At 42.8% G+C, this 52,906-nt stretch overlaps 2 protein-coding genes across 2 annotated transcripts; one reads left to right on the top strand and one right to left on the bottom strand.

The window, feature by feature from the left end:
• The first annotated feature begins 1,127 nt into the window (after positions 1-1,127).
• On the top strand, positions 1,128-7,805 carry cstpp1 (centriolar satellite-associated tubulin polyglutamylase complex regulator 1). Its single transcript, XM_083762560.1, has 9 exons — positions 1,128-1,285; positions 1,829-1,931; positions 2,384-2,514; positions 2,852-2,936; positions 3,606-3,691; positions 5,014-5,218; positions 6,878-6,987; positions 7,137-7,200; positions 7,608-7,805. Exons 1-9 carry the CDS (start codon positions 1,231-1,233, stop codon positions 7,780-7,782), a joined length of 1,014 nt encoding a protein of 337 aa, XP_083618686.1. The 5' UTR covers positions 1,128-1,230; the 3' UTR covers positions 7,783-7,805.
• A 3,889-nt stretch (positions 7,806-11,694) lies between these two features.
• Positions 11,695-38,090, bottom strand: mapk8ip1a (mitogen-activated protein kinase 8 interacting protein 1a). Its single transcript, XM_083764090.1, has 12 exons — positions 37,993-38,090; positions 26,442-26,517; positions 23,112-23,744; positions 21,569-22,237; positions 20,186-20,440; positions 19,673-19,748; positions 18,448-18,614; positions 18,156-18,259; positions 15,815-15,925; positions 14,464-14,534; positions 13,384-13,482; positions 11,695-11,976 (listed from the first exon to the last, which is right to left on the bottom strand). The coding sequence occupies exons 1-12, from the start codon at positions 38,065-38,067 to the stop codon at positions 11,904-11,906; spliced, it is 2,409 nt and encodes an 802-aa protein (XP_083620216.1). The 5' UTR covers positions 38,068-38,090; the 3' UTR covers positions 11,695-11,903.
• Positions 38,091-52,906: the final 14,816 nt, after the last annotated feature.

Here is a 52,906-nt window from a genome sequence, read left to right on the forward strand (position 1 = left end):
TGGAACGCCCTACCAACAGTCATTAAGACATGTGAATCCCTTGACTCCTTCAAAACCGCTCTCAAAGGGCACCTACGGATGGCTGCAATTCGAAACTGGCCTCTGTAAAATCTGAATCCCCCCCCCCCACCCCATTTCCCCTCACTGTATATGTATCTTTTCCCTTTTTGCTTCCTATATGATGAATTTCTGTTCTGTTCTTTAGCTACATAGAAGTGTCTATTTGTATGTCTCTAAATGTTTTGATGAATTGAACAATGTGGACCCTGTTGTAAACAAGTGTAATGCTTAATTGGGTCGTCCACTCACAGTTGACAGTCTTTGTATTGAGTTTGTGCTTAAAATGTACTGTAAATTCTACAAACTGTTAATAAATATTTCAATCAATCAATCAAAGCCTCGCCTCTATCCACAGCACATATACACCCAGGGCAGACGTGCCCACGGCACGAGAGGACTGAAGCAAGCAGGGGTCTGCAGAGCGCACCTGCAGAGTTAGGGCAGTACTATAGTAAGTCCAAAGGACGCCAAGCAGCGACAAACATTGAATACACCTAAGTGCAGGTACTATACCTTGATCATGAGACGCTCTGGCATGCAACCCCCCGCACAAACAGACAAACAATGTCAGCTACACGCCAGCCGCTACGGGCTCCTATTAATCAGCCTGACGAGGATGTGGGCGTTGCGTTGCTTGGGGCAACCCGTAAAGCTCAACCCACTACACATAGAAGTCAGAATTTATATTTGTATAATTGTATTGTATGTCTGATCACTCTGATGAAGTATATTACATTTAGTATGAAGTATATTTGTATTTGCTAGATCTATCTCACACACAATTAAATACTGTATTAATCTAATAATATTTAGTTTTCATAAGGATTTATAAACCTTTATAAAACATGAAGGTATTTAAATACAAAATGTGGTTCCTGATTTGTAAAATAGCTGGAATGGATACGATTGATATAATGATAATATATGTTTGCTAAATTAAGCAAGACAAGAAGGCAGGAAAGAGGAACGATTCAGCTGAAGCTGCGTTTCTATGGGGATCTTTCTTGAAACACACACTGTTTCCATGGAGCCCACCATCTCAAGAGAGACATGACAGTCGACGATAAGATTCATCATGCATTGATATAGATGTTAGATAACAACATAACTTAAAATCGGCGTTACGTATTTAACGTAGCTAATTTATATCTGTATTCTTTGCCTCCTGTAATGACCGCCAAAATGAATCGTTTTAATCCGACCTTTTCTGTTGACGAATACCTTGGTACGTATAAAGTTAGCTTGGCTTTCATTAAAAAAGAAAAAGAGAACATTTGGATGGATGCTTCGATATGGTCATGTAATTGCAGTGCAAAAATTGCACCAAATGTTAAGTGTTCATCCCATCCACCCACCCACGTGACCCACCCATCCATCCATCCATCCACCTAACAAAGGCACCTCGAGTGTACAGTAGCCTATGTGCTACTGTTATTTTATTTGAGTAAATTGTTATATTTACTATAGTTTTATTATACTATTAAATACAAAATAAACAGTGTGTGTGTGCATACCGCTTTGCTGAAGTATTGTACTTGGGTTTACCTGTTGGGATGTACAGTAAATAAGCCTTGAATTGTGAAGGTCTTTTGACCTTTTAGCTATAACGGTGTAGTTAATCATCTTCCACAGGCTTTGCCCTCTTTAGAATCAAACTGTTCCTGAGATATAACAATAATTGACTTATTTGTTGTCTTCCAGTCCTGTCTTAATTCTCCTCCCTTGCATAATATCTCCCTCTTGTATTTCTCTGCCTATGCGGGTGTAGCGGAGACCAATGTGATGTTCTACCTGAACGATGCGCTAACTCAGCTGTTGGAACACAAGGAGGAATACACACAGTTCGGTGTGGTCCGGTACTTTGCAGAATAGTACGTGACGCTTATAACTTAACCACTTCAAACGACCGGAGTCCGGCAGGGCTCCATATCATACTAGTGTATTTTCTGCGACGCCTGCGGTTTTGAGGTCAACTGCACCAATGCAACTCCTTGCAACTGCCATTGGGGATAATGTTTGCAACTTCAAGTAGTTGCATGTTACAAGGAGTTGCGTAGAAAATCATTGGTGCAGTTAGGGCTTTAGAAAGTATGGAAAAGCAGGCAAAAATCAACAGGCCCACAAATAAATGTCTGTTCAGTCTCTGGCTCATAGTCACTCAGCTTTGCTATAGCCATGTGGCTCTAGACTGGGATTAAATTGCTTATTGTGTGTGTGTGTGTGTGTGTGTGTGTGTGTGTGTGTGTGTGTGTGTGTGTGTGTGTGTGTGTGTGTACGTCGTGTGCGTGTGTGTCTGTGAAATTGTGTATCTTTCTGTTCACAGTTTCAGCAGTGTGAAGAATAGCAACCATGTCCTCTTCAGAGAGTATAGCTACATCAAAGCCACTCCTCATAACAGAGCATCCTTCATCAGAGTCTTCTGGAGGTGTTACAGACAGATCGGCAAGAGTGGAGGTAGGCAAGAAAGAATAATGTGTAGATCGGGATTGAGTAATTCCTCCGTTTCCTTCTTCTGTTTGAGGTTAGACACAGTTGATGCAGCCAGCGCCAACACTATGGTTCATCCGCTTTTCATAACCTGACTTGGGGGAAATTCCCTGGTAGGACGTAGCGCGTGGAAGGAACACGTTATTCTAGCCAGTTCCTTTCCCCTCCATCAGGCACCCCGGCTGACCAGGGGGAGGCAATATAGAGACCAGGATTATGTTTTTGTGTGGGTACTTATTATATAAATATAACAATATAATTCTGTGTTGCGTGTTTTCTAGTAGTATGTCATGTTGCCTTTCAGACTTACTTTCCATGCTTGAGTACAGCTCTCTGCTCCAGTTGCTATGTCCAGACTTCCCTGTGGAGGTGGTGCAGAGTACAGCCAGGTCAGTAACTGCATTGTAATAGATGTGCCGACCGCCAGACAACATTATATTGTTGATAGTGATATAGACTATTGTATCTTTGCCCACTTGATTTGAAAGTCTTATATAGGCGGGTTTCTTAGATTCTATGGATTGGAATCTGTGGTGGGAAATTCACTAAGGAATAAGATTATAGAACTGACAAGTAAAGTAGAGTTCAAAAAGGACAAAGTCAAAGTGATCAACAAAGGTTTCCCTATCTCCTGAGAGCGAGCATACATTTGTGTCTCCTCTTATAAGTTGAATGGGACAGGAGTTCAAATGATGGCTAAAAGGGTAGCAGGTCATTGATAGTTGAGAGATGTGCTTAGTTCCTTATCTAGTTTCCTGTCTTGCAAATTCACCATCTCTAGGGAGCTATAGGCCATATAGACACCCACACTTTCGCTGACCGTCCATGCCTCTTTGGGGCCTCTTCCAGATGTCCTGTTCTGCTCCCTGGCCTAACTGACAACTAGATAATATCTCATCAAGCATTCTCACAACAAGGTTTTATGACTGGGGGGGGGAGTTTGAAGGGAAAACACCTGATAAATGGGGATAATAGTAAAGCATATATTTTTACTTCACAGAATCCCACATGGATCACTGCACTACCACATACCTGTTCATTGTTTGGTTCCTCTGTAGAATTGTTCTGATGGAGGACGCCATTGACGGTGTGATGTCTTTCTCCGACTTTCTCTTTGCCTTCCAACTGCAAGTCTACTACCAAGGTCAACCTTCTACAGTATATCCATGTTTCTTACAGTATTCTGCTGTAGCTGGAGGGCAGAGAGGCAGGCACAAACACTCTGGGATATAGCTTAAACTAAACTCCATAGTGGCATGAAGTAATCAACTGAAAATAATAATTAACTGTATTTATGAAGAAGTTATCAAAACAAAGTTACAAAGTGCTTTACATAAATCTGTAGTGTAGAGATTAATTCAGCAACAGAATTAAAAACAGAACAAAGTGCACTGAGTAATGTACAAACATTAAGGTAATCAAACGATTACATTTCAAAACCTAAAACGATGGAAAGGTCTTTCAATAAAAGTATGTTTTAACCACTTATGAACCTTAATGTCTCTATTCTGGCCTGAACATTCAGCAAAAATTACAGATCAACAAACGTACAATACATGATGTAGCGAGCTTATAGATCAGCTATTTTCGGAAATACTAGCTAAAAGAAGAGGAGTTCAAGCCTGAACTCCTCATGGAGGTCGTTCCAGAGTGAGGACCTAAGGCTGCACACAGGCTCGTAAGGGCTTAATAACTAAACAATGTAACGTAATGTAAAGTAAAAATTTATGTGCGTTAAAGAAAGTAATAAGTGAAATGTTAACTCAATTCTAAAAAAAGTGTAGAGAAGTTCAAATGGGGTAGCTTCATATGTTCTCTTCTCCTGGGTTTTAGTTAAAAGTCTAACAGTGTTCTGTACAATTAGGCTATTGAGTGTTGTTTTGCTTTTTTGCTTAAATGTTTGCAATATAGTCAAGGTGCGGAGATATTATCAAAAACAAGTGAAATTGGAGGTAATGAAAGAAGAAAATGAGCAGACAAAATTGGAACTGTAACACTTGAGTGTCGGAATAGTAAATAGTTCCAGATATAGGTCCCACCTGAAAATGTATTTTTTGTTGTTTACTAACTAACTGGAGAGACCCTTTAGCAATGATTACTATCAGAATATAGCCGTACGTTTTTTTTAACAAACAAAATGTAATTTCTAGCACCTTTAACACTACTGGTAACTCAGTTAAAAAGAACTTAAATCGGCCCAGGCCGTAGCGTAACGGTCTGGGCACCGGAATGGTGATCCAGTCGCGGTGTGCCGCGGGTTCGACTCCCGGACCCGACACGGCCTTTACCGCATGTCATCCCCCCATCTCTCTCCCGTTTCCTGTCAGCCTACTTTCTATCCCTTAAAAAATCAATAAAGGCGTAAGCCGCAAAAAAAGATCTTAAAAAAAAAAAAAAAAAAGAACTTAAATCAAGTGTAATGATCACAGTGCTCCTTCACAACATGCCTCTTTCTCGTCTCTGTAGAGTTTGTAGATGGTGTCCTGGACATCTACCAGGACCTGCTATCAGGGAAGAGTCCTAACATAGTGATCGTCCCTACATCCACCTCCATAGAACAGCTCCCCTCTGTGGTCGGCGAGGAGAATCACACGCAGGAGCAGCAGGAGGGTGTCGACTCCTGTACTTTGGTGGAGTGTATAGAGGGACTCTGTGACCGGTTCAAACACAGGTAAACGGGGGTGCAGTACTTAGTTTAGACAGTACTTTGTTTAGTCATTGGTTAGACCAGTCATTAGTCCTACAACTACAACCTATCTCAAACCCTCACCCTAACCTCCCACGGGGCAGCACACCTAAACCTAACCTTAACCCATGTCTAACCAACACACCTGGGGTCTCATTTATCCCATTCTGACCGGGTGTCGGCATCATGTTATGCTTTAGCTATTGAAAAATAGCAGATCTACAAGCTCATATCGCGCCACTGAGTGGCGCGATACGAGCTTGTAGGTCTGCTATTTTTGAAAAATCGAAGAGCGACTGACATTTCTAGAATCTGATCTCAGGTCAGAATGGGTCAATCAGACCAGTGTGTGTCCAGTGGAAACCTCGTGTGAATCTGATCTCAGGTCAGAATGGGTTAAAGAACAGACCTGTAGCGTCCTAAAGTCCTAAACTTTGGGCTACTGGTTGCCCGACACCGAGGATCTAGTCATCAGTCGTGTGATAAAAAAGACTGATGTCCAAACGTTGACTTAAAGTTCAAAAAGGATATTTATTCACTGTAACTTCACTATTAAATACTAAAGCAAAAGAGTGTCAAAAACATACAAAATCACCAGCCTATGTCTCACAGTCAAAAAACGGTTTGCCTTCACATCAGGACGACAACAGAGCATTCAATCAGGTCTCATTAAATAACCTGGCCAACCTTGGCCTTGACCCAAGCCCTTTGGAGTGACATAATCAGAGCAGAAAAGAAATGGCTCTTACAAGACCGTTTAGCGTTGGGAACCCGAACCGACATTCCATTCCGACATTTAAGAACCAACAGAACTGGTTCATGTTTGCATTAGCGGTTCCTATACTAATGATTCCCAGATCTTTCGCTGCTCTTTAATTAAAACGCTTTCGTTACGATCAACTAATACACCTCGTCTGAAAAATACGTCCTTTAAATGTCTGCACTCTTTCCTTCATTTGGGTCTGTATGTCTGTGCTTAACCCATTCTGGGCGGGCACCAATTTTGGTGTTAGCATCATGTCGTGCTTTAGCTATTTAAAAATAGCAGATCTACAAGCTCGTATCGCGCCACCGAGTGGCGCGATACGAGCTTGTAGGTCTGCTATTTTTGAAAAATCGAAGAACGACTGACGTAGAAACATAGCTTTATCAGAAAACTGTCAGGATGTAGAAGACGTTTATAGAATCTGATCTCAGGTCAAAATGGGTTAAGTGACTGAGGTTGTGACGTCACCTGCTGGGGGTGAGGAGAGGTGACAGACTTCGGTATAGACTGAAGACTGTCAAGTCCATGAAACGCCAACACTATGATAACGAGCATGTGGCTGACGCGTTGTGAACTCGTAGATACGCGAATTTCAGAATAAATCAGGCATTAGCGCAGTGGTGCACACTGCCATCACGTTTGTTTTTTTTATAGATCCCAACCTTTGCATTGGAAGTAGCATCAGGCCACATTGTGTGTGCAGTGCACGCAAACGGTTATAAATGAGACCCCTGATCCTTCGTCTCTGTCTAGCTTTTCTATATACTTTCGTTGTTTTCTGTAGACGTGAAGCGTATGCTACAGTTACAGAAATGTAGATACAGAAATGCATTTGTGTGTTCATTTACTTCATTATCTGTCTGCGTGTGTGTGTGCAGTCATCCTTCCAGGTCATGTCTGAAAGAAATACTGGACCAAAGCCAGAAGGTTTCTTATTATAGTCTGTTAACAAGCTTGGCCAAACACGATACCGTCAACCATGACATAGGTAGGTATATAATATATACATAATAACAATGCTACGACTAAGAATTGTTTAAATTCTGCAGTCCTTCTCCTCCAATTTCTTTCTCTCATGCCTTTCCTCCATGTGTCCTTTCATCTCCCACTCTCCTCCTCTCACATTTCTCTCTCCAGGAGCGCTACCCAGCAGGTCAGAGTTGCTGGTTGATCCAGAGATGGACCAGGAGCTAGATAAACTGTGAGTTCTCATGCACACTAGTCTCACCTCTCACGTATAGCTTGTAAATTCAACATCGGGGTTAACAATGTGTGGAAACAATTGGGAGATTAAAAAAAATAACAATAACTCCATTGCAGAACCAATGCAAAGACTATAGGGCAGCTCTTCAAATTGAGACGGTGTCAGGGTTGGTTTCCAAAGCAGCTAGGTGTAGGTTTGTTAGCGCTGTTCTAACCCCTACATTCAATTTAGATTGCGATCGTCTGGCCACGCGAGACTACATACACATGCATGCGCACCCACATGCTACACAGAACACGGAAATATAGCCTGTATGACCCTTAAGAGTATAGTATGACCAGACACGTACTATATTATATTATTGAAGAATACTACTTTAAATAAAGGACAGATTGCTCCTCCAGTATCTCCCAGATCTCAGTGAGTCCCGGCAGTAACGGCAGCGGCAGCGCCATAGGAGGGACGGGGCTTAAGGAGGTGCCGCGCAAGGCCTCCCCCAGGAGGAACATCCACCACAGGAGGAAGATGGAGGTGGAGAGCGACGGCTCCACGGAGGAGACCGACTCCTCGGAGAACTGACCTCATCCACGCCCAACCACCTGCAGCCCCGTTTAGAACTGACCTCATCCACGCCCAACCACCTGCAGCCCCGTTTAGAACTGACCTCATCAACGCCCAACCACCTGCAGCCCCGTTTAGAACTGACCTCATCGACGCCCAACCACCTGCAGCCCCGTTTAGAACTGACCTCATCAACGCCCAACCACCTGCAGCCCCGTTTAGAACTGACCTCATCAACGCCCAACCACCTGCAGCCCCGTTTAGAACTGACCTCATCGACGCCCCAACCACCTGCAGCCCCGTTTAGAACTGACCTCATCAACGCCCAACCACCTGCAGCCCCGTTTAGAACTGACCTCATCGACGCCCCAACCACCTGCAGCCCCGTTTAGAACTGACCTCATCGACGCCCAACCACCTGCAGCCCCGTTTAGAACTGACCTCATCGACGCCCCAACCACCTGCAGCCCCGTTTAGAACTGACCTCATCAACGCCCAACCACCTGCAGCCTCGTTTAGAACTGACCTCATCAACGCCCAACCACCTGCAGCCCCGTTTAGAACTGACCTCATCAACGCCCAACCACCTGCAGCCCTGTTTAGAACTGACCTCATCGACGCCCAACCACCTGCAGCCCCCGTTTAGAACTGACCTCATCGACGCCCAACCACCTGCAGCCCCGTTTAGAACTGACCTCATCAACGCCCAACCACCTGCAGCCCCGTTTAGAACCGACCTCATCGACGCCCAACCACCTGCAGCCCCGTTTAGAACTGACCTCATCGACGCCCAACCACCTGCAGCCCCGTTTAGAACTGACCTCATCAACGCCCAACCACCTGCAGCCCGTTAGATGGCCTAGAGAGTTATGTCTGGTTTATGCTTCACGAAGCAATAGTTCTCAAATGTTTTCATGTCAAGGACCCGACCCCAAATTATTATGTATTTGGTTCGACCCCCTGGAACCCCCCCAAGTATCTCTAGAAGTCCCCAAACACCACTTTGGGAACCACTTGAAGTTATATATTATAAGCTATAAAATAAATCAATTATGAATGTGTTATCCAGAGGTGAAATTACTCTCAGTGAAGTGTAGTGGCATATATTATGAAGCCTTTAAAAAACCTTAACCCTAAAATGAGTTGTATGAACGGGGTAATGAATTCAGGTCAGCTTAACTTATACACTGTAGTGTGACACGACACATTTCTCGAAGGAAAATGAGTTTTTGTCGGCAAGCGTCACCACCGTACGATTACACTGTTAACCCCCAGCACTAACAATTGTGAAGTATAATATATATTTATTGGTGTAAATAACGATAAATTAAGTCAGTACTGTAGTACTGTGTATTTATGGTGACCATTCCTGACATGACTAATAAAGATGGAAGTGGGACATTAAACAAGGCCCATTTTTGTTGGGAGAGGAATACATGAAGTGAGTAGACCAGTCAATCCCAGAGAACCACACGTTTAGATTTGTTCATTCTGAGACTGTCCAAGAGCAGATGTAAACATGATTTATTGACATGAAACACCACCACCACACCACCATATTCCTGTGTCTCTTTTCTACATTTTTACAACAGTGATATCATGCATTGATACACACAGGGTTCGGTCATACCACTATAGCATACAATAATAATAACTCCTTTACAAACATCATACATATCTATACAGCATATATCTCTACTGATCAGTTATATACAGACAGTGGATCTGAACAATGGAGGAATCACAGAATTAGAACAAGCCATTGAAGAGTCTTTTTGTTTGTTAATGGTATCAGAGTAATCTCTCGTGGTACAGTCAAGATGGCTGGAACGGTTCCGACTGGCATTCTCCAGTTATAAATGTGGTCCTGACCATGGACCTTAACCGATCTTCAAGGCAATGTGTTGTTAGCTTGAAGATCTGCTCTTTTTTGGCAAGTGACACCATCGTGTGGAGGGTGAAGTGTAATATATTATGGAGTATAAATACATGGAACTTTACAGCCATCTTCGAATAATGTGAATCTGCCAGATCCTGATGCAAGAATGTCAATCGGAATAACTCTGTTCTACCTATTGTAATTCTGTGATCGGCGCAATCTGAAATCATCAATGAATACTGACTACAGCCATTATCACGCACAAAAAGTAGGCACTGGTATTTACTGTAAAAGACTATGGAATTCAGTCCAGGCTTTATACTGACAGTGCCTGCTCACATCTGATTTAATCAGGATAGTCTACCAATGTTTTATTATCGTTTCATCATTGGCTGGATTCATGAGGGACCAGCAGATACAGTAGTACAGTATGATATTTAGCTCTTTGAAGTGGCTGTCAAAAAAGATTTCACATTCTCCCAGTGTATACAGAAATGTGCGCGCACTGCAGTATCGCCTACTGTAAGGGATTCAATCTGGTTCAAAATATATATCTGGCCAGTACCAGATCATATGTGACTATTTGACTGATCTTCTCATTTCTTTATGCTACAGTATGAAGACCTTCTTACACGTGCAATTAAAACGATTGAGTTGACCTGAGAAGTGATCCAAGATCAGCATTCTTTAGCCGATGGTGGGTTCAATTCACTGTCATTGGAATAAGTTCAGGATTTTCTTCAGAAGTCTTCAGAACACTTTTCAGTGTTTTTACCATTTTGTGTTAAATCACTATTTATTGAAATGCAATAAATAAACTATATATCAAATGATTCCCGAGCGCGGCACGGCTGCAGCTCACCGCTCCTTGGCTGCGGCTCACTGCTCCAAGAGATGGGTCAAATGCGGAGATTCCGGAGAACAAATTTCACTGCGGTAACGTGTGTGACAAATCGTACGACTTTGACTTTAACAAGAAAGTGAATTGATAGAAACAGTTAATTGTGTCACTGAACTGTTCTGACTGGTCCTCGCTTGAGCAGGTAGCGTGAGAATAAGTCCCAGGTGTGTATGATATGTCCCATAATTCACAACTGGCTCTATTCTGTTGCACACCACGTCACATATTAAATTGTACTGGCGTTTTGGCCGTTTTAAAGATAATGGCTCTTAACAAGAGAGCCTGGGGAATGCATTTTCACTTCCAGACTTATTTAGTATTGTATTGACTGACTTGGAAGAAAAGAGACATAAAGTAGCAAGAAGATAAATCAGGCACTCAACCTTACACTGTATACTTTGCCATACGACCATGTCTATCACCAAATGTTATTTTCAGCAAGAGACACAGTTGTAGGACAAAATATGAATTAGGCGTCATAGTCATATCTCTAGCTTCTGAACGTCATTTAGATTGTCGTGTCTATAGGGGTAAGAAGACTTTATAGGCCTATTATTCTACCGTGAGGCAGTTGGGGGGGGGGGAAGAGTAGAGAATTAGACCATTATCTTTGGAAGCATCGTTCGATCTTGATTTGTTCAAAAATAACAAACAGATAATTTTCTTTATATTATATATATAATATATATTATACTATGTCTTTTTAAAATACTGCTTCCAAACTGAGTCGTGGGCCTGGTTTGGTTCTATGTGTTATTGTATTGAACCTTGGTCCCACAATGAGAGCACCATTTGGGATTCACGCTAGCTGTTCCACTGTGCAAACATTGTTTATGAAACTGTAACCCTGGACTGAAGTGTTAACATTTTGATTACAGCACTGTCCAGTATATCCTTATTTTGTCTTGGAGATTGAAATACTCATCAAAGTCACGAGGCTTCAACATAGCGTTATTATTAGTGCACATTTGGGCCCCAAAGTAGCATAAAAGGGAATACTGGCTTGAAAACAATTCTTGATATTTGTATGTGGCAGGGTACAAATAGTTGTGTTTTGGTTAATATACTATACTGTATATAGTTTAATTCAACTGCACAGAACACAGAAGTGAGATGACTATACATTATAAGCCAGTGTTACTGCCCACAGGAGATATTTATATGAGACATGGCCAAAGGGGAAAAACCTTACCTTACCGTACCGTACCATTCAGTGCAGTTATTTAAAAAAAAAAAGAATTCCACCATGCAAGTTGGTTGAATAGAGGATACAGTAGATAGAGGTCTAGTTTGTTGTTGTAAGACCAAGGCTTACATGCTCATTGTGAATATTCAGAATGTTGTAGAGAACAGAGGTGTCTATTCAATAAAGATGTCTTCAGTGGGACAGGAGTAGCCAACGTGCTCTTTGTAGTACTGCTTGAATGCCCTCCTAGAGTACAGGAGAGAAGAACAGGAGGACAGGGGAAGGAAGAAGAATGAGTAGCAGTACAAATAGTAAAGTAGTAAAAGTAGGAAGAGAAGAGAAGAGAAGAGAGGAAGAGAAGAGAAGAGAAGACGTGGTATAAACGCTCTGCCTAATCTCCCCTTGGAATGTCCAAAAGGTTACATGAATTGAGACAACCTAGAATAGTGTCATGATGTGACAAATGTACAATTTGACACATCACTGTGCCCGAGAGTCTATATCCACTCTGTACTGTTTAGTTGCGTTGTTGAATGGTCAGTCTTTTGGTTTTCGTTCTCCATTGTTCTGAGTGGCGTTCTGAGAACACACCATGGGGTAGATCCATCTACCCCAAACCATGCAAATGAAATAAACCATTAAAATAACACTTTATGATATATTCTACACCAGGGGTTGGTACAGGACGGTACAGTAACCTTTTTGAGATGAAGTGCAATGTTTTTATTTTCTTGATTGTCAGCATATCAACATTACGTTTAATTATAGCACCATATATCTTCTTTTATTTCTAACTGATTTTGATTGTCCATAATTATAACAATCGTTTTTTTCTTATGAACTATTTTCTTTCTCATCAGCAGGACATCATCATAATCATTAGGCTTAAGAGCAGTAACCCGCCTATCTCCCAGACTCACTAGTAGTCTCACATTCATTCAGAGTTTCTCTAATCAATAGAAGAAATATTTTTTTGGGTGAACTATCCCTTTAATCCTAACTTTAATTTATGCTCTGTAATTTGACAGTGTCTTACTGACAAGAACCAGATCAGCCAACGCAGGGAAACTGGAAGTACCCTCACTAAAAACGCCGGGACAACAACGCTCCACACGTCCCAAACTCTTCTCCCTTCTGGCTCCAAAACTGTGGAATGCACTTCCCATTGCAGTCAGAACTGCAGCATCACTCCCAATCTTCCGCCGTAGCCTGAAAACCCACCTTTTCAGACTCCATCATGGCCCATAGCACTTACCCTAACTAACCCCTTAGATAGCATTTCTGTTGGCTTAGATAGCATTTGACACAGACTTATAGCATGTTATGTAGACAGCACTATAATTGTATTGTATATAGTCATAGCACGCCATAGTACATATGTATAGCATAGTAGTATATATGTATAGTTTCATTATATAGATATTCCACTGTTACTTTCTTAGCTTATGTGCTTTTATGTGATGTATTCCCATGCTTTTGTTCTTGCTTAAATGTAAGTCGATCTGGATTAAGAGCGTCTGCTAAATGCCTAAATTGTAAAATTGTAAATTGTAAGAACCGATCTACAAGCTAACAACGCACCCCATGGTGCGATGATGAGTAAAGGAAGGCGAGAGAGGGACAGAGGGGGAGAGAAGAAGAGAGCCGTCTCACCCCACAGACTCGGCTAGAGGCAACGATGTCATCTCTGACATCACCACGTGGCAGGCAAAACGTTCCTGGTCTGGGTGTTTGGAGATGAAACCAAAATACCTGCAGGCACATCAATAGCAGCCAGGTCACAGAGGAGGTGGCGCGAGAAAAACAAGAATCATACTTAAATAGGGACATGATACACAAATCCTTTCAATGGAAATGACAATGAAGGCGGAAAAATCTACTCAAAAATAACCCAAAATCTAAAATAACACATGAAACTTTATTTATGATCATAAAATAGTTAGTTTCAAAATGTTTAAAACACTGTTATTTGTCCATGTGAGTGTAGGTGGGACAGTACACACTGCAATGGGTCACTAGTGCTAGTTAACAACCAGAAAGCATCTGTCATATTACATTTATGCACTGGCTATTCACAAGCATTGGCTATAGAGGGTATGCGCATGCATTAAGTGAATGGGAAATCGAGTGGCAAAGTGACTTGGAAAAGTGAGTTTAATGTTGTTTAACGTCGTTTGATGCAATCAGATTTCTGTTTGGATGTACAGTATGGGCTATTTTTGCCACTCGGTAGGCAATTCCCGCATAAATTCCGGGTATGATAATGATGTCGCGCGTATACCCTCTATTTACAAGCTCACAGCGCGTCTGTCATCCGTCACTTCGTGCCGTGCTGCGAGCTTGTATATCTGCTTTTTTTTTTAAAACCCATTCTGACCTGAGATCAGATTCATACGAGGTTTCCGCCGGACACACACTGGTCTGATGAACCCATTCTGACCTGAGATCAGATTCTAAAAATGTCAGTCGCTCTTCGATTTTTCAAAAATAGCAGACCTACAAGCTCGTATCGCGCCACTCGGTGGCGCGATATGAGCTTGTAGATCTGCTATTTTTAAATAGCTAAAGCATAACATGATGCTGACACCAAAATGGGTGCCCGGTCAGAATGGGTTAAAGAAAAAAAACAAATCTTGAAAGTGTGAGAACTACTGATTTAGAAGGCATTTGTAGAATGGGTGTTAATGGGTCAAGTTGTGCAGACAGACAGTGCGCATGCAGCGGTTGACTCACTTGTTGTGTTTTGGATGACAGCCACAGAACGAGATGTTCTTCAACTGGAAGAAATGGAAACACTGGTCTCCCTGAGTGAGCAACAGCACCAGCACCAGAGAGATAGGGAGAGGAAGAGACAGAGAGACAGAGCAAGAGACAGAGAAAGATAGAGAGTAAGCGACAAAGAGAAAGAAAATAATATTTGTAAACATTTTTCTTTGCTTACTGTACATTCTGAAGTAGTAAAACAAATAAATAAAAGTAATATATATATATATATTATATATACATACATACACACACAAATGTTTTTGAATGTGATGGTTTCTCGATGTTTCACACAAATTAAACCGAGCTGAACTTCCTTTGACGGTTAAGAATAAGAGATGAGTAGAGGTTGGATGTGCCTATGACTAAGGCCATATACGTCCTCTCTGGGGGGGGGGGGGGGGGGGGGGGGGGGGGGTACTACCTGTTAGTGGGGAGTGTTGGCTGATGAATGAATATCAACATCCTAATACATCCTAATAAAGTCAAATTATGACAGGCAATTCCTGCTGTCAAAATATGACCCCCCCCCCCCCCCAGTCAAAAACACTTTGTTTGGCCCAGGCCGTAGCGTAACGGTCTGGGCACCGGACTGGTGATCCAGTCGCGGTGTGCCGCGGGTTCGACTCCCGGACCCGACACGGCCTTTACCGCATGTCATCCCCCCATCTCTCTCCCGTTTCCTGTCAGCCTACTTTCTATCCCTTAAAAAAAATCAATAAAGGCGTAAGCCGCAAAAAAATATCTTAAAAAAAAAAAAAAAAAAAAAAAAAAAAAAAACACTTTGTTTGAAATAGACAGTTCCTCAGTGATGTATCCCAAGGTCATCGGGGTTCCGGGTATCGCTATATACCTAAATACATTTCAGCCATTTCAAAATCGCAATGTATTGTGAGCTTGTAGATCTGCCATTATCAGTACACTTTGAAAGAGTATTTCTATATTGCAGTATTGATACCGTTACTTAAGTAAAATGTGAAGACCTTTTCCACCACAGGAGAGAAGATATGTTATGTCAGCCATTATGCAGTATTTTTTGCTTGGGCCACTAACACAGGTGCAGTTATAGGTGGTCACCACTAGAGAGCAGGGTTCAGCCTGACATCATGACACAACATGAACCCAGGAGTTAGGCAGGAAGAGAGGACCTGGGGGGGGAACCTGGGGAGGGTGAATGGAATAGACCAGAAGGCTCTGGAACAGACTAGTCACTACTAGAGGATATGGTAGAAGGAGAGGATAGGTGCTAGGAGTTAATAGTCTAGATGAGAGGAATGAATGTGTGTGTGTGTGTGTGTGTGTGTTGGGTACCACTACCTACCCTGTCAGCGGCATGACAGAGGTCCTGGACACTCATCTTCAGTCCCTTCACGCTCACCTCCAGGACACAGGACGAAGGAGGCTGCATGGCAGACCGCCTGTTACACGCAACCTGTTCACAACGAACCAATCAATAAACCAACAGGCCAGTCATTAAGTCAAGGGATAGCAGCTTACTCTATATCTGTCGCTGCAACAGTAGCACATAAAGTGTTGTCGGACAATTACATGTAGTCCTAGACCAAAAATAATCAATGTACTTGATACACAAAATGATATTTGATGTGAAAAGCTTCTCTTTGTTTCATGTGAACGAAAAACCTCTATAAAATAAGGGGCCAGATTGGCAAGCTTCCTAGTTATGTCTTTTATTTGGCTTAAAAACTGAATACACATTTTGGCTTAATACATTAGGCTAATAGGCTTAATTAAAAGCCTATGATATGTACATAAGCACATACATTTCTACATTTGAATAGTGCTTATGTTTGCGAATACAGTTTATCTTAAAGGTATTCAGTGATTTCACTCAAAAAACCTTAGGTTTCGTTTTTGGCTGTGGGACCCAGCCTTTCGTCCAATCAGGATAGAGAGTCAAAAACGAAATCTAAGGTTTTTTGACCCCCAGGGGACAGGGAGGAACTCCTTATATGGCCAGCACACTCTATAGTAGGGAGGATTATCACAACAAAACAAAAAAATAAGTGATATTTGAATTAAGTGAAATCACTGAATATACCTTTAAAGTACATTTAGCAATTAATGCATTCATTAATGCATGCCTGTTAGGTGTGTGGGTAAACCACAGAGGTTTGAGGGGACAATTAATTCAAATAGCCTAAGGAACTTTCTATAACTATTAAACATTTTCAATGTAGGACACAGCTTACAATCTGCACTTTTGTAAACTGTAAAAAACAGCTGAAAAATGACCATGCCCTACTTGGGGAGAAAAACACCAGCTGCTGTCACATATCTGTAGAAGCTTTGTAGCTTTCATCTGATCCCTGCATGTCTTTGACCGACATTTTAGGCCCAGCCCGGACTGAAAATGTCGGGCCGGGGTCGGGTCGGGTTTGGGCAGAATTTGAGAACTCTAGAACAATTGAGCTGAACAAAAACAACCAGTACCCATTATTATATTGCTTGATATTCATAAGCCTTTTCTCCCCAGATAGTCATAATAGATCTTACCTTTATTATTAATATTACATTATTGACACATTCTTTGTAATGTTTTATTATTACATTATTATTTTTGCGCATTCTATACTATTATAATTAGCAGCCAATAATATGACAAAAAAAATGCTGGTTTTCACTGTCTGGCACTGGCTGATCATGCCAGCCTTGGAAAACAGCCAAAAGTGGAATACAATAAGATTGCTGAGATACCAAGAACACATCGTTAGCTACGGCAGTTCTGTTCTATAATATTCACAGTTTATTTCTTTTCTTTTCCAGAATGTTACTTTAAAGGGTTTGGATATAGTGGGAGATGTGGATAAAGTCAAATGATTGTAGCAGGAGCAGGTAAGGTTTTAAAATGATGTAAAACGAAGGGCATTTTGCCTATAATTTCAGTTAGTTTTGTAAACACACAATACAGTTTCAGCTAGTTATCGTTTTTGTTTTTTATTATAGTTTTTATTTAGTTCAGTTGACGAAAATGTTATTTTTAGTTTTCGTTATTTTGTTAGTTTCCGTTAACTATGATAATAACCTTGGTGTTAAGTTGACACAGAAGGAGACTGGTGTAGACGTATCAGTACAGTAGCAACAGCATGTAATACAGCTATAGAGCTAAAATGTCTTCACTACAATGACCAAACAATAGCTCAACAACATAAATGGCACTGTTCTCTTATTGTGATTTTACAGTTCCGATTCTGTCTCAAGAAGTGTTGGCGGTTCTGTAGCCCAGTGGTTCCCAAAGTGGGGTCCATGGACCCCTAGGGGTCCCCCGCTAAATGATAGTTTGGAACCAAATGGACCGTATTTCATTGTGAAATACTGTGAGAGTGTACAAATGGACCCTAATGGGTCCATTTGGTTCTAATACAAATGGACCCTAATGGGTCCATTTGGTTCCATTTGTACACTCTCAGAGTTAAATTAAAAACAAAGAAAATTATTTTACAATATAAATGGGGTCTCAGAGATAGAAATGTCATTAAATGGGGGTCCGTAGCCCGTTGCAGATCAAACTGGGGGTCCTTGAAAGGAAAATGGTTGAAAATCACTTTAAAAATCTTCTCTTATGGGGGTCTTTGGCACATATTTTCAAATGACATTTTGGGGGTCCTTGACATGAGAGTTTGGGAACCTCTGCTGTAGCCTACCTTCTGCATTGCAGCACTCAACACATCATTGCCTTGATGGAAAGGCACCTGAACGGAACCCAGGAACCTCACAAAGAACCGCTCTATCCAACCATCTCTGTGAACTATAGGGAAGGAGAGAAATGAGGGGGAGAGGAAGAGGACTTTTAATACCTCAAAAAGAAAAAACTAAATGAAATACCTCAACTTAACTCCTACAATTCCAAGTGCTTTTCAGGTGGGGGTCCCCAGTTTAAATGTGTTTATTTTGGGGGTCCCAGCCTGAAAAGGTTGAGAACCACTACTATCATACCTTTGCTGGCGTCCTTGGTGATCTTGACAGCGTAGTAGGCGGGGAATATTCCAGTGGCTCCGGACCTCATGTTGTATCCCTGACACCACAGGTCCTCTGACTGGGCCAGCATCAGCACCGGGTCATCTGTGTCCAGGTGGAGCTCATCAGCATGACGAGGGACAAACCTAACACAAAAGCGCGCGCGCACACGCACACGCACGCACACACACACACACACACACACACACACACACACACAGTTACAAAAAACATTGCTGTGATGCCTAGAAACTAATTTCTGCAATTTGTATTGAGGAGGTAAATAATATGAGGTAAATAAGGTCAGAGCAAAATATAATTAATATCGTTCATGTTTATTGTGGAGTCTAACTAGCTTCAGGCGCATGTCACATACTGTATAGCAGGGTACCCCAATAGGCGGCCCGCGGGCCATTTGCGGCCCACAGAGCGCCCCCTTGTGGCCCATGAAAGATTTTTTTTTTTTTTTTTAAGGGTCCCAGATATAAATGGCATTAAATGGGGGTCAGTAGCCTATGCATGTCAAACTGGGCATCCTTTTCAAATGGGGTCTTGCCCTGAAAATGAATTTTCAGGGCAAGACCTCGACCTCGCGCGTGCAGACTCGGCCCCCAGCCTGGTACGCTAGTCAAAATATGGCCCTTGAGGAAAATTAATTGGGGAACCCTGCTGTATAGGCTCTGGCCTGACAGTGCGTCGCATGTTCGAGTCCCGTTAATGACGACCTTTGCTGCATGGCTCTCTCCTTCTCTCTCTTTCCTGTCCGTCTTCACTGTAACTATCAATAAAGGCACAAAGCCCAAAACAAATCTTAAAAAAACCCCAAAAAAGAACAGATTCCGAGCTACGCTACTGAATCTGTTGGCATAGGCATTCAGAACGTGTATGCATTGTTGTCAGTGGGAAGGAGAACATAGGGCGTAAGGAGGTGCAAACGGGCCAACATCCTGATATCTACATTCTGTTTAGCGTCGTCCCCAGAGGCAAATTCTAATCTTTGCCGATGGGTTCCAATATTGTATTCAACCAAAGACAGTTCAGGCCTCAACTACAGTCATACTTGAAAGTAAAGTGAACCCTTTGGGTTTTCAGCCGGTTTGTCTGGGGGTGTGTGTGTGTGTGTGTATTAACCTGTAGACAGCTCTGTGGCTCTGGTTTGTCTGGGTGTGTGTGTGTGTGTGTGTGTGTGTGTGTGTGTATTTACCTGTAGACAGCTCTGTGGCTTTGCGTTCTCTCTACTCCATCCAGAACACAAGAGAACAGCCCAAATGACTCGGCACCTAAAAGACACAGAGCGACATGTCTCACAGCGCGTCACCATGTCAGCTTGTAGATTGTCCACTTTTGCTATTTCATGCATTTTTTGACAATATAACAGCATGCCCAAAATAGAGGGACAACAGATTGAAAAGTGGTTCAATAATCGTATGAATTGAATTTGAAATGAGATTACAATTTTAAACACACGCGTGCACACACACACACACACACACACACACACACACACACACACACACACACACACACACACACACACACACACCTGCCAGCTTTATGTGGATCTATGGATTTTGTGGCCCCAGGAATTGGTACGGTAAAAAAGGTCAAATTGCACGTGGTGGACTAATTACTTGATCCACTATGTATGGACTATGGACTGGATTTAGGAATTAAATTAATTGTGTGACTTATCTAGCCATTTCAATAGGAAACTAACCAGTGGCGCTGTATTGGCTACTAGTACTACTGTTGACAAACAGGTTGAGGAACTTCTTGGACCGGGGCGTTCTGCCCGATCCTCCGCTAGCCTCGTCTTCCACTGTGGTGCTCCTCGACGCCGTGACCTGCCTAGACAGTCTGCTGCTGACCGTCACCAGTCCTCGTCTCCTCTTTCTCTCCTCTTCGATCCTCTTCAACAACTCCTCTCTCTTCACCCGCTCCTCCTCAATCTGCCGCACCTGTTTACATTTCCCTGGAGACAGAGAACACAGGGAGGTCTGAGGTGCCAGGAGGAGCGTTAAAAAAAACAAGGGGGTCACAAAGATATGCAAAAAAAATCACACCAGTGTGAAGTGAGTGTTGCAACTCCGTGTGGGGGGTCTCCCCGGGGGGGTCCGCGGAAGGGTGCCGGCCCCGGTTTCCGACAAGCCGCCCCCCGCTTCCGAAACAGTTGAGAAATGACAGTTACCAGAAAAAGATTCTGTACCTCAACCTACAGAGCAGCAGAGAGATATCACTTAAACACACCGAACACAGACTAGTCCCAGGTTCTGGGCATATCATAATGGGTGAACATTCAGCGAAAATAGTCAAAGATTCCTTTAAAAAAAAAAACAGATCTACAAGCTCACAGCGCATCGCGTCACGACGACGTGTTATGAGCATTAGATCAGCTATTTCAGCGAAGAGATTTGGTGTAGAGGGAATTTGGGAAAAGAACAATTGGCCCAAGTAGTACAGCATCGTATATGACACATGGGGGGGACCACGATCTACAAAGTATAGGGTTTAAGTAATGGAAATGACAGTACCTCTGCTCTGATTAATGGGACACTTCACCCTTTTTGCAAAAAGATATATGTTAATGACGTTTAGAAGCTTTAGAACACTTTCCCGGGGGTCTTTATGTGTGTAATATGTGGTTTTAGATATTTTAGATTGTAGCAGTGAGCCCAGTGTCTCTGATGTCATGGACACTGGTCTCACTTCCTTCCTGGACTACAATTCCCATAATACTACTGGTGCACTGCTCCTCCTTGTGGATAGGGGGAGAGCTGTCTTACTGAGACCACATGTAGTCCAGGAAGTAAGTGATCCCAGTGTCCATGACATCAGAGACACTGGGCTCACTGATACAATCTAAAATATCTAAAACCACATATTACACACATAAAGACCCCCAGGAAAGTGTTCTAAAGCTCCTAAATGTCATTAACATATATTTTTTAGCAAAAAGGGTGAAGTGTCCCTTTAAGGCTGTGAAAACGAGCCTAGATAAAGTCTATGAACCACACTTCATCTTTTGTTCATTGCATGTTGCCACTGTAACACAAAAAGGTGCCATATAAACTGATTAAATAAACTTTCACATATAGATTACCTGGCCTCTTCTCCTCTTTCTTCTTCTGCTCGTCGTCCAACTCCGGATCCTCCTCCTCATTGGCTGACTGGTAGATGGTCTCTGCGTCGTCGTCGCTGTCGTCGTCGCGGGCCGTGCAGCTGCTGTTGTAACAGTTCTTGAGGCTGACCAACTCCAGCTGAGAATGCTCGTCGACCACCAGCGTATACTTCACAGAGTCGTAGTTCCACTCGGCCGTGGATTCGCCGTGGTGCGCCACGGTGGTGGTGGTCTGACCGGCTCTGAAGCCCCCGCCGTCGTCGGTAGGATTGGAGTTGACGCAGTCGTCCGCCCCGATGTCGTTATCCACTCGTCCTCCTCCTCCTCCTACCTTTCGTTGCCCCGACTTGGTACAATCCGTCTCCGTGGTGGTGGTGGTGTCGTTAAGTCCAAGGCACTGGGCGGGTCCATTCTGGGCGGGTCCATTCCGGGCGGGTCCATTCTGGGCGGGTCCATTCTGGTTGCCCAGAGGGTGATTCATGTCCTCCTCCACCTCCTCCTCGCTGATGTCGGGATTGCTGAGGTCACGGAGGCTGACTCCAGGGGGTCCCTCCGTGTCCGAGCCGATGGACATTCTGTTGGAGCCACCCTCGCTGCTTGAACGGGACATGTTGGAAGGGGGGCAGTCCTGGGACCTGTCATGGTCTCCTACTATTATAGGACCAGAGATAAACAAGGAGGGGTCAGGCCGATCTGATTCTATGAGTAGACATCCTAAGTGTATAATAGATGCTTTGCAACACATATTTGACACTGGCATCAGATGATCTAGGCCAGGTTCACCAGTGGTGGAAAAAAGTACTTTAGTACGTTATTTTCAAATGACTGAATGAATACGCTCTATATAGGACTGTAGTTGTTATTGTATGTCTTGTAATAATAATCCAAATATACAAAGTAATTAACTGGTAACTAAAGTTTTGAAATAAATGTAGTGGAGTAAAAGTACAATGTTTGGAAATTTGGAATACTCAAGTAAAGTAAATACCAAAAAACTTTACTTGAGTACAGTACTTAAGTAAATGTACTTAGTTACTAAGTACTGCTTGGTCAGTGATTATGACCACTATAGGAGAATACTGTCGGGATGAATAACAACTATATTAATACAGACTAGGGATGGGAATGATTGATTAATGTATGAATTGATAGTTTAGTTTTGATAAGTTTATCGATCGATAAACCGGTTAAGTTGATAAGCTGCGTTTAAAACATTTTTTTTATCTGAGAATCTTAATTTCTCTCAATGTCTAAAATAAAAGTCTACACTTTGCTGATTAAATAAAGAGTGCACTGTCTTTGTCTGTCACATCACATGCAAAAGCAGAGACGTTTCGATTCATTTGATTAGTTATTAACTGTTACATTTAATGTACTAATTTCTTAACGGTGATTCAGCGATTAACTACTAAATCCCTAATACAGGCCATCCTATACTCAAACTGTTTACATATTGTGGTGGGCACACACACGTTCAGAACACCTCGAGGGTATAGAGCAACAAAGAGTGAAACTAATGATGTACCTGCAGGCTCTTGGGTCTTTTCCTGGTTTCGGGGCAGCACGGGGGTGCGCGGCACCACCATAGCCGTCAAGTAAATCTCCTGGCTGATGGGAGGCTTGTTCTGAGCACGCTCGGTCTTAACCCCCCCTCCTCCTCCTCCTCTGCTGCTCGCTCGAGCAGCCCCTCTTCCTTTACCGTCGACGTGCGCCCCCTTGGCTTTGAGTCCGACGGCTTCTCTGGATCTCTGAAGTCCATTTTTGTCCTTCTCCTTGGCCTTCAGGTCGTCACACAGCCTGCCTCGCCTCTCCTCTTTCCCCCCCGCCCCTGCATCCTTCCCCCTGTTCTCCCTCAGGGTTTTGTCTCTCATGACGACCGCTCCTCTGCCCATGCCTCCTGCTGCCGCCGCCGCTGCTGCAGCTCCTCCTCCTCGCCCGGCTCCTCTCCGCTGGATCCTCGTCGACGCGCCGGCAGACTGTGTGGCGGTCTGTTTAGCAGCGGTGCCAGGTGGCGCTCTGTCTCGGGGGCGCGTGTGCGCGGCGTCCGTGGCTGGAGTTGCGTTAGTGTTGCTGCTCCTGCCGGCCACTCCTTTGGTCAAGGGAGGTTTAGGGGCAGGGCGTTTGTGTCGGCCTTTATCCTCCTCTTTGTGTTGGGCTCCTGAGAGGGTGCACGTGCACAACAAGTAGATTATTTATTAGGCAAGCGGCAGCAGAGAGAACGATTATGAAAGTGTACAGTAAATCAGCTGACCATAGAAAGGAGTTGAAGATATTCCTTAAGAGTATGTACGTGACGTCTAAAGGCATATTTCACTTAGCTTGAACAGCCTCTGTATTTAGCTCCACTTAATCGCAGGGAGCCTAGGGACTGTCTGTCTGTCTGTCTGTCCGTCCGTCCGTCTAGCATTTTGGTTCCAAGAAACAACATACTGTATCTCCAAAACAACCGACTGGATTATTTCGAATGACTGCTGAGCACGTTCATTCTCCCTCTGAGGATGAACCCTACTCGTTTTGGTGGACCCGTAGCCTTTTTCTATAGGGCCAGCATTAGGTGAAAATCTCCATTTGCACTGGCTTCAAAATCAAATGGGCAGATCGCTACGTATGTGACTAGCTTGCTGTGTGTGGTGGAGGAACCTCGTGAGTGACACATTATTAGAATACGTAAATGCGAGCACATCACACTGGCTTCTCCTCACAGACAGAATATTAGAGCTCCCTATTAACCCATCGATGCATACACAGAAACGCCCCCCCTCCTACAGTAGCTCAGAGAACTGCTGAACGAATGGAAACTGAATGCCCTCCCTGACCACGTGAGAACGCCACGATCTATTGATGTTTTGACCTGACCTGAGATCAGATTCACACGAGGTTTCCACTGGACACACACTGGTCTGATGAACCCATTCTGACCTGAGATCAGATTCTAAAAATGTCAGTCGTTCTTTGATTTTTCAAAAAATAGCAGACCTACAAGCTCGTATCGCGCCACTCGGTGGCGCGATATGAGCTTGTAGATCTGCTATTTTTCAATAGCTAAAGCATAACATGATGCCGACACCAAAATGGGTGCCCGGTCAGAATGGGTTAAGACAAGACGAAGACCTTCCCCTTTTAAGCAAACATTTATAGCTACACTAATTTCTGCCATGGTCTCACAGTATACCTTCTAGGCATTATGCCTTCGTGTGATTTTAATATAAGTGCATTATTTATGAATAAAAGGTCTTATTATTGTTGTCTCTGCCAGGCTGGACGGCCGAAGGCAGGAGAGTGAGACTATATGTCTTTGCTCAGGTCCGTCCATTTGTGTGTCTGTGAACAGCTAATCTCTGGCACCGTTCGACGTGTTCAGCGTGAAACAGGTCAGTTGCAATGCAGGTGAGGTTGTAAAAGACAGGCTCTGGGAGTCTGCTAACCGGTCTATAAGGCCCACAACGGGTTTTTTTAGGATAAACCACACCAATGAAACTGAACTCATTGGTTAAAAAAAACGTTTTGTCCCGACCCTTTGGTGTGGTTTGGGCTTTAGACTGGTCTGATGTCATGTGGCCACACATACAGCCATAGCAGATCAGTAGCAGTATTCTTCTGACTACACATACTGTCTCAGAACGAGCGAATAGGGGTAGGGGATCAACTTCACTTGATTCTTTGTTTGACCCCCCCGAAAACTCGGATGTGTGGCTCAAAGAATATGAGTATTGACAGAATCGTGGAAATAGCTATTTGGAGGTACCTGTTTTCCTTTTTCACTGCATCAATGGTTGTTGCAATCACCTGCAGTCCTGCACTACAAAACTACACAACATCACGGTGAAAAAAGTCCCCTGATGTAATAATTCCAATGGTAAGCTGTGTTGTTTTCACCCTACGAAGCAATGACGGATTCTGACACGCACCAAAATACCTGTGTGTGCGTCTCAAAGAAATATATTATCAGTCAGGCCGTCCGTCACGCCTCGTGACACGCTCAATAATACTGTATGGTCCGTCTCCATATATGAAGATCACGACACTGACCTCATCAAACCCTGGATAGCCACACATGGAGAAGACTGGATCCATCACCTAGACCTGCATAGTAGTGTATATGGAGCCGTCTCAGCCGGCCAGCAAATCTACATCTGAGCTCACGGACACCAGATAGTTTAACTCCTGCTTCTTAACCCATTCTGACCTGAGATCAGATTCATACGAGGTTTTCCACTGGACACACACTGGTCTGATGAACCCATTCTGACCCGAGATCAGATTCTAAAAATGTCAGTCGTTCTTCGATTTTTCAAAAATGGCAGACCTACAAGCTCGTATCGCGCCACTCGGTGGCGCGATATGAGCTTGTAGATCTGCTATTTTTCAATAGATAAAGCATAACATGATGCTAACACCAAAATGGGTGCCCGGTCAGAATGGGTTTAACTGTGTCGCATTAAGAAGCTCTGTTGTTTCAGCCCTTTAGGGCGAGGTCGCTTAATCTCGCCCCCAGGGCATCTTACTGGTATAATATTAGTATCATATTATAGACTTCTTTATATTAGCTCCCCATTGAATACTGTCACCAGTAAAATAAAAAAAAAAGTTCTAAATATGTTCAAATAAGTAAACAGAATTGGAGCTAGAGAATTCATCATCTTTTCAATAAGTTGATGAACAAAACAAACTGTCCTTGCAAAAGGGACAGACATCTTATATTTCTTCCACTTCTTCTATTTCATGCATAGTTGACCGGTAAGCACAAACCGCTTTGGGGCTATAAGCTTACATTCTGGCCCGTTTTTTCTCCTCAGTCTGAGAATTGCTACAGGGAGAGAGTTACTGTACGTACAGTACAGTACGGTATACGCACCTGAAACATGTGGAGACGCAGAGCGGGACTCCTTCCAACTGTCCTTCTTCCCCAAGGAGTTGTTGTTGATGGTGTCCTGGATGAAATGGAGGGGTGGGAGAGACGGCATGGTGTTAAAGGGATTGTGACATTAAAAAAAAGGTTTTGGAATTGTTCTTGTTTTTTTTAGGTTTTCTAATCTCAATTGCACCCAAAAAACATGAACTTTTAACATTCAGTAGATTTTCTGTGATCTGGGGTTTTCTGGCTCAAACAGGTGCTCTGATTTGCCCGCAGTAAGTGACATCACTTACTGCAAATCCCATATATGTCAATGGGATTTGCCAGCAGATGTCACTGTTTCACTGTGTTGCCTGTTTTCATTGTAGCTCAAAAGGCCCAAAAAACCCCAAAGAAAACTTCAGACCACAGAAAATCCACTGAATGTTCAAAGTTCAGGTTTTTTGGGTGTAATTGAGGTCATAAAACCTAAAAGAAAAAAGAAAAAGAAATGAAAATGGTCATAAAACCTTTAAACAATGCATCACTGTACCATGATCCTTACATGGTTCAACCCATTTTAGGTGGGAACCCTTTTTGGTTGTTTTTAGCATTTTGTTCTGCTTTAGCTTGTAGGTCTGCTATTTTTGAAGAATCGTTAAAATGCACGCAAATCATTGAATATATATATTTCAGAATTCAGAGCGAACATTTTTAACTGAAATATTTGCTTCTGGGGGGGTCCCTGGAACTACATATTGGGGGGGTCTGTGGCCCAATAGAGATAATTCTGGGGGTCCTTGACATGAAAAAGGTTGAGCACCACTAGCCTCGGTACCAGGCTTTCATTTTTGTTGGTGCAAAAAATTGAAAGCCTGGAGGAACGCATTGGCCGCTCTGGTCTAAAAGTGGGAGTCAACCCTTCCGGGTGGGCGTCGCTCCAAATGATGTGACGTAGCAGCTGCACTAGGGGAGGAGAGGAGGGGCCGGGGGGGTGACGGACAGATCGATGAGATCCAATCAGGGCGTGCGCAAATCTCAGCCGCGACCCGCCCCCTCTAGACCAGAAACCTAACACGTTAGCTCAGGCTATAGAGCACCACTGACATAGAAACATGGGTTTTTCTCAAAAAACGTTTTTTTTTGTAATTCAATGCCCCCATTCCGTCATAGAAGAGCGTCACACAAAAGTAGTGAAAACAGCATGGAAGCTAATCAAGCTACAGCGTGGATAGAAAAAGAACACATGGAGGCACCGAGGAGGCAGGGATGAGAGCACTCTCATCCTACCGTACGTCCGTAGATACAGTGCATGTACACACAAGTTCACATAAAAAAAAACGAGTACATTTTATTTAGATTGGCGCTGAACCATATCCAATATCATAATGTAGGCTAGTACATAATCTAGTATTGTATTTCTGTCCGCTATGGCATTATTCAATATTTAGCGTATATATGAAGCCAAAGACAATTGTATACTCTTTGACCCTGTCCTGTTGACTTATACAGCCGCTACGGCTGTTTAGAGCTGTGGAGTCTTAATATATTATTGTCACATTATATCATTCTCTCGCTCACACGCTCACACACACACACACACACACACACACACACACAGGGGGCGTTTCCCCCTCGCTCTCTGTCTGCTTCATGCAGCGCTGATGACACCACTGCCAGGAAAGAGAAACAGCAGCGTCCGTCTGGCCCGGAGCAGGAAGTGAAAGGCCAACATACGACGTCACTGCGTGACCACCACGCACAGCGCTGACTCACTCACTCACATCCCATAATGCAGCTGGCTGGCATCCCTGCCTTATACGGTCGGTACCATTACTTTGTTACCATAGTTACTGGGAGAGAGAGAGAGAGAGAGAGAGAGAGAGAGAGAGAGAGAGAGAGAGAGATATATGCTAATAAGACAGGATGAAATGACATCTTTGAAAGGGGAGCGCGTGCCGATACTCAGTGGTGGGAAAAGTACTCGCATTTCTTACTTAAAAAAGTGCCAATACTATACTGCAATGTAGAAATACTTTGTGATATACAAGTAAATGTGCAGAATTAAAAATGTATACTTGAGTAAGTACCGAAAGTAACAGATGGCTACACACAAACAAGGTTTGCTACACGCATACTTTTCCCCCCCAAGTTCATGAATCTCATCTTGCCGCAGCTCTGCTGCGTGTCATCACTTTCAGGTGGATTCGTTTCCCTGGAGACGTGCACTGCTGCTGCTCCAACCGCTCCCCCAACAAAAGGTCAAAGTTAACTTTAAATGTCATCATTTCTGTGTATACTTTGCAGCCTATGATATTTCGTTTTTCTTGGTTGTTTTATTTCTGCCAGCTATAGGGAGTGATATACTGTAGGACTGTAAAAAGGTCCACCAGAATTCATCTGTTATGTTCCCACGCTATAACCAATTTTATATATAGCTTCATAAAACCTCGCGCGCACACACACACACACACACACACACACACACACACACACACACACACACACACACACACACACACACACACACACACACACACACACACACACACACACACACACACACACACACACACACACACACACACACACACACACACACACACACACACACACACACACACACACACACACACACACACACACACACACACACACAAAGCATAGGCCCTAATCCAACCCCCACAGCTCTTAACCTCAAAATACCTCAAACTAACTCCAGCCATAAGCCCAGAACTGAAACCCTAAATGTTTTACTCTTAAGTGTTAACACTGATTATTTTCTTAGATGTAATCCTGCAATGTAACTTAATCTTATGCATTGGTAATACAGTGATATCCCCTGCAGACATTCCCACATGGCTGTAAAGCCTAAAATCTGAAATTTTTTAGAAAGCGACAGCAACACAGCTGTATATAATGACCATACCTTTTGTTTCTCACAAATACAGCAAGACTTCTACACACAGACAGGCATACTGTATACACTCACATGCGCACGCACACACGTCCACACACGCCCACACACGCCTACACACCCACACCCCCCCCCCCCCCCCACACACACACACACACGCAAACACACATCTTATTATTCATGTGAAGTGCTTAGTGAAAGCAAACATGCTAATCCAGTGGTTCTCAAACTATCCATGAGGATATAGCAACAGTTTAAATATAGCTAACTTTTCTCTTTTTTTTTTAACCATTTTTATTTACATCTTTGAAAAATGGGTTTTCATTGTGATACCGATAAATTGGAACTATAATGTTAGTTCCTTTGATCCAAGACAGAACACAATCAATCATTCATTTATAATGCCCCCCCCCCCCCCCCCCCCCCCACCACGCATTGGAACGACAATATCAGTCACCAGGACGGGTGTTTTCGATTAATATATCATGATTAAAATAGAGTGGAATGGCTTAAAGGGTAAGACCACTTTTTTTGAGGTTTGGGTTGTGTAGTTACTTTGCCATGATGTAACTCCAAATGTGGACAAGAAATAAAAAAATACTGCTCCAGTGATTAGAAATTGATAATTCAAAATATGCTCCTCATTGACTTACATTGTAGCTAAAACAGCTCTCAAAGTCACTCTTTTGGTACGTAAACAAACACAAACAAAGTTGATTCAGACAATATAGAGCATCACCAAAACTCATGTGGTTTTATTTTTTCATAAAAATGTTAGATTCCTGTTGATTTTACTATTTGAAGATCTGGATCCGGATCCACGGATCCGGTCGGGGTTTTCTTCCCAATAAAATGGACAAATCAACAGGAAGATAACATTTTTATGAAAAAATAAAACCACATGAGTTTTGGTGATGCTCTATATTGTCTGAATCAACATTGTTTGTGTTTGTTTACGTACTAAAAGAGTGACTTTGAGAGCTGTTTTAGCTACAATGTAAGTCAATGAGGAGCATATTTTGAATTATCAATTTCTAATCACTGGAGCAGTTATTTTTTATTTCTTGTCCACATTTGGAGTTGCATCATGGCAAAGTAACTACACAACCCAAACCTCAAAAAAAGTGGTCTTACCCTTTAAGATACATGTATCTTTTGGGCTTGGTCGGCCAGGATCGAGATTCGAACCCGCAACGTGCTGTCAGGCTGCATTAGCCCATTCTGACCGGGCACCCATTTTGGTGTCGGCATCATGTTATGCTTTAGCTATTTAAAAATAGCAGATCTACAAGCTCATATCGCGCCACCGAGTGGCGCGATACGAGCTTGTAGGTCTGCTATTTTTGAAAAATCGAAGAGCGACTGACATTTTTAGAATCTGATCTCAGGTCAGAACGGGTTCATCAGACCAGTGTGTGTCCGGCGGAAACCTCGTATGAATCTGATCTCAGGTCAGAATGGGTTAGAGCCAATACTGTAGGTGTTATGGGACTGTACCGCTAGGCCAGCGGGCGCCCCAGACTACTTCTAAGTAATTAACATACAAAAATAATTGCAATCAATGGCGTTAAGTATACTGGACTGTAAGCGGAGAAGCCTTCACGTCAAAGGGCAGGAGACTGACCGGACGAGAGGACAGTGGTATGACGACAAGATGGACTGGGAAGCAGGCAGCGCCCATTATATAACCCTGGCAGTGGTGGAAAGTAACTAAGTATACTTAAGTAGAATTTTGAGGTATTTGTAAATTGAGCAGGCTATTTATTGACGATATTCACACGGCTGCCATCTTGCTCAGCAAGGTGATACCTAGGTGACACTTCCCATAGACAGCCCATATTCTTCCAAACGGAAAAGTCCTCTCTAATTATATTAAACACCGTCAAAATCACCAACATTGCAGCTGTAGGGAAAGCTTGACTTATCCTCTTTCAATCTGTAAAGTTTTTGTTTAATAAAAATCCACCATATACATTTTATGAGCTAGTTACTGTCAATAAATTCCTTGCAGATGATTATTTTCTAAGTATCAGAGTAATGAAGCGCTCGTTATCAGTAAAGCAACCTTCACAGTTCGCCGCTTCACCTCCCATATGTATGAATGAATGGACCATTGTAAGCACTTTGAGTAGCCACGTAGCGTATAACCCCTTCTGACCCGAGATCAGATTCATACGAGGTTTCCGCCGGACACACACTGGTCTGATGAACCCATTCTGACCTGAGATCAGATTCTAAAAATGTCAGTCGCTCTTCGATTTTTCAAAAATAGCAGACCTACAAGCTCGTATCGCGCCACTCGGTGGCGCGATATGAGCTTGTAGATCTGCTATTTTTAAATAGCTAAAGCATAACATGATGCTGACACCAAAATGGGTGCCCGGTCAGAATGGGATAGAAAAGCGCTATAAGAATGCAATCCATTATTATTATTATTCTTAGTATGTGCAGGCAGTGGTGGAAAAAGTACTACATTACTACAGTAAAAGTACCAATACTGCAATATATAAATACTTTGTTACAAGAAAAAGTTCAAAATGTACTTGAGTAAAAGAACAAAAGTATTGGCATCAAAATGTCATGTCATTATGTGTTCAAATGTATACAAATATTTAGAAAATAGCAGATCAGCAATGTTGTATCAAGAAGTGTATATTTGAATAGTTGTAAATTGTCAAAAAGGTGTCTTATATAATCTCATGAGGGATGGTCCACCCCTCAAGTGGCATGACACTTAAATAAAGTAATTCATTCATATTTATAACGAATAGTTATTCGAATAGTTATTCTAAAGTGACACTATACACATACCTATACTTAAAGGTTTTATGACATTCATTTTCATTTCTTTTTCTTTTTTCTTTTAGGTTTTATGACCTCAATTACACCCAAAAAACCTGAACTTTGAACATTCAGTGGATTTTCTGTGGTCTGAAGTTTTCTTTGGGGTTTTTTGGGCCTTTTGAGCTACAATGAAAACAGGCAACACAGTGAAACAGTGACATCTGCTGGCAAATCCCACTGCCCAAATCAGAGCACCTGTTTGAGCCAGAAAACCCCAGATCACAGAAAATCTACTGAATGTTAAAAGTTCATGTTTTTCATGTCTTTGTGAATAATAATAATAATAATAATACATTAATTAACAAAGCTAAAGGTTCTGTAATGAACAAAAGATCATCCAGCATTTGTTGTTCCCATCTTTTTCCATACTGTATAGCGACAGGAAGGATATCGGTGATAGAGATATCTTTGACGTGCTCCAAAGGTCAGCAGCAGCGTCCAAAGACAGACCAATGCAGGCAGTTATTCAGTGCCTATACTATGAGGACCTGCTATTACACAGATTAAATTGGTGACCTTCCAATCAAAGGGCTGTATCTGCCAAGCCTCCCCTTCACCAGTGTTGCCATGTCTGCTTATTATAATGTGACTTTTGGGCTCGTTTCTTCTGAAACGTCACTTGCTTGAAGTTGCTTATTTGGGCTTGCTTCCTAATGTTATTTAAAGGGATTGTGACATAAAAAAAAAAGGTTTTGGAATTGTTCTTGTTTTTTTTTTAGGTTTTCTAATCTCAATTGCACCCAAAAAACATGAACTTTTAACATTCAGTAGATTTTCTGTGATCTGGGGTTTTCTGGCTCAAACAGGTGCTCTGATTTGCCGGTAGTAAGTGACATCACTTACTGCAAATCCCATATATGTCAATGGGATTTGCCAGCACCAGCAGATGTCACTGTTTCACTGTGTTGCCTGTTTTCATTGTAGCTCAAAAGGCCCAAAAAACCCCAAAGAAAACTTCAGACCACAGAAAATCCACTGAATGTTCAAAGTTCAGGTTTTTTGGGTGTAATTGAGGTCATAAAACCTAAAAGAAAAAAGAAAAATACAAATAAATGAAAATGAATGTCATAAAACCTTTAAATAACCGTGATGGTTCTCAAACATTTTCATGTCAAGGACTCCCAATTTAATATGTATGTGTTTATATATTATATTATTTCAGTCAGATAACTCACACATAGATTTAACCAATATTTATTATAGAATGAATATGAATATGCATGTGCATATAATATTTTATCTTGGCGTTCAGCTCTGCTACATTTCTCTCCCTGCTCGGCACAATTAAACACCATCATTAACTCATTAAGAGCAGGGAGATATACCACAACAACCCCCCCGTGGGGGACAACGAATAGCAGAGCCCACTGGTGGTGCTGGGGGAGCCGGTGGGAGTCAAACAGGCGCATAACAACAGTCCAGGGACAAATGGAGGATGACAGCAGGAACGAACAGAGACTGAGGTGAGTTGAACCCATTCTGACCTGAGATCAGATTCATACGAGGTTTCCACTGGACACACGCTGGTCTGACGAACCCATTCTGATCTGAGATCAGATTCTAGAAATGTCAGTCGCTCTTCGATTAAAAAAAAATAGCAGACCTACAAGCTCGTATCGCGCCACTCGGTGGCGCGATATGAGCTTGTAGGTCTGCTATTTTTCAATAGCTAAAGCATGACATGATGCCAACACCAAAATGGGTGCCCGGTCAGAATGGGTTAAATAACCCGGTAATTGGTCAGCTGACTGCCACGTCATCGTGAGGCGAATAGCATGAAGCAGCCCGAGTGTATCTGACTGAACTAACTCCGCAAGCTACGTATCATAAATATTTTTATTTTTTTTAATGTTTCAACAACATTCCACATTCTTTTTTAATATTTTTCTTTTCGAGATCTTTTACAAAATGGCAGATCTACAAGCTCTGTATAGTAGAGAAGAGTCCCTTTGCACACCTACACAGGGGACAGGTGCGTCGGAGCAGTCAACCAGTGCGAACAGTGAGAGAAAAGGAAGTCGCGCACACCGTCTTCACTTATAGGAGCTAGTTTATTAGACTACAGGTACAACATTTGGGTCTATTATATGACCTGATGAAGGTCTTAATAGACCCAAACGTTGTACCTCCAGTATCTCACAATAGCTGATGTACAGTATACAGTAGCGTTAAAGTGGCAAACTGATTCTGATGCTACATCAACTCATTTATAGCTGTGGACCCCCTGAGCCTAATAAAAACAATGTGCGCGTGTGAGATCATGTAACCTTGTTCGCTTCTTTTGGGTTGTTTTCGTAGAGCTGTCTGCGTGTTTCTCTCGCATAACCTGGCAACCCTGCCCTTCACCACACAGAAGCCGCTTCCAGACAGTCCTATAATACATTTCGACCATTTGGAAATAGCAGATGTAGCTTGTATGTAGATCAGCTAATTTCAAAATATTCTTATACATTTGAAAACCTGTGAAATGTGACATTCTGCACAATGACTACTTTTACTTGTGTGCTTTAAGTATATTTTAATACCAATACTTTTGTACTCTCACTCAAGCAAATTTTGAATGTCAGACTTTTTACTTGTAACGGAGTACTTGATCTAATATTGCAGTATTGATACTTTTAGTTATATAATTTTCCCACCACTGCACGCAGTGCACGGTCAGAGATAAGTCATGCTGTCCGTGCAGTAGACAGCAGAGCAGAGGGCCAGGAGATGGCTGCATGGAGCTCGGTCCAGGAAGCATTATACTGTAGCTGCAATGCCAATGGAATGGATTGCAGTAAATTGCGTTGTGTAAGTAAGTTGCTACTGTAGATCATGTGATGAATTGTGGTGGAGTATAGTCCCAGACAGTGAGCACTGTAAAATCCTGAGTGTTAATATGACCCTCGGGTTCCATTTGCTCTCAGAGTTAAATTAACCCTGAGTTGTTGTTTTTGTTGCCGTTTTTTTAATATCCCACAATTTTGCAACCCATTTTTTCACAATTTTTTGCAAACTCCACACAGTTGTTGTTTTTTTTCCAATACTTTTACTTCTAGCCTACTCTACTACATCTCAGATCCAAATATTGTACTTTTTTTTTTTTTTAAGATTTTTTTTTGCGGCTTACGCCTTTATTGATTTTTTAACGGATAGAAAGTAGGCTGACAGGAAACGGGAGAGAGATGGGGGGATGACATGCGGTAAAGGCCGTGTCGGGTCCGGGAGTCGAACCCGCGGCACACCGCGACTGGATCACCAGTCCGGTGCCCAGACCGTTACGCTACGGCCTGGGCCAAAATATTGTACTTTTACTCCAGTCGTTTTACTACATTTATTTAAAAACATTCTAGTTACTTTGTAGATTTTGATTATTATTACAAAACATACATTAACCACTTAGGGCCATAGCTCTGATCCATAGCCCTATACTAATGCTGTTGCTGCAATGCAACAGCATTAGGGCTATGGGACCAGAGCTATATACACCGCGACACATTGTCAGCTTGTAGATCTGCTATTTTCAAAAGATTATTATAATACATTTGGAAAAACTTTAAATAGTACATTCTGCAAAATGAGTACTTTCTACTTTTGGTATTTTAAGTACATTTTAGAAGCCAATACTTTTGTACTTTTACTAAAGTAATTGTTGAATTTCTACAATGCAGTATTGATACTTTTACTTACTGTACGTAAAACACGCAAGTACTTTTTCAACCACTGTCAAAAACTGTTATACTGGTCATTATTTTTTTAAATTCTACAGTACTTTGTAAATTCCAAACAACTGTGATTGCTTCCAGTAGTGCTGTGCTGTAGCCTGAGGGGCTGGAGCCAGGCTAGCTGTGCTGTGCAGCAGTTTTTTGGAGGATTCCTTATGGAATTTCAAAGCACGTTGTATGCCATATTGTCATAGTGGAATTCACTGTGTAGTTACACGTCACAAGTGTGGGTGACACTAGGGGGAGGTCAGGAGCAGGTAGCCAATCAATGCCTTGCTCAGCTACGGCTCGACGTAAACATAAATGGTGGCAGATTTTTTTTCATGGCAAAATCCCAACCTTTTTCTGTGTGTGCAGATGGCTTTACACTACCGGACTCAAGGTCAGTTTGCCCCATGCAGGTACACAGCACCTGCTATGCTAGCCCATTCTGACCTGAGATCAGATTCACACGAGGTTTCCGCCGGACACACACAGGTCTGATTAACCCATTCTGACCTGAGATCAGATTCTAAAAATGTCAGTCGTTCTTCGATTTTTCAAAAAATAGCAGACCTACAAGCTTGTATCGCGCCACTCGGTGGCGCGATATGAGCTTGTAGATCTGCTATTTTTCAATAGCTAAAGCATAACATGATGCCAACACCAAAATGGGTGCCCGGTCAGAATGGGCTAGCATTACCTGTCCCTCACCTGCCTTTTCATTCGTGAACCAGCAGCCTGATTTAGGACTGTCACGATTATGAAATTTACGTTACGATTAATTGTGATTAACGATTTAATTGTGTTTCTGCTGTTAAAACATTTATGGAACATTTATGAATCAAAATTACATTTCTGTTTGGCTTTCAGCCTCCATAAACAAAAGTTGCACAGGGCAGATATATACATGACATATTTAATAGCCAAATCTACATGCTCAAAACGTGTCGTGATGCGACACGTTTTGAGCACTATTTTTTAAGTTTGGGAAAATGTATTGACATTCTTTTTTTTTTTTTTTTTTTAAGATATTTTTTTGCGGCTTACGCCTTTATTGATTTTTTTAAGGGATAGAAAGTAGGCTGACAGGAAACGGGAGAGAGATGGGGGGATGACATGCGGTAAAGGCTGTATCGGGTCCGGGAGTCGAACCCGACTGGATCACCAGTCCGGTGCCCAGACCGTTACGCTACGGCCTGGGCCAATGTATTGACATTTTTAACATGGACATTATTGTTGTTATTATTGTTATTGTGGGATTGTTCAAAACAGCAGACCTGTCTGAAGTGAGTGGTGCAACAGCGCCCCCTGTCGGTACCCTAAACACAGGGACATACAGACATAGCAGATGGACATTGCTGTTCCTTGGAGTGGTTGCACCATGCACTCAAAAACAATAACGATAATACGTAATAATTGTGACAGGCCTATAGCCGTTTGATGGTGTCCAGGGCCGAAGATAGCAAATACAATGCATAGCTATAGCTATTTTAGAAATTATAATTGCAACCCTTGGTCCCTTATCATCTATTTTGCATTTCATTTTCCCTGATTAGCAGATACTGTTATTGACCTAGTGTCATGTGTCAACAAGGGGAATGCAGAGTGCAATGCAGAATGATTCTAGGTCAACTGTAAACGGTAAACAGAACAGGCTACATCCAGATATATACAGTCAGATATGATTACATACAGCTGTCTCTGCTGCTGCTACTGCTGCTGGGTCACTACACACTAGTGCAAGTAGACCGAACTACCCACTGCACGTGATGCATCATTAAATATGATGAATTGGGAGAGGAACCCGACAAGATACTGCTGCTGCATTCTACATACTGACACGCACACGCACGCACGCACACACAAACACAGCATGTACACGTATGCACAGAGCATAAACAGACAATCCCGTTTATTGATGCACAGCCAACCGTTGCTGCTACTATACCCATCCTGAGACAGACACACACAGACACACACACACACACACACAGACACAGACACACACACACACACACACACACACACACACACACATACACACACAGACACACACACACACACACACACACACACACACACACACACACACACACAGACACACACAGTCACACACACTTACCTGGGATCGGGGTGGTTTTGGCTGCTGTGGGAACAGCGCCAGGGTGGTGGGTCTCTTGGGCCGGAAAGTATCCATGGCGACGACGGCGGACGATTCCCCTCCCGGAGATGACAGTGTAGCTTTCCTCTCTCCTCCCTCCTCCTCCTCCTCCTCCTCCTCCTCCTCTACCTCCTCTCCCTCCTTCTCCTCCTCCCCCTCTCCTGTTTTATCGCGCCACTTCAGGCACTCGGCTGCCCGGACCAGGTCCTCCTCCGCCTCCTCGCCTCCTGTTGCCTCCTTCTCCCCTTCTCCTCCCTCTGCCTCTGTCTCCTCAGCATCGATCAGCTCCAGACCGAGGCCCTGGTCCCACCCTTCCACTCGCCTGTCCGCCTCGCTATTGGCCAGCCACGATGTCACGTGATCATCTTCCTGGCAGGAACAGAGCAGGAGCAGGGAGAGAACGAGAGAGAGGGAGCGGGCAGGGAGGTAGGGAGGGAGAGAGAGAGAGAGAGAGAGGGACAAATGGGTGGTGTTGAAGAGAGATGGGGTGAACGAGGATTGACAGAAAGCACACACAGAGGGAGAGAGAGAGAGAGAGAGAGAGAGAGAGAGAGAGAGAGAGAGAGAGAGAGAGAGAGAGAGAGAGATGAACAGTGGTAGGAGGGAGGGCGAAGGGGACCACAAGGCTAACAAATCAGAGTGAGGCATGACATCATCAGCTCATCTGCCTGTGGCTATTTCTGTGAGTCAGCCTAATAAACACTGTGTTTGTGTGGGGGTGTGTGTGTGTGTGTGTGACTGTGTGTGTGTGTGTGTGTGTGTGTGTGTGTGTGTGTGTGAGTGTGAGAGAGAGAGAGAGAGATTTAATGTGATTGTACAGTAATAAAGAACAGTAAAGGTACAGAGTTGAAGACCACAGGCCAGTCAACGCCTTCCATCACTAAAGGCTTTTTGTCTCTTATTTTTATTTTCCTCCTCCTAGCCTGCATGCATGGCCAGTCAGCCATATAGCCAGTCAGCCACCCAGCTAGCCAGTCAGCCATCCAGCCAGCCACCCAGCTAGCCAGTCAGCCACCCAGCTAGCCAGCCAGCCACCCAGCTAGCCAGCCAGCCACCCAGCTAGCCAGTCAGCCATCCAGCTAGCCAGCCAGCCACACAGCTAGCCAGTCAGCCACCCAGCTAGCCAGCCAGCCATCCAGCTAGCCAGTCAGCCATCCAGCTAGCCAGTCAGCCACCCAGCTAGCCAGCCAGCCACCCAGCTAGCCAGCCAGCCACCCAGCCAGCCAGCCAGACACCCAGCTAGCCAGCCAACCAGCCACCCAGCTAGCCAGCCAGCCACCCAGCTAGCCAGCCAGCCAGCCACCTAGCCAGCCAGCCAGCCAGCTAGCCAGTCAGCCATCCAGCCACTTGGGATAGCTATAGGCTACCCAAGACGGAAAGAGCAAGACTCACCCTCTCTGGTTTACTTCCCGTATCTGTGTGAACTGGGCGGATACCTTTTTAGGAGACCGGAACAATGTTGGAGTCAGCTGTTCATTCAAATGGAAGAATGAACGAGACGTGAACACAGCTTCTGAATCATTCTTTAGCTCCACGGTCAGTCAATTAAATATTGGACCTGATCATCACAAGCCACACCCAAGATGTTCATAGTACTGAAATAGCTTTTTTCAGAGAGACAAATCAGGAGAAAATCTACATTATTAATCAACCTTTCTCTGTCCCAGCAACACACATCTCGTGGGATCTAGCACCAGTAACCATAGTCCGTGTGACGCCGGCGCCCACTTAGGAGACCATTGTAGGATTTGTAGTTTGTACCATTGTGCCTCTAGTGGCTATAGAGACACAGGGACTACAAATTCCACGCCCCCAAATGAGACAGCGTCCCCACTTCTGTCTTCTGGTGTACTGCAGCTGCCAATGCAATCCCTATATGAGAGGCATCATAATTTCACTGGTTCATTACTGAGGCTGCAGCGATTTTCTTGTGTTCCAATAAAGTGTCCCATATATTTGATTTGTCCTTTTCAATGTCACATACCTGCCATCTCAATATTCACCCACAATGTACTATATAATATACTCCATCGGTTTGTGAAAAGTGCTAGCATTATAAATCTCAAGTCAAAGTGGTCGCAACGGTATACACGTCACGGCCGCATCCCTTGAGGTTTTCAAGGTAACAAGAAGACTCGCCCCGTTTCTGTTTTCCTCCCAGAATTTTCCCCAATGTGAGGGGTGGGAGAGGCTGGACAGCAGACGGCTGGACTTTGAATTTCTCTATGTGGGGATTATCTGACGAGGTTTGAGGAGTGTGCAAAACCTTACATATACTAAATAATACTCAATTGTTTATAGGGTCAATATAAGTAAAATAATATAGCCTTTCTACAGAATACAGAAAAATAATACAAACAGCCAATAGCATATTACAAAGTTATCCCCCTCACCGGGAGGAAAAACGGGCATGCACCGGGTCGAGTCTTCCGGTATTCGTTTTCAATACCCAGATATATTTGTTGTATTTCGTTTTATATGCTATGTATTTGTGGAAAACTATCCAAACAGGCTTGCAAGACTAATTATTAATACTCATCTGGGGAATTCACTAGGTAGTTGAAAATGTCAATTTAGCTGGGTATTTTCCCAACTATTCAGCCAAGTTAATTTTATACAACAAGTTGACAACGGTAAAACACACCGTCGGAGCTCCGAGGTAGGTAGAACATATTAGTAAGCCTGTGACATGTTCAAAATATAGACATGAATGAACAAAGTCAGTCGGGATCGGGATGAATTATTGAGAATTCCACTCTTCAAAGTCGGCGCTCGTTGCCTCGTAAATTAAGGCAGTGACGTCCTTAAAAGCTAAATGAAATTTGTAGTCCCCGTGTGTCTCTATACTCATATACTCACCATCAGACAGTGTGTAAAGCACAAATCCAGGGAGTCTGATTGTTCATGTGTGTGTTTTCAAGCATGTACTGTACACTAGTATTGAATGAAGTGAGTGAATGTAGTGAGTGGGTGGGTGAATGAATGAATACATATAATAATACCTTTCTAACAATAACTTTATCTGTATAGGAGGAAAATAAATCAATAAAGAAATATACCATTATTATTATTAAAGAAACTTCTGTAAAGGCGTGTTTTTCTGACTTCTGATTATACAGATCACTGGCTGAGATGTCTGAGAGACAGCGGGATCATAAACGTTACCATACAAACAGAACCACCGAACAGCCATAGACTCTGGCTGCGCCACCCCCACCCCCTCCATCCCACATATGGATAGTTGCATTGTACAGTATGTAGTCATAGCACGTTATAGTACATATGTATAGCATAGTATAGTATACATGCATAGTTTCATTATATAGATATTCCACTGTTACGTTCTTAGCTTACGCATGTTTCATGATAAATGCTTTTTATGTGATGTATTCCCATGCTTTTTTGTTCTTGCTTAATGTAAATCACTCTGGATTAAGAGCGTCTGCTAAATGCCTAAATTGTAAATTGGATAGGAAACTGACACAATAATGGTAATTACATTTGAATTTAAATAAAATAACAATCACTTTCTATATTTTATGATTTGTTTTTATCGACTCGACTGAAAATCTGCGATGAAAACAAATGAACGAGGTCTCGTCCTAATCTTGCCCATCCAATGACAGTATTTAACAGAAATTGTCCTACCTGGTATTTGTCTGTGATCTCAGTGACATCAGATAGATCCTCGTCTTCAAACTCGTCCACACTGAATTCATGAGTCCACCTAAAGAATGCACACACATCCAACATACAAGTCAACCACAAGTCATCAAGAGCCTGTCTTTGGTTTCAAGTTAAATTAAGCCTCCCACCGTATGGGCTCAATAGAGATTATTTATTTCTGTCAATTAACATTATCCCCCGCCAGGATTAATGTATTTATTTATCGCGCATTGCCAAGGTTTCCCCCTTTCAACCCTTATTTTGAGCCAAATATCCGTAAGCGGATGTTACTATGACGATACAGGCCATTGAAAGCAGCACATAGAGAGCAAGTGGATGCGCGCACATCTTAAAATGGCCCCGGTCAGTGTCACACTTTACACTGGGATGCTAACGGGAGACCGCTATCGACTCGATCGTATCAAAACATGGATTAAAGAATATGAAGACATTTTTAACGTAGCCTACGGGTCTTGGCGGGTGGCCAGACTAAAGCTTATCTACGGTTTCTACGGTAAACACATTTACTGATTGAGATTGAGAGAGCGCTCAGGGAGTGGATCCAATAAGTTTCCCGTTCATTTGGATATCTTTAGTTTATACTTGTATGTCAAGTGGTGGGATACCCACAATAGTAATAGTAATTCACAGATTGGTGTTAAAAGTAACCTACTTCTGCCCTTTAAGTCACGTTGTGTCACGTGTGGTGACCCACAACTATTGGCCACAAATGATGTCACCTGATGTTAGCCAACTTTGGCCGAAATAAATTGTACCGTGTCATTTTATCGAGCTTTAACGTCAACTAAACACTTAGGAGCAATGCTGTTGTAGACTTGTATTCTTTTCAACTGTCACCCTGTGTCCAGCACCAGCAACAAACTGGATGCATGCAACCCACTGTCCTGAACCTAACTGGTGAGCTACCTGGGCACCCTGAACAATGTTTGCATTTATCATCTTCGCTATCCAATGGTAATCTCTGCATGCTAAAACTTATGCTACCAACTTGGCTTTCATTTGACCTTTGTTATCCTACACACTGCATGTCCACTCAAACATATATGTACGTTTAGTGGTGTATAGCTCTAGAAAGCCACAACTAAAATGTACTTTGGATTAGCAGAAACAGAAGATAATCAAGCCCAATTTGTAATAAGAAGTACAGTCACCAACCATTTCTCCCACTGCTCCTCCATCCAGTTCTCCCCATCCTCAGGAGGATCCATCCCTGAGAGCAGCACCATGGGCTGAGCAGGGAAGAGGATGAGCCCCACTGAATAGACCTAGCTCCAGTCTGGTGTCCTGGCTCTACTGTCTCCTGGATAAAGTGATGTTAAGAGGCACTAGAGAGGATCAGTCCCAGAACTTCACACAGTTTAACAGAAAGTTAAAGCAAGTGTCTTCTTGTGCTTTCTCTGTCCCAAGAGGAGCCTTTGGTCTCTTGGTGATGTTAAGAGCAGGTCAAACTTTCTTTGGTCTCTCAGACAGACAGGAGCATGCCTCCTCCTCTCTCAGCGATGAGCCTGTTAATGGCCTCTCGGCTCTCACTCTCTTCTCAGAGAGATTATCATATCAGCTTCTCCTGATGGAACAGGGATATGTCCCTGCCCCTCCCTCCGTGTAGGGACAGAAGGCTCTCGGATCGATGAAACGGCCAGTTACAGCCACTTCCCCTCCTCCAAACACAACACTGCCCCCCCCCCCCCCCCCCACACACACACACACACACACACACACACACACACACACACTCTCTCTGTTTGGTTTTCTATTCCTGTCTGTCTTCTTTTATAGCACTGTGAATAATCACTCCTTACCTTTGTCTCAGATTTCACTGAGGACCCATTTTCACTCCAAGGTTATTGTTAATGAAAACTAACAACATAACAAAAACGAACAGTTTTGTTACAGTATTTAAAACAAAAAACTACCATGTATTATCTGTTCATAAAACACTCAAATTATGCAGGAAATGTCCTCGGTTATTTCATACTAACCTATTATGTTTTCACACCAACGTTTGGCACCTCACTGTCCAAAGTGTCCATGGCACAGAATCGCGTCCCTAAATAATACAAATTACACCCAAACTAAAACACAAACACTCAACACTAAAATAAATAAAAAACTAAACAAAACTAGCAAACATGCTTTCAAAACATATTAAACTCTGAAATTCTAAACAAAAAGTCCAAACTAAATTCAAAACTGATGGAAAATTGTAATGACAGTGATTGACTGAGTTGTGTTGTTTCTTTGTTTTCTCTGATTCCCTATTTTCTATGTACGACGTCCAGGGGCCCAAACAACTATCTCCAGCCTGGTTCCTCTCATCCTGATGATGGCAAGGTAGGAGGGAAGGATGGGTAGATGGCGTGATGCTGGTACAAATGGGGGATCTCCAAGCTAATAGCTGATCAACTGAGAAATATAGAGCATCTCATTATCAAAATAATGTTTTTTGGTACGCGATGCAGTTAGTTTGAAAGGAGACAGTAGACAGCTAGCACACACACACACACACACACACACACACACACACACACACACACACACACACACACACACACACACACACCCCTCAGAAGGATTTGAAGTTCAAGTAAGGTCAGCCTAAATGTAGGAGGTTCTGGTCCCACTGTTCTACTTCCTGTCCAGTCAGGGCCTACAGTATCCATTTCCACTGAGGTATCAGTTACACCTCCTGACCATGGACAGGACACACACACACACACACACACACACACACACACACACACACACACACACACACACACACACACACACACACACACAAATAAAGGTGAAGCCTGAAACAACAGTTGCTAACTTCCTGTTTACTATATTGAAAACACTGTGGACTGATAATGCATGCATCTTTTATTGCCCGTTTGACATTTAAAATGAAAGAGAATAGATACTACAGCGTTTAATCCCTCGCGGCAGATCTGATCTGCAGGTTTTACAAATCAATGTATCAATGTATCAAGTCCTGCTCCTTGCATTTGCAAAGCAGCAGACTTTTAAGAAAAAAACATTACATTTATCGAGGTCCTGTGTAAATTACGCAAAAGCACACAGCCACACACGCACCCTTTTTTCTTTTTTTAACACACCAAAAGGTCCAATAAGCCTCAGTATAGTAACACCCCGTTTTCACAACACTATAAATATAATACAAAGTAGCCTAAAATAAATTGCACAATGCACATTGATAATATCCTGCACGGCGGCAGAAGTAGCAGCATCAAACAATATGAATAGGCTAATGATAATCATGTCTGTCTTACCCTTTTGGAGTCTCTCGCATGACTACCCTTTACAAACTTCAGTTTCTCTGCTGCCAATATGTTAAACTCTGTACCTTTCCTTTCCTAATAAATGTACATATTTGGCCCAAGCCCAAAGGGGCAATAGTTTATTAAATGAGTTTGTGCCACGCTGTAGCTCAAATCAGTGTAGAGAAGTGCAACCACAACAGCTATAGGTGTTAACTTACGGTCAGTAGGTTGCTTGAGCGGTGGGCGTGCCCCCAACTCTATGTGGGCGTGTCACAAATTGCCTTCGCTCAGTTGCGACGCGCTCATTGGACGCGCTTTGTGTACAGAAGCGCGTTGCCCAGGGAGACCCACGGGCGACGCGCTGATAGGACGCGCTGATAGTCATTCAAATTCAAACAGCCAATGTCCGTCGAGAAGCGTTGCGGTTGAGAACGTCGCGCATAAAACGCTCAGCTTGCAACGCAGTCACTCAGACTCAGATGCTCATTTCTACTTGATGGTCTTGACTTGGAGTTGTAGTACGTTGGACATCATGGGGAAGATCACTTACGACAGAGCTCTCATTTTGAGTTTGCAGTTCATCTCAGCTAGCATGAACAAACCTGCGGGTCTGCCAGTCATCAATGATGTAATCCTGGACAGCGTTAACAAGAGGCCTCTGGGGACGCTGAAGCCCAGGCCTCTACCAGTAGTCATGGACCGTTGCTCTGATTTCAGGCGTCCCGTTGGACTTGGAGAGGCAGGCTGGAGAGACAGACCTCGTCGTCACTTCTCTCTCTCCGTCGATGTGCAGCTCAACAAGGCCAAGGAGGCATGGAGGGCACCTACAGGCAAGAACCAGCAGCGTGAGGAGGGGAAGAACACAGAGGTGCCTCGTCGTCACTTCTCTCTCTCCGTCGACGTGCAGCTCAACAAGGCCAAGGAGGCATGGAAGGCGCCTACAGGCAAGAAGCAGCAGCGTGAGGAGGGGAAGAACACCGAGGAGGCCATGACCCAGGATCTGTTCAACAGACTGCGTGGCATCCTGAACAAGTTAACGCCCCAGAAGTTCCAACAGCTGACCAAGCAGGTGAGGGAGCTCCCCATCAACACAGAGGGCAGGCTTAAAGGAGTCATCGGCATCATTTTTGAGAAGGCAGTCTCAGAGCCCAGCTTCTCTGTGGTCTACGCCAACATGTGCCACTGCCTTATGGAACTCGAGGTCCCCAGTGCAGATAAGCCAGGAGTCTGCGTGACTTTCCGCAGGCTGTTGCTCAACCGTTGCAAAGCAGAGTTCGACAGGAATCTGGATGCTGCCCAGGGGGAGGAGAAGCAGCTTTGCAAAGAGGAACTGGTCCATTACAAAAACACGGTCAGGAGGTGCTCCTTGGGCAACATTAAGTTAATTGGGGAGTTGTTCAAGCTCAAGATGCTAACGGCAGCGACACTGGACAAGTGCATCATCAGTAAGCTGCTCATAAAACATGATGAGGAGTCCATGGAGTTTCTGTGTACACTTATTTCCACCGTTGGGAAAGACATGGACTTTCAGATGGCCAAGCGTTGCATGGACCAGATGGACAAGATTATCAAGGAGAGGAAGACCTCCCCCAGGATCCGCTTCATGCTGCAGGATGTGGTGGACCTCAGACAGAATAACTGGGTTCCCAGGCGCGCAGACCAGGGTCCCAAAACCATCGACCAGATCCACAAAGATGCTGAGATGGAGGTTCAAAGGGAGCAGTTGAATATCCAGCAGACCCTCCTCTCCAAGGAGTCAATCAGAGGCACAGGCAACAGATTGGGTGTAGGCCGGCCCGGCGGACGGGTCTCATACACCCCACGACAGAGTAGGGTGGCCAAGGGCTGGAACAGCTACTCCATCTCCACCAACAACAAACCCAGCGTCGATACTTCACATCTCAGTAAAATGACCAAGACTCGTGTTCTTGACATTAACAACAGCCAGCTGCTGAGCACAACAGAGAACATAAAGCAGGACGCTGCTCCTAATCATCCACACCCCCAGACCCCCACCTTGACCGAGGAGGAAGTGGACAAGAAATCCACAGCGATCATTGAAGAGTACCTACACATCAACGACATGAAGGAGGCACTGCAGTGTGTACAGGAGTTGAACAGTAGTCAGCTGCTCTTTGTGTTTGTGCGTAATGGCCTGGAGTCCACGCTAGATCGCAGCACCATCGCCAGAGACCACATGGGGCAGCTGCTGCATCGGCTCATCAAGGCTGGCATAATGCCCATACAGCAGTACTATAAAGGGCTTCAAGCTATCCTAGACGTGGCGGAGGACATGTCTACAGATATCCCACACTTCTGGAAGTACCTGGCTGAGCTGATGATCACCCCCTGCATGGGACAGCTCTCCAAGGAGAGCTCAAAGACTCTCTTTCCTCTGGGTATGGCTGGTAAGCAGTTGAAAGACTTTTCTACAATGATGTTTTAAACAATTTAAATGTTTTTAACAATTTAAACTGTTTTAAGTTTGATAACTTACTTGTAAATATCAATGAAATACTTCAATCATTCTTGTGATGTAAAATAATGATGTACCTTATAATGTACATGAATGACATTATCATTTATTAAATGCATAATATATTTTATATTACCTAAACATGCAAATGTGTTTGTAATATGAATTTAAGGTTTCTTTGTTAAGTCTTCTAGTTTTGGCTTTAAAGCTGTTTTCTACAATGATGTTTAAAACAATTTAAACAATGTTTTTAACCATTTTTTAAACTGTTTTAAACAATACATTACTATGATTACTTATACATATCAATTATATACCTCAATCGTTCTTGTGAAAAATAATGATGTACCTTATATAATGTACTTGTAATAAATTACCTTAAAATGTGTCTGTGGTTTCAAGGTTTTCTTTATTGTCTTGTGTACAGTGTGCACAGTACAATTATGTTTGTTAGACATTGTAGCAGCAGTAGTTAAGTTAACATGCAGTATTAGAATACAGTACAGTTCAACAATAGCATATTCAGGAAATGGAATAGTTTGACTATTGTACTAGCACTTCAGGTGAGTTTAAAGGTGATCTAAAGGGAAATAATGGATTATTTTTAATAAACCGTGTTAATAGGCCATGGTGGACACTCAATCATATGTACTGTATGTATGAGATCACACACACCAGACAATATGCCACACTGAACACATACCTCACATAATCACATTTCCTGGAGTTCAGGAAGAATTCTCCTCAATTAGTGTGTGGTCACTGGTGGGCCATCATATTAAATATTACAAAACCCACAATCAAGCATCACTGTGGAATAAGTGTCATTCCCATTAAACGAAACGGAAGAACAGATCAAACATGACAAAATGTGACATATACTCAGAGGTGCCCAAAAGGTAGACCACATGACGTGCCCTAAAAATAGATGTAAAAGGAACTGGAATTAAGGTGACTTGATCAAAAAGGGCCTGTCTGCTCAAACCCACAATGCAGTCAGTAATTCGTTTTCAAGTATTGTATCACTTAATGTCAGTAGCATTAAAAAGTACCCACTGTACTTCCCAAGTTCCCATTCCAAGTGCGTTAGTATGTAATGCCAATGCCGCTATTCCAAAGCCCCCAGGTATATTGTTTAACTGCCCCCAGGTATATTGTTTAACTATTTTACGTAATTGGATAATATATTTTGGTCGGTAGATCTTGTTGAGCTTGTCATTTTGAAAGTAGCTCTCAAGTCAAAAAAGTGTGGGCACCCCTGGTATACATGATATATACACAAGGGTAGTTAATAACAGTGGGGTGAGATAGTAAAACAGCACTTTTTTTCTTTTTTTTTTAAGATATTTTTTTTGCGGCTTACGCCTTTTATTGATTTTTTTGAAGGGACAGTAGGCTGACAGGAAACGGGAGAGAGATGGGGGGATGACATGCAGTAAAGGCCGTGTCGGGTCCGGGAGTCGAACCCGCGGCACACTGCGACTGGATTACCAGTCCGGTGCCCAGACCGTTACGCTACGGCCTGGGCCAAAACAGCACTTATTAAATAAAATCTATAAAATGAGGAGCAGATTCTAAGCCCAGTACTGAACCCATTTTGGTGTTAGCATCATGTCATGCTTTAGCTATTTAAAAATAGCAGATCTACAAGCTCATAGCGCGCCACTCGGTGGGTCGAGCTTGTAGGTCTGCTATTTTTTTTTCTAATCGAAGAGCGACTGACATAGACATTTTTTGAATTTGATCTCAGGTCAGAATGAAAACTGTCAGGATGTAGAAGACATTTTTAGAATCTGATCACAGGTCAGAAACCAGGCAGGCAGTGATGCCTCATGCCTGCCAGGATGTTCTCGGTAACTCTCCATTCTGATCAAGCAAATATCAACCTCAGGTTCAGGGTGAACCCAGAAAGGAAAAGAAGAGCAGAATGTTTACTGCAAGCTGCTGTATTATGCAAGGGAGTAAAAGTGAGTTATTTTCTTACCCATGAACTTCCACCAATCATCAATACATTTAGCTGTTAAATCCCCCCCATTTCAACAAGCAAATTGGAATAGTTGTTCTAAAGACTCCACTGCAGTGCAAACTCTGAACTATGAACGTGGAATGATGCTGAACAAAGATCTGTTCAGTCTGTTCTCTCCCCTCCAGATGGCACCATCGTCCTTTTCTTGCTCACTTCCCAGTCCTGTTGCAGTACTGCAGACATTGACAAATGACAATCAATGACTCATCTGATCAAATGCTCAATTTATAAGTGGGGGCACTGGAACAGATGGTGATGGACACATTGTTGCGAACGCAGTGAGCCACTTACTATGACAGCAGGGGCTGAGTGTCTGTGTGTCACGCTGTGTGTGTGTGTCACGCTGTTACACCACCGGCCCGCCACCAGAGGGCGCAGCTGTGGCACGCACGCACGCACGCACACACACACACACACACACACACACACACACACACAGGGCGCAGCTGTAGCACACACACACACAACCACACACACACGAGCTGCGTTCGCTTCACGCGTTTGCGCGTCTTACTTGTAGAGTATGATGGCCATGGTCAGGTTTCTTTTTTCTTGTGAAAATGAAACACCTGCAGTCTCCAAGGCTAGGTAAACTTCTGTGTCCTCTGCTGGTGACCACACACACACACCTGAGACATACTGTTTCTGCATCCAAGTTGGTTCCGTTGTCCAAAACAGGCTACTTTTCAGAATTTTGTAAATTCTGAAGAGTAATTTTCAGTAGTAATCCATTTGAATCTGTGTTCCAATGGGTCTAATGTAGTTAGTCACAAGCTATTGCTATTGTTAATACTTTATTTGTACAACAGTTATACCCCCCACAAACACTTAACCACACACAATAGCACAAATTGCAGATCTACAAGCTCACGTGTTGCATCGCAAGCTTGTATAGACAGTTTTGGCCACGTTGTGTAAAACTGTAGTATGACGAGGAAAACGTCTGACAAGTTGTCTCTGACAAGACATGGAAATGTTTGACTCATATTTACAAAAGAGACATATTTTGTTAATGACATTTAAAACGTATCCACAGTTTAATTTTAAAGGAGATGAATATGTAGGCCTACACTTTTATTTTCATCAATTACCCAAAGCAGTTAACAATTACTGTATAATAGATTTACAAAGCAAATACTGTCATAGTATTTTGTCAAGGCAAGTCCCAGCATCAATTATACTTAAAACTCTAAATAAGTATAATTTTGTTCCACATAAAATATGAATTCATTCATCATTTTCATAATTATTTTAGCATAATCCAAGAATCTGGAGGAAAAATATATTTATGTTCTGTTGTAGATGAATGCAGGTACCAGGTGAAATCCCCGAAATCGAGGTGGTGGAAAGCCGTGGATATCCACGGCTTGGCTTATCCGTGGATGTTTGTTGTCTATTAGTGTACTATTCTATGTCTGCCTAAAAGTACAGTACTTGTTAGAGTTAAAGATTTAGCTGGGGACCTGGAGTCTGAAATCTTTCACAGACTTTCACAGCGCCACCAACAGGTGGATTTTTGAAAATGACTCAAATCATGAAGGCATGCTACGTGGAATCTTTCAGACTTTCATACTAGGCTGTGAGGAATATATCCCACCCTTTTCACATTGGCCAGTTACAGCGCCACCAACAGGTGGATCTGTTGTTGTTGTTGTTCTTGTTGTAGTAACCCAGCACACTCAAACAAAAGAGGCTATAACTAGACACTTGTCACTTACTCACCAGCTGGTGAGGAGAGGTTACCCGAAATGTATATAGGGTTTTGTGTTTTGTAATAATAATCCACATTTACAAAGTAACTAGTATTATTTGTAAAATAAATAAAATAAAAATAAAAAAATAAAAAGTCTGCACATATTTGTGTAGGCCTATAGTGCACATGATCCCCGAAATAGTTGGATAACATCTACCGTTTATAGGCACAAAGATAAAACATATTTTTGTTAAAACAGCTTTTTAGGATGCAATTTGTCTCCATCTGGAGGTGAAACAGAATCAATGGTCAAGGCTGCAGCTTTAGCTAATAATATGCAGGACCTGGGTGGTTGTATGCAGCCTAATCATTTCATTTTCTATGAGGCCTCATCAGTGATCCGTCTGTAATCATGTGATACAATCCCTCACGGCCATCAAATATTACAGAAAAGGAAAAAAGCACCACCATAAGCCCACTTATTTCCATCTCGACTTTAATGAAAATACACTTTTGTACAATAATGTACAAAACAAATAAATAAATAAAGCCATATTATGTAGCCCACAGCACTCGGATGAGACTTCCGGTCAAGCAGAGCATCACACTGACATCAGTTGGAATGTGCAGCAAAACACAAGCACATGACGTGGGCATATTATGTATCATTGGTTCCCATAACTGGGACTTTTCTGAGCAGAGGAAAGGAGTGAAATGAGAAAGTGAACAGCGCTGATGGACATGGACTGATTCAGCCTCTGGACACCATTTGGTTTCACATGGTATTGTTGTACTGCCATTTAGAGGCCACATCTCCTAATTAGCCTACCAGTTATTCAGAAAGAATACCCATTTGGACTCACATCTCCGTCAGCTTATGCAAGTTCTCTGGAAGTCCATGCATAAACCGGGGTTGAGCATTGTTGTACACGAATCATAAAAGGCCGGGTTAATCAAAAGTAGAATGGAAGATCTCTTTTCATTATTAATGTAGGTTAGTGTACAGTGTACTTGATAAACCAATAACGTAATGATTTACTGGTCAACATGAACAAATTAGGCTATTTCACATGTTCTTTTGGCTGATGTACAGTAACATGCAAATTTACTTACTTTTAGTAGGCTAATTTAGTAAAAGGTATTCTATCATCCAACTCCAGAAAGTAAGTGCTGGTCTGGGAATTATTGACTTGAAGACGCAGAGATGGTGTGTTTTGAGTCTTTTGTATGATGGCTCCTTCATTGTCAAAGGACAGAAATCCATTTTGCTAATTTAAAAAGCTTTCAGTCAGAACTAGTTGCATTAGTTCATTAGTTGCACAGTCCCAATAGTTTTGGCCAATCTCTGTCACCAATTACTGAAACTAATAATTTAGCATTAGCACCTATGACATCATGGGCCCTATTTTGCGTAGCTTAAGTACCAGGTCTTATGATTTAACTTAAGACCTGGAGGCATGGCCAATGCCGTTTGGCCACTCAACACAGCCAAATAGCATTGGCCATGCTTCAAGGTCTTAAGTTAAGACATAAGACCTGGTATTAAGATATATGAAAAATATTTGCCCATCTGTCATTAATGAGACAATATGCAAAGTGTAGCGCTAGTTAATGCTTTGCTTGTGGAATGATTTATTGAACCAAATGTGACAGAGAAGTATCGCTCAAGTGAACGTCAATGAAGCGCACGTAGAACCGATTCCTGGGATTTTGGGAAACATCTGCCTCAC

The sequence above is a fragment of the Protomyctophum parallelum genome (genome assembly GCF_964188405.1).
Source record: "Protomyctophum parallelum genome assembly, chromosome: 4".
Classification (NCBI taxonomy): Eukaryota; Metazoa; Chordata; class Actinopteri; order Myctophiformes; family Myctophidae; genus Protomyctophum; species Protomyctophum parallelum.

Coding starts and splice junctions, on each gene's coding strand:
- mapk8ip1a (XM_083764090.1), bottom strand. CDS start 38,067: ATGGATACTTTCCGGCCCAAGAGACCCACCACCCTGGCGCTGTTCCCA. Junction 20,441..21,568: donor GAAAGAGGAGAAGAGGCCAG/GTAATCTATATG, acceptor CTCTGTCTCCAG/GGAAATGTAAACAGGTGCGG. Junction 18,615..19,672: donor AGCCACAGAGCTGTCTACAG/GTAAATACACAC, acceptor CTTTTGTGTTAG/GTTTGTCCCTCGTCATGCTG.
- cstpp1 (XM_083762560.1), top strand. CDS start 1,231: ATGACCGCCAAAATGAATCGTTTTAATCCGACCTTTTCTGTTGACGAA. Junction 2,515..2,851: donor ACAGATCGGCAAGAGTGGAG/GTAGGCAAGAAA, acceptor GTTGCCTTTCAG/ACTTACTTTCCATGCTTGAG. Junction 5,219..6,877: donor TGTGACCGGTTCAAACACAG/GTAAACGGGGGT, acceptor GTGTGTGTGCAG/TCATCCTTCCAGGTCATGTC.